This window comes from Eschrichtius robustus, chromosome 1 (assembly GCF_028021215.1).
Source record: "Eschrichtius robustus isolate mEscRob2 chromosome 1, mEscRob2.pri, whole genome shotgun sequence".
Taxonomy (NCBI): Eukaryota; Metazoa; Chordata; class Mammalia; order Artiodactyla; family Eschrichtiidae; genus Eschrichtius; species Eschrichtius robustus.
The window spans coordinates 187537943-187598890 of NC_090824.1; the positions used below are offsets into that span (position 1 = coordinate 187537943).

Here is a 60948-nt window from a genome sequence, read left to right on the forward strand (position 1 = left end):
TGACACTACAGCCTAAACTCCTCAAAGGCTTCCTTTATACTTGGACTAAAATACAAACCTATTACTGTGGCCTGCAAGTCCCAACACAATCTGTCCTCTACGTATTTCCCCAAGATCAAGTCCTGCCATTTCCAATTTGCTCAATATGCTACAGCTCATTTGGTCTTGTATTAATTCCTTAAATATGTCAAGCTCTTGCCTTGACTCAGGGCCTTTGCATATGCTGCTTCCCCTGCTAGTTTGCTGGTTCCAGCAGGGTTGGTTTCTTCTCACCCCTAAGTTCTCACTTAAGCATCACTTCACGAGAGAGACTTCCCATGGCCACTGTAGGACGAGGTTCCTGAAGGCTGGCATGTGTCAGGAATGATTCAGAGTCTCTTGCTTGGCAGACAAAAGAGGCATAAGAAAATTTTATCTTTGTTTGCTTTACTGGCTGTGCACACGTACAATATATGGGGGTATTTGAATTGGTTAAATTTGGTTTAAAAGGAAGCTGGAGGAATCAGAAAAAGAGTGTCAAACAGAGATGGCAGAATCTGAAAGACCTGCATTGCTGTCTTCCTAGAAGCTAAATAAAGCAGCTCCCTTATCACCTGTTTTAGATTAATTGTTGGGGAGAGGAAGGACTACAGCCTTTTCCTTTAAAATGCAAATAAGGAGTCAATCAGTCTGTGACTAACTGGGTACCTGGCAGGCGGAGAAGGGTGCGGGGAGAGAAGCAAGGATTCCTGCGTATTGGGCCATTTCCCCCAGGACCCAGGTGGCAGATACCTGGTGGAAACAGTGTCCTGTATAAGTGGAAATACTCATCAGTCTGTATTAAGTATGTACATCTCAATCTGGATTTCTTGCCATTCCACCTTATTCTCTCAAATACCTTATTCTCTCGAGCTTCCTCCTGTGGTCAGCAAATACTTTCACACTATAAAAGGCTGCCTTTGGGCTGATGAAACCAACATTTGGGGGGAAGGGAAGAGGAGAGAAGAAGGCAGATGGGGAGTGGGCCCGAGGACACGGTCCAGTGAAAAACAACACTTATCCTTGGGGAAACTGATACAAAGTGGTCCTCCACGGGGGCCACAATCCCACGCTGTCCTGAGGGCTGTGAGGCAGGTCCCCGTCTGCTCCCTCCCACCATACACAACCCCCCGCCCAGGCCTGTGGAGTAAGCCTGCACAGATATATTCCCTGGACATCACTCCTCTGTTTCACAGAAATGTTCCAGTTTGAATGAAATGCCTCCTGTAGGGTTTGGGTTCACCTTGGCTAAAATATTGTCCAGGGTCATTCGTATAAAAGCATTCTATCCTCCCAAATCCTTGCTGTCTGGGATCATGGGGCTGGAGAGAACACAAAGGTGTAATTATTTGTTTACAACAATAATTCTATCATTATAATTAATTTTTGTTAATAATTATTAAGTACACTATAAGAGATATTAGACGTTTGTTACTGTTTCGGGTTTAGTTGGGCTATTTCAAAAGACAGAGCCTGACTCAAGCTACCTCAGCTCACTGAGTTATGGGGCCTGTGGGTGGAGGGTATGCAGCAAGCAGCCCTGCTCTGGGGTCACCTGGAGGGCTTTGCTCACTTCCTGGGTGTCTCTGGTGTCAGTACTGAGCATTGTCTTGCCAGGGCTGCAGCCAGCTTTCCTCCTGCTGCTTCCAAAGGGTGGGCAGGGGAAGGAGGAGGGCTGGAGGAATGTTCCACCTCCAGGGACCGAGGCCTGGCTTTTTTGTCTCAAACCGGCAACGTGGGTCTTAATTTCCCTCTCAGGCCCTCCGGTCTGCTCTCAGGGCATCGCTCTACCTCATAACTTTTAAGTTTCACCTTCCCAGGCAGATTGCTTTATTCACTTAAAGTTTTTCATTTCAAATTCCTGACGGGAGAGAATCTAAATGGTCCGTTCACCCTTTCAAGCCTAGTCGTGCCGTGTCACGCCTATGAATTTACTGTCCTTTCAGCTGGGGCTGAAACAGGAGTTGAAGGGGTCATGCGATCCGTGTACCTCAAATCTGCCCTCTTAGGAGGAGTGGGGGGTGATCCATCTTCCTTAGAAGCAACTGGTTGCAGCAGGCGATGTGTTTGGCATTCCTAGGATACTCTCATCAGCAAAAGAAAAGCCTTCGTGATGCAAGTAACTGGCAGAAAACATACAAAGTCATCTTTCTTTTTTTCACCTGATGTTGAAATATATGTAAATAATGATGTAGATGTTTTTAAAGAATGCATTCTTTTAAAAAAGCTCTGGTTTGGAATGTTTATTTGACCCAGCTGTGGAACATTATCCTACTGATTCAAAAAATTAATATATTCTTTAGAAGTATTGGTATTGATATTATGCTAGTCTATTCCTGCAAGCAATAAAAACCAGAACATAATGGTTGATGTCAGGGTTTAGTTTTGTGTACCTGGACCTCAATGGAAAAGAAAGCTTTGATGATGAGAAGGCTTTGGAGAAAATGTGTATGTTCCAGCTACAGTATTCATAATAGATGTTAGGAATTTCCAACCCTTTTCAGCATTATTTAACATGAGTTTAACCCAATTTTCCCTTAGGCTCAATGGAATACAGGTGTCAAGTGAGCAACACAAAGATGTTTTTATCTTCCTTAGCTATTTCTGTAGTGGTGGGAGAATTTTCCCATGTCCTGAATGAAAGCAAGATTTTACATTTCCATCCGTCATATCTAGACAAAAATCTAGAAATCATCCTTGATTTCTTCCATCCCTTACCCCCTGTTTCCAGCCAACCCATCATCAAGTCCTGGTGGTTCTACTTCCAAAATATATCCTGAGTCTGACTGCTTCTCTCCACTTTCACACCTACCACTCTTGTCTCTGCCTGAAATACTGTAATAAGTTCTGTATTAGGAATGCATTCAGCAGTGAACAACAGAAAACTCAACTGTGGTAACTTTGACAAAGAGAGCTTTACTTGTCTCTCGTAAACGTAGTCCAAGGGTAGGCAGTCCAGGTCTGGTGCAACAGCTCAACAATGCCATTGAGGACCCAGCTCTACCTTTCTTTCCTATCATCCTTAGTGTATTGGCTTTCATTCTCATGCTTGTTACCTCATGTTCTCCATATAGCTGCTACATTGCCAGTCATTGCATCTGTGTTCCAGACAGGAAGAAGGGTATGGGTGGAGAATGATTTCCTTCAGAAGTTTTGTCATTTTATTCAGAAAGGGAAGCCCCTTGGAGCTAGACATTGTCATACTAAGTGAAGTAAGTCAGACAGAGAAAGACAAATATCATATAATATCACTCATATGTGGAATCTAATTTTAAAAAGTGATACAAATGAACTTGTTTACAAAACAGAAACAGACTTACAGGTATCAAAAACAAACTTATGGTTACCAAAGCAGAAACGCAGAGGGGAGGGATAAATCAGGAGCTGGGATAAACATACACACACTACTATATATAAGAGAGATAATCAACAAGGACCTACTGTATAGCACAGGGAACGTTACTCAATATTCTGTGATAACCTATATGAGAAAAGAATCTGAAAAAGAATGAATACATGTATATGTATAACTGAATCACTTTGCTGTATACCTGAAACTAACACAACATTGTAAATCAACTATAATCCAATAAAATTTTAAAAAGAAAAAGAAAAAAAGAAAGGGAAGCCGTTGCACCTTTCATCAGCCAGAAGAGGATCCCATACCTATTCTCAGACTAATCCGTATCCAAAGGATTAAAATTGCTGAGGTAGATATTGTGGACTTATTTACACAGCATCTCTTTTAACCTCCTTCTACTGTGTCTTCCTGTACAGCTGAGACTGGAAAGCTAAAAACTACATTTCCCAGATTCCGTTGCAGCTAGGGAAACGGAGTGAAGTGAAGAGAGGCAGATACAAGCTGGCCATTTCGCTGGTGTCCATTAGCAGAGGTAGCTTGGACCTGGAGTGATTAAATAGGAACTTCCTTGATTGCCCCTTCTTTATAAAACGATTTAAATCATTATTAACTCCACTTGGGTTTGTCCCTTTTTGGTTTTTGTCTCCAGCTGTTTCAATACAAAATATTACCAAGTTAGGTAACCCACAATAAAGCACTTTATAGCCTGTTTGGTTTCCTCACAGTTGAAGAGCTGTACTTAGAGTATAATAAATTTCTTTGGTCTCACAACCACAAATTGCTAGGCTTCTCCAAAGGCACTGGCTGCTGGTGGTGGTGGTGATTTTGATGGTGATGTGATTTTTCTAAATCATCTGGATCCTGGGAATTGTGACCAGTGGTGTTGACTTTTCCCTCTTGACTATTAAAAAGCTTTAAGGCAAATGGGTGTCCTTCTCCCTGAAAGTACTGTCTTCACTGTATATATTTTGTGTGCTAAATATATACACTCCTGATCCTATCTTTTCTACTCTTTTTTCTTGATTCCCTTACTTATTTTTGTTATTTCATTCTGTTGCATCTTTTTTCCTCATGGCAGAATCTTCTTGAAAATTGGGTTATAAGAGTATGTCTGCTAAAGAAGAAAAACTATGAAGATATTTGATCTCCCAAATTAGAAACACTATCTACAGGGACTTCCCTGGTGGTCCAGTGGTTAGGACTCAGTGCTTTCACTGCCGTGGCCCCGGGTTCAATCCCTGGTTGGGGAACTAAGATCCCACAAACCATGTGATGCAGCAAAAAAGCAAAAAACAAAAAGCTATCAACATGCTAGATATCAAAAGTAAACATTGGGGTTAAGCATTTCATAGCTATAAGGTGACTTTAGTGGAATATTTCAAATTGGTCCCAAATATGAGTCTCTGCTTTGTTCCTTGGAAAAAATACTCTATATGCTGTCCTTAGAAAAAATGCTGACTTTCCTCTATATGCCATAAGCTCGTGAATAGGATGAATGTGAAAGATGCTCAGTATCGGCCTTAAACATCTTACTACAGTGATACGGACTGCACACATCATAGAACTGAGCTGGAAGTGTTTGTCCCCAACACTTTAGAGAAGCTAAATGTGTATAAAAATGTTTTAAACACTGATAGGCAGTATAGCAAGGTGAGAAACCCATACACAAATGCCAGTGGTGTTGTCTGAGATTATTTAAAATAGGACCACAGCACAGATGGGGGCAACGTATGGATGGTGAGGAGAGTTTGCCCTGAAGCCCTGCTCTGACCGCAGATCCCTGACCCAGACCGGAAGCTTCACAGGGTGCCATTTCCAAAGCTGGGAGATAACATTCCTTCAAAGCATCTGGGTGATTTTGTTGCTGCCAAGTCAGTTAAAAACATGAGTGGCCATCCAATAAATACATTCTAAAGTGTACAAATGTGTTTTTCATGAAACGCAATCAGAAGCAAAGATTCAGCCTCATGGCTTTATAATCAGAGCAAATTTTTGACCCCCCCCAATAATATTAACCTGCTTCGTCATCAACTTTGTTGACGGAGCACAATTCCTCTCACTGGTTTCTTTCCCATCCCGCACCCCACATCCTGCCCCCAAATCCAATCCACGCTCAAAAGCATTCTCAGCATTGAGCATGTTCAAAAGAATGAGCTGAAAGCAAGCTAAAAGGAGCTCTATAAAGTTTTGAGCAAAGGAGCATTATCGAATAAGTGTGTAACCCGTGGGAACACTTCCTTCTTAAAATCATTCCTTGGCTCACCAAGGCATTCCCAGTAAAGTCCAAAATCCTTGTAATGGCATCCAAGATTCTTCATGATGGGAACACTGCTTTCCTCTCCAGCTTCACCTCTGTCACTCCCCTCCTTGTGGCCTGACAAGATCCAGCCATACTGAACACATATTGCCTCCTAAATATGCCACATGCTCTCCTACCTCCAGGCTCCTGCCCAGCCTGGAGCATTAACCCACCCTCCTTGTCCGTTTTCCCTGCCTAATGACTCTGGCTAACCTTTCAGGACCTGTCTCAATATTCACCTCAACCACTGGAGCCTTCTCCCACACCCATTTTTTATGGCAAGTGCCTACCTCATTGTACTCCTTAAACTGACACAAAGTTGCTTGAAACTCTTTTGTCTCCAGCTGCAAATTCCTTGAAGGCACAGACTGTGCTTTATCATTGCACCCCTAGCACCTGGAATAGTGCCTGGGACATAGGAGGTGCTAACACATGTTTGTGGAATGAATGAAAGTTATTATTCTGAAGGAAACAATTCATCTGAGTGGATAGTTTCACCTGTTTGAAAAAAGAAAATCACTCATCTTACGGACATAATTCGTGTTGTAGCGACATTGATGTTTCCTAATAAGTACTCAAAAAAAGTGTTGTCATCAATCTGATAATTCTATTACTTGCATTTTTTATCCCATGTTAAACTTACGAAAACTTCATCACAGCATAAACAAGGCATTTATAAATCAAAATATTTTAAGGATTAAAAAAGATATTTTAATCAAGGTCATACTAAGGATGGAAATACTCTCTAAATAGAGCTGGCAGTTTGAAACAGATATTAGCAATAGTCCTCTGAAGAAGAGGAAACTAGTCATGTTCTTATTTTATAAAGAGTAAGTGGCTGTTTTTCAAGCTGTGAAGAAAAAGTATTCGGAATAAAAGCTACTACTGTCTTTTCTCTGACCTGATGATGACCATGATAATCATAGTAATTTACCATGTTAAATGTGTACTGGGTGCCAGGTCCTTTAAATGAATTCCTTCATTCAGTTCTCACAACAGTACTATCATTACCTCCATTTAAAAATGGAGAAGTGAGTTTTAGGTACGTTGAATGTCTGGTCCAGATTTACACACCTAATAACCAGTAGAGTCGAGACTGAAGCCCAGGCAGTCTGACACCGGCGCTGAGGCTCTTTCCTGACTTTGGAAAATGAAATCTCACCTTACGGAATAGAAGATGCTATCTCTGAGTCTGGCTGGACTCCTACTCCATATATTATATAATGTTACTAGTAATGGAGTAGAATGTGGCTTAAAACTGGTTCTTCTGGGCTCTGGCCAATGGACGTGTCAGAAGTTACATTCTGTGCTACCTTTCTATTGCTTCATAACAAATTACCCCAACCGGGGCAGGTTCAAACATCAAACATTTATTCTCTCATAGTTTCTGAGAGTCAGGAGTTCTGGTTCTGGCTCAGGGTCTTTCATGAGGCTGCAGCCATTTCAAGGTTCGACTGGGGCTGAAGGACCCAAGATGTTGGGCTGAGGGCCCCAGTTCCTCCCTGGCTGTTGACTAAAGGCCTCCCACAGCTCCTCACCACACAGACCTGGCGACAGGGCAGCTCACAGCACAGAAGCTGGCTTTCCTCAGAGCAAAGAGTCTAAGAGAGAGTCAGAAACAGGTGAGCCAAGAGGAAAGCAGCAGTCTCTCATAACCTAACCTGGGAAGAGGCACACCATCACTTCTGTTGGATTCTCTGCATTAGAAATGAGTCCCAGAGTTCTGCCAAACTCAGGGGGTTACACGAGGACATGACAACCACAGATGGGGGTCACTGGGAGCCATCCCGAAGCTGTCTTCCATACCTGCTTTAATATGCAACAAAGGTACGGGCATCTTTATTTCATGCCTAAGTGCCAGGTTTCCAGGTGCGAGTGTGGGCTTTTTCTTTTTATTCAATTGAAAAGAAATTAGATCATTAGACTCAAATGACAAATCTCAGCTTACCAAAAAACACTTTCACTAGAAGACAAGGTTGGAAAGACGAAGTAAAATTCTAAATGTCTTTAATTCACAATTACATCCAATTGCTAATAAATTTCTTTGCATATATCACATTCTCTCCTAACCTAGTTCAAACGTAGGTCCAAGCTATAATGGGTCCCGAATAAAAGACCACATAAATAAGCAAAGAGCATTTAAAAATACTGTAGAGTATTGATTCCTGAAAACAATTGTATGTCTCCATTACCTCCCCTTTATGGCTGACTAATTTCTGAAATTGCTGTGACAGGTATCATACCGGAGACTCCTTGGGGAAAGCTGAGGAACACATGTTTAAGATCAATTTGAGAAAAGGTATGTTACTGCTTTATACAGTGCAATTAATTATTTTTAGAATCTTTTAAATCAGTTGTTTTAAAAGATAAGAGAAATATACACTTTAGATCTAATGGTTAAAATGAAATAGTGATATTTCCAAATTTTAAATCCATTTGGAATGTTACATATTTTCATGCTTGGAAACTTAACCTTTACATTGTTTTAAATTAACACCTTACAGTGTCATTATCAGAGTAAGTAATCATTTGTTCTGCAATATTGTTAATGACTATGACCAAAAACCTTAAATTCTGATCTGAAATGGCATGAATCTTAATCATAAATGGTGCTGTATAGTCATATGAATGACTATGAGATATTTGCCCTTGACTTATTATAAGATGAAAATTATACATGCTTCTGAATTTTTCCCAGTTAATCAAACATGTAAGTTTGACCCATGAATGCAAAAATCAAAGAATAATTCTTTTCTTCTTCTTCGGGTTGCTGAAAATTTGTGTCATATGTTAGTATAATTTTTTTCCCAACAGTGAAATTCTTAACCGCACTGTACATGTTATATACACTTTGCAACTCCAGGGCAGCAACTAGAACGCAGTAGCTGTGCGGATTGCCTTTTAGACTTGATCTGTGACCTGCAGAGGTCAACCCTGAACTAAGATTTTTCCAGGCTGATAGTACAAATTTGCCATTTTTATAATAATGTTCTTTCATAATGATAATATGAATTTTTAAAATAAATTTATTTAGTTATTTATTTTTATTTTCGTCTGCGTTGGGTCTTCATTGCTACACGCAGGCTTTCTCTAGTTGCGGCGAGCGGGGGCTACTCTTCGTTGCGGTGTGTGGGCTTCTCATTGCAGTGTCTTCTCTTGTTGTGGAGCACAGGCTCTAGGTGCGCGGGCTTCAGTAGTTGTGGCACGTGGGCTCAGGAGTTGTGGCTTGCAGGCTCTAGTGCGCAGGCTCAGTAGCTCCGCAGCATGTGGATCTTCCTGGACCAGGGCTCAAACCCGTGTTCCCTGCACTGCACTGGCAGGCGGATTCTTAACCACTGAGCCACCAGGGAAGTCCCTTGACTGTTTTTAATAGCCAGTAGAGTGAAGCCTAATTAATGTATATCGTGTGAATTCTGAGTTTGTTGTTACTCTTATTTGATTACCAACATATTTCTACCTTCGTATGCTTTATTAAAAGGGTTTATAACTGTCTCTGAAGTGTAAATTAGATCCCACAAGAGAGTGTTTTCATACTTAAGATAATAAACTTTGTAGGACCTTAGAAGTATTTTATTCAGGAGTACTTAATAATCAGTATTATTGCATCATTATAGCAGTCTCTAAAGGATTGCTATCGTCAATGGTTATTAGCATAGCGCTAAAAGAAACTTATCTTAGTGAAGATGCTTTTTTTTTACATTTGAATTTTGTCTCCCCACTAATTCAGTCTTTCTCACGATGAATTCCACTTATTTGGTTTTATTTTTTGAAAATTTGAGGGTACTTTATTATTCAATGTAATATACCAACAATAGAATCTGGAATTTGGAAAAGTCTCCATGTCAGACAAAAGTGGATTGCTAGGCTTTTCTAAATAGCATAAAATTAAAAGTTTCTCAAATTGTAAAAGTTTCTTTAATTCCAAATAATTTTGTATATTAACTGAATTTTCAAGAGAATTATCAATATATGCTTTTATTTTCATTGCAGAGAGAGCATTCTCCAGAAATCACTTTAAAATGGAGTGATAAAAGTAGATATACATTCAGTTCATTTCAAAGTGATACAAAAATAAAATTAGATGTATAGCTGGACATATGTAAATAAATTTTTTTAAAATAAGAAAGAATTAGTTTCTATTCAATTCAAAGTTATAGAATATAATTCTATATTCAATCAATTCATCAAGCAATAAGTACTTATTGAATATCTACTATGTACCCTGCCCTGGGCTAGTTGCTATTTGGTGATTATATAACTATAACCAACCATAATTAAATATATGTATTCCTGCATTCAAAGAGCTTATAATTCAGTTGAGGATATAAGATCTAAACAGCAGACAAAATTTTAAATGAAATTAAAAGAAAAACTGTATATTATAAATGCAACGGAGGTTGAGAAAAGAAAGCAGTTAATAGGTGCTGGTGTATTCAAGTAAAATTAAAAGGAGAGGCCAAACTTTAAGCAGCCAGTTAGGAGATGAACAGGATTTCAGCAAGAGACTTAAGAGTAGCAGGTGGTCTCAGCTGGAGGAAGAGAATAAACAATATAACAGAAGTGGAAGTTCACAGGGTTTGTTTCACCGGCATTAAAGAGTTTAACCTGGGAGGAGTGAAGGCTCATTTTGGGAGCGGTGAAAATTACATTTCGTTAAACTATTGATACATTGGTTATCCAAATGAAGGAATCTACTGAAAAACAAGTCAGGAATTCAGATTTGACACACAAAAAGTAGGAGCCCACTACCGGTTCCTGAACAAAAGACTAGGGATAAGAGTATATTTTTAGGAAGCTTTTCATCAATGACTTAAATCAAAATATAATTAAATCAGTATGAGCCTCTTCCTTTGCAAAGATGATGTTAAAAGATGACAGAAAGGAAGCAAGAACCTCTTAAATTCCATTTGCTGAGGTTCAGTTACACTGTCTTTACTCCGCCAGAAAGAATAAAAATTAGAAAGAAAACATTAGGAGAGTGAGTCCAAAACAGGTGGGAAGAGAGTAGGAAGCAGCTACTTTCACAATTTAATACAAAAAAGATACAGTAATTGAGTGCCTCCTACTTTCAAAATACTTGATATGAAGCAGCCAAACGTCAGTAAGATCCAGTTCATGTGACCAAAAAGTTTACAAGATAGTAAAGTGTTAAGGAATGTACATAGACAGTTTAATAAATGTCATAACAGTCAGAGGTGCAGATAAATCCCGTGAACGTTCACAGAAGGGTGAATTCACCTGTCAGGTACATGAGTCAGAGTGGCTTTCATGAAAAGAGGCCACATGTGTTGTAAATCTCAAAATGAGTATGTTGTCAGAAGGAATGGCAAGAGAGGCTCAGAAAGACAATGTTTTTCCTGGGTGGTCTTGTGTCTGCTAAAAATCAGGAGTTACTGTAGAAAAGCAGGGAGAATGGATTTTGGAGCCAATACATGGTTTGTATAGAGACTGTAGCAGGAAGATGACATCTGGCTAATACCCAGAATATATGTGTGTCCTGCTGCCCAAACTGGTTTGGAGTACGTGATTCCTTAGCAGGAGTGTTCTGGCTAACGTATTAAAGAAGTTGCTCAAGTGGGACCGTATGATGGATGGGTTATGAGGTTACCAAGATGGGGAGAGACGAGAAGAACAATTTATCTTCTGAAGAAGAGCAGAACATATTGTGTGAGCACACCCCAACATTTTCCATTCTTGGCTTTGCCCTTTTGGGTACCCATCCTCTTTTCATATTCAGACCTGAATGCTATAATCCTCATCTCCTCATTCCCTTTGCTATTTTTATATCTTCTTTCCTAGAAATTAAAACTCAAACTTCAGGCTTGGCCATACTTTTGCTCCAAACCTTCTATTATCCAGCTGCAGTGTTGACATACTTAATCTCCTTTATGTGACAAGTAACAAACTCAACTAGCTGGAAAACTTCAACGCAAAGAGAACAGACAACCCTTAAACGATACAAACCACAGACATTTCCCTTGATTCACATTATTCCTTCAGTAAAGACCTTCCCTGTCCCCAAATATCAGTTGGTTTCTCACTAAAACCGACCACAGAGCAATCTCACTTTATGTATATTTACTTAACAAAACATTAACATCTAATTCATTGGGCTGAGAGTTTAATTTGCATACTCTCAAGCAACAATTTATTATTATTAAAAAACACTCGACCTTCTAGAGTGGGCTACAAAGACTTCCCTAAAAGTCATTTCGTTTTGCAACTGATTTTCTAAATATTTAATAGCACTCAAACAGGGTACTAAATGGGCTATTTGTTTGTAAAAAGAAACAATGCCACTTTATACACTGCTGTCAAAGTTTTGATAAACAAGTATAAGATGGTCTTGAGAAATACATGAATCTCATTTATAGCAAAATAAGATTTTCTTGTGCCTCTTCCAAACAATGGCAGTGATTTTCCACTGAATTTCCTCCTGATGCTTTTCTCAGTCTCCTCCATCGCTTCCTCCTTATCTCCTTGAGCTCTAAATGTTGATGTACCCCACGCCTAGTATCTAGTAAGTGTTCAACAGATAAAAGTTGAATGAATAAATAAGTAGACACTGAGCATTTATGGCTAACTAGGGCAAAAGCATAATTAACAAGGATGCTTTCACCAAGGATAGACTCAAGAGAAGCCACCATGCCTTTCCCCTCTTTGTGGTCCCAGCATCTTTACAGAGTGTCTGTTATATTAAAGGTATTCCATAAATACTACCTGAATATTTATTAGAGAGCACAGCCTGAAGCTGGATTGCCTGTGTTCAAATCCCAGCTCTTCAACTTACCAGCTCTGTAACCAAGGGAAAAGCATTTAACTTCTCTGTGCTTAGTATCTTCATAAAATAAGAATAATAAGTATAATAGTACAGGCATATCTCAGAGATATTGCAAGTTTAGTCCCAGACCATTGCAATAAAGCAAATATAAAGTGAGTCACATGAGGGACTTCACTGGTGGCACAGTAGTTAAGAATCCACCTGCCAATGCAGGGGACATCGGTTCAATCCCTGGTCCGGGAAGATCTCACATGCCCCAGAGCAACTAAGCCCATGCACCACAACTACTGAGCCTGCGCTCTAGAGCCCATGAGCCACAACTACTGAACCCGTGTGCCACAAGTACTGAAACCCATGCACCTAGAGCCCATGCTCTGCAAGAAGAGAAGCCACCGCAGTGAGAAGCCCGTGCACCTCAACGAAGGGTAGCCCCCCCTCACCGCAGCTAGAGAAAGACTGCGTGCAGCAACGAAGACCCAATGCAGCCAAAAATAAATTAATTAATTAAAAAAAAAGAAAACCACAACCTTTCTTAAGAAAAAAAATAAAGTGAGTCACATGAATTTTTTGGTTTCCCAGTGCCTATAAAAGTTATGTTTACACTATACTGTAGTCTATTGTGTGCAATAGCATTATGCCTAAAAAAATGTACATGCCTTAATTTAAAACTATAAGCCTTAATTTAAGGCTAAAAAAGGCTAACCATCATCTGAGCCTTAAGCAAGTCATAGCAGTAACATCAAAGATCACTGATGACAGATCACCATAACAAATGTAATAATAATGAAAAAGTTTGAAATATTGTGAGAATTACCAAAATGTGACACAGAGACATGAAGTGAGCAAATGTTGGAAAAATGGTGCCAATAGACTTTCTTGAGGCGGGGTTGTCACAAATCTTCACTTTGTGAAAAACACAATATTCACTAAGTGCAATAAAGTGAAGCACAGTAAAGTGAGATATGCCTGTAATTATATATGGGATTAAATGAGTAAATATTTTTAAAGCATAGTAACCATTAGATGAAGATGGTGATGGTGGTCCTATGAAACTCACAATGAAATAAGAATATTCCGAATAAGCTAAAACCACCTAAGCTTTTTAAATGTAAAAAAGTTACATGAATTTGATCAAATAAGCAAATTATAGCATGTCACTCCCCAACTGAAAAATCCATAAATAACTACTACAACCTCCATGATAAAATCCAAACTTCTAGCATTCAAGGCTTACAATTTGTATCCAAGATTTAACTTGAAAGTCAAAAAGATTTTTTTTCAAAGAACAAGGTAAGGAATTTTTCAGAAATGTATGATGATAAATAATGCCTCCTATTTTTATAGCACTATATGATTTTCAAAGAGCTTTTACATAGCTGACTTGTTTATAACCACGGCCACATTAAAAAAGAAACCGAGACAGGCATTATTATCTTCATTTTGGAGATAAGGAAAGTAAGATTTAAAGAGAAAAAGTGATTTGTTTGAGGTTTCATAGCTGGCAATTGGTGTAACCAGGACTAGCAAACTGAATCCCCTGATACTGAATTCAGGATTGCTTTCACCACAACCTTCTATTGATAAACACTGAATTTAATGAGTGAGTTTTGTATCCTTTCTAGTGTTTAGCACATGCTAGGTATATGATAGGTGTTTAATCCATATTTACTAATTGCTTAAGGTAAAAAATATATATATTTATTCTTTTGCTCCAACTTACCAGAACTGACATAGAAAAAAGATAATTCATACCATTTAGCAGAAAGTAAACAAACCCCCAAATCTTGCTAACTTTTATAAAAGTTGTTTTAGCACTTTTCTAAGGTACAAAAGCTATTGTAATGGGCCCATGATTTCTAACGATATTCATATTTACTATTTCTCTTTCTAACAGGAAGACACCTGATCAATCTCCCAGGAGTTCTGCAAGATTATTGCTTGGATTTTATGACTTGAGTCATTTTCTTTTGAACCAAAGAATAAATCATCAGATCTTATAAAATCTGTGTTTCCTTCTGTATATACTATTCCAGCCCCTCTTCCGTATTTGAAGGGTCAGAGAGATTTGACTTTAAACTGGCTTACAAAGGAGTTTAAAATCTTATGCTTTAACATTCCATTGTTACTCCTAACATTTTCTAGGTAGCATATAGAAACTACAAACTATAAAAATATAGGAAAGAGTATGATATTTATATTCAAGACCTTATGTTTGAAAATAATCACGTTTCTAACTGAGCTATGAACAACAGCCTTCGAAGAATTTGGCACATACTGTAGATTTTTATCTTTTCTATTTCAGCCACACCAAGAAGTAGTTTCTCTAAAGCTTAGAAACACCCAGAGAATCTCTTGCTTTTCTAAGCCTGATATGAAGAGGCATCACAAACAAAAACTTTGGGGGGAAAAAAGTAAACAAAAGAAATTTAGCCTTTTGGCCCTTTGGATAATTTAAAGGAGCAAGTACAATCTTTTGTGAGTCACTTGTCTGCTGTGGTTGATCTCGCCAAAGGGGTGGAGATATTTCCTCTGGTTGTGCTACAGCCTTGCTGACACTCCTATGATGATCATGCCTCGTAGAGGGAGCTGCCCCAGTGAAATTAACCAGCAGGTTTTCAAACATTAAAAACCAGGAAGGCCACTTTCCTCAGCCTCTTCTCCCTTGACCTCCATCAAGAACATAGGATGAAAAACGTGATCCAATAAAGAGGGGGGCACACCCAGTGTCCACGTTCAGTGGACACCATGTCTAAACATTGGGCAGAGAGTACATTTACATCGTGGTACAGGCTGCTTGTGTAAACTGTTATTCTCTGGCACCTACACACTAGGGCGGGAGTCCAAACTTGTGAATGGGCAGAGAGCCATGCCAACAGATGGGCCCAGGGATGACAGCCAAGGGACTATGTATGTGCATCAAGTATAGGTGTTGAGAACAGGAATTCCAACTGAGAAGATCAAAATGACTCCCTGCCCCAAGCTTATGGTTAAGAGCTTGTCAATTCATGCCTTGTTTAATATAAATGGACTGGAATTCCAGAGAATTGACAGATTTTGAGGAAAGCTTCCATTTATTTTTATTTTTTGTAAAAATATAAATATAAAAATCACTTGGATATTTGCAGGAAATGGTTTGGTGGCATTTTGTAAGCAGAAAACGTTTCAACTTCTCCAGAAGTTTTCATGATTTTTAAAGTTTCTCTTAAAGAAATATAGAATTGGACCCTTTTATAGAAGAAGCTCATTAGTTTCTCATAGACTATTAAACTCTTTAAGTGCATTCAGCTCTGTAACTTCAATGTCACGTATAATCCTTTAGGAAATTTATCCTAACAGATCAATGAAATTGAATTTCCTAATTTAATCATCTGTTAAACCTCAAAAATGCCTGAGATCTACTCTACTTTGTTTTTGACATAGGAAAGATCATTCGGAGGGGGTACTTTCTTGGTGTTTTAAGTTTTTCTTTCTAAAACTAATTTCAAAATCTTAAATCCTAAAGTTATATGATTCGAATCATAAATGGGAGGAGAGGAGATTCAGAATCCCTTAGATGGCTCACATGAGCAGAGAAGGGAACATGTGGCCTGTATTACTTCTCTATGCTTTTTCCTAAGTAATAAAATTAGGGAATCAGACTAGACCATCTCTCAGGTCCTCTCCGGCTACAAAATTCTCTATTTCTAATAGGAACAAATGAAATGGTGCTGTTCTTTCAAAACAGGAATCAAAATTTTGAGTAGAAGTTTCTCCTCGTGGCTGTTACGACCCCAAAAAGAGGGCACGATGATTTCCCTACACAACACAAGTTGCCCTGGATTCCTAAGCATTTTAGAGGCAAGGAAGTCTAGATTCATCCTCACTCTTTCAAAGACCCTCAGAAACAGGTTTCCCTGATCATCCAAAATTTCTCCATAAAAATAAATGTTGTTGGGCTTCCCTGGTGGCGCAGTGGTTGGGAGTCTGCCTGCCAATGCAGGGGACGCGGGTTCGAGCCCTGGTCTGGGAAGATCCCACATGCCGCGGAGCAACTAGGCCCATGAGCCACAATTGCTGAGCCTGCGCGTCTGGAGCCTGTGCTCCGCAACAAGAGAGGCCGCGACAGTGAGAGGCCCGCGCACCGCGATGAAGAGTGGCCCCTGCTCGCCGCAACTAGAGAGAGCCCTTGCACAGAAACGAAGACCCAACACAGCCAAATATAAATAAATTTTTTTTAAAAGTCTTTAAAAAAATAAATAAATAAAAATAAATAAATAAATAAATGTTGTTGTTTGAGACAGCATACTTATATGGTTTTAGAATCTCTGAAAACACCTCTGATTCAGTGAGGCACAGTTTGAAAGCAGGGTGTTAAATAATACCAGCTGTAGGTTACAAAGCACTTCTTATCGAATCAACTGGTCATCAATTAGTAAGAACTCAACAAAACATAACCTTGTAAACTATTTTTTTCTTTATGCATTCCATTAAAATTATTTTAGGGACTTCCCTGGTGGCACAGTGGTTAAGAATCCACCTGCCATTGCAGGGAACACAGGTTCAATCCATGGTCTGGGAAGATCCCACATGCCATGGAGCAACTAAGCCCGTGCACCACAAGTACTCAGCCAAAAATTAAAAAAAAAAAAAAATTAAAAAAAAATTTTAAAACAATTCTTAAGAAATTAAGTTTGAATGATTGGCATGCACTGGACATTTCTTAATAAATTACACTCCTATATCTGTAAAAAATATTTTAAAATTTTGTATTGAGGAATAATGTAACAGAAAAGGCCATGTATCATAAAAGTATGGTTCATGAACTTTCGTCATGAACTGAATACACCAGTGAAAACAGCCACAGATCAAGAAACAGCACATCATCACAGCCCATGAGGCATCACTCTCTTCCAGTCACTACCTCCTCATCCCCAACCACCGTGAGGAATTCTATCAACATAGGTTAGCTTTGACTGTCTTTTGAACTTTATTTAAATGGAATCATACAGCACTCTTTTTGTGTCTGGCTTCTTTCACTCAATATTATGTCCATGAGATCCATCCATATTATTGAAGGTAGTTTTACTTATGTAAATTTATTTTTTATTAATTTATTTTTGGCTGCGTTGGGTCTTCGTTGCTGCACGTGGGCTTTCTCTAGTTGCGGCGAGCAGGGGCTACTCTTCGTTGCGGTGCGCAGGCTTCTCATTGCAGTGGCTTCTCTTGTTGTGGAGCACGGGCCCTAGGTGCGTGGGCTTCAGTAATTGTGGCGCGCAGGCTCAGTAGTTGTGGCTTGCAGGCTCTAGAGTGCAGGCTCAGTAGTTGTGGTGCACGGGCTTAGTTGCTCTGTGGCATGTGGGATCTTTCCGGACCAGGGCTCGAACCCGTGTCCCCTGCGATGGCAGGCGGATTCTTAACCACTGTGCCACCAGGGAAGTCCCTGCATGTAGTTTTAGAACGTGCATTCTCACTGCTGTAGAGTAATCCATTTATCTATATGACTGTTGATAGGCATTTGGCTAGTTTCCAGATTTGGGCTATTACAAATAGTATTCCTATGGATATTTGAATGTGTGTCTTTTAATGAACATGTGTATGCATTTCTTTGAGGTATATACTGAAAGGAAGATTTGCTGGGTCATAGGGTGTGCAGATGGTTCAGCTCTAGCAGGTATCACCAATTTTCTCAAATAATTGCAACCAGTGTATATATCCACCATTCTATGAGAGTTCCTGTTGCTCCACATCCCTGACAGGACTTAGCACTTATGTCTTTTTCAGTTTTGCTCTTCTGGTGGTTATACTAATGTGTGTGTGTTTAACATTTTTTTAAATTGAGGTGAACTTCACATAACATAAAATTAACCTTTTAAAAGTGAACAATTAATTAGCATTTAGTACATTCACAATGTTCTGCAATCACCATTTCTATCTAGCTCTAAAACATTTCATTAACCCAAAAGAAAATTCTGTACCCATTAAATATTCACTCCTTATTCCCTGATTCCTCCCCACCTGTCCATGACAGCCACCAATCTGCATCCTGTCTCTACGGATTTACATATCCTGAATACTTCATATAAATTGAGTCATACCGTATGTGACCTTTTTCTTCTGGCTTCTTTCACTTAGCATAATGTTTTCAAGGTTCGTTCACATTGTATGAGTACTTCATTCTTTCTATAGTGCAATAATATTCCATTGTATATATATATATATACCACAATTTATCCATGCATCCATTGATGGACAGTTGGGTTTTTTCCCAAATTGTGAATAGTGCTGCTATGAATATGTATGTACATATATTTGGTTGAATACCACTTTTCAGTTATTTTGGATAGGTATATATAATACCTAGGAGTGGAATTTCTGTGTCACATGGTAATTCTGTTTAGCTTATTAGGAGACTGCCAAACTTTCCATTTTAGATTCCTACCAGCAATGTACCAGGGCTCCAATTTTTCCACATCCTCAGCAGAAAAATAACACTTCTTATTTTCTGGACTTTTAAAATAATTATTATTATAGCCATAGCCATCCTAGTGGGTATAAAGTGGTACCTCATTGTGGTTTTGATTTACATTTCCCTAATGATTAATGATGTTGAGCATCTTTTCATGTGCTCCATTGCCATTTACACATCTTCTTTGGAGAAGTGTCTATTCAAGCCCTTTGCCCATATTTTAATTGGATTTTTTTGTCTTATTGTTGTTGAGTTGTAAGAGTTCTTTATATGTTCTGGATATTAGGCCCTTATCAGATATATGAGTTGTGAAATTTTCTCCAATTCTATAGGTTATCTTTTCACTTTCTTGATAGTGTCCTTGGACATTAGCACAAAAGCTTTTAATTTTGATGAAGTCCAATTTATTTTTTTTCTTTTGTTGCTTGTACTTTTCATGTCATATCTAAGAATCTATTGCAAATCTAAGGCCATAGAGATTTACCATTATGTTTTATTCTAAGAGTTTTATGATCTTAGCTCTATATTTATATTATTGATCTATTTTGAATTAATTTTTATATATGGTGTGAAGTAGGGATCCAGCTTTATTTCTTTGCATGTGGACCAGTTATGCCAGAAGAATATGCCATTTGTTGAAGTTATGCCATTTGTTGAAGAAAGTGTCCTTTCCCCATTGAATGGTCTTAGCACCCTTGTTAAAAGTCAATTGACCATAGATGTATGGGTTTATTTCTCAATTTTATTACATTCCTCTATATGTCTATCCTTATGTCAGTACCACATTGTTTTGGTTACTGTAGCTTTGTAGCAAGTTTTGAAATTGGGATGTGTGAGTCCTTCAACTCTGTTCTTTTAAAATATGTGTATATATCTGTATATTTTTTGTGTTTTAACAGCCCCTTGCAATTCCATATGAGTTTGAGAACCAACTTTCCCATTTCTGCAAAAATTATCATTGGAATGTTGATAGAGATTGCATTGAATCTGTAGATCACTTTGGGCAGTGTTGCCATCTTAACAATATTAAGTCTTCCGTTCAATGAACATAGGTTGTCTTTCCATTTATTTACAACTTCTTTAACTTCTTTAAGCAATGTTCTGTAGTTTTCAGTGTACAAGTCTTTCACCTCCTTGGTTAAGTTTATTCTAAATACTATATCCTTTTGGATGCTCTTGAGAATGGAACTGTTTTCTTAATTTCCTTGTCCAGTTGTTCATTGCTGACGTATAGAAACACAACTGTTCATATGTGTGTGTGTGCACGTGTGTGTGTGTTGATCTCACACTTTTACAACTTTTCTGAAATTTGTCTATTGGCTCTAGTTTTTTTTTTTTCTTTTTGGTACAGTCTTTGAGATTTTTTATATATAGGATCATGTCATTGTAAATAGAGGTAGTTTTACTTCTTCCTTTCCAACTTGGATGCCTTTTTTTTCTTTTTCTTGCCTAATTGCTCTGGCTAGAACTTCCAGCATATTGTTGAATAGTAGTGGTTAAAACAGTCATCCTCAAATAAATAAATAAATAAATTTATTTTTTAAAAAACCCCAGTCATCCTCGTTTTGTTACTGATCTTCTGGGGAAAGTTTTCAGTCTTTCACCATTGAATACGATGCTAGCAATGGGTTCTTCACAAATGCCCTTTATCATGTTGAGGAAGTTCCCCTCTGTTCCTAGTTTTTTGAGTATTTTTATCATGAAAGGGTTTTAGATTTCGCCAAATGCCTTCTCTGTATCAATTGAGATGATCATGTAGAGTTTCACCTTCATCCTATTAATGTGGTATGTTTTGTTGATTCATTTTCTTATGTTGAACCACCCTTGCATTATTGGGATATTTCCCACATTGTCATAGTGTATAATCCTTTTAATAAGCTGTTGGATTTGGTTTGCTAGTATTTTGTTGAGGATTTTTGAATCTATATTTATAAGGAATATTGGTCTGTAGTTTTCTTTGTGGTATCTTTGTCCGGCTTTAGTATCAGAGTAATACTTGCTTATTGTATGAGTTAGTAAATGTTTCCTCTTCTATTTTTCAGAAGAGTTTGAAAACAATTGGTATTATTTCTTCTTTAAATGTGTGGTAGAACCAATGTGGTTTTAATTGTATTTCCCTATTGCTTAAAGATGTTGAACATCTTTTCATAGGTTTATTGGCCATTTTTACATCATCTTTTGTGAAAGTCTGTTCAAGGTTTTTGTCCATTTTCCTGTTGGTATTCTGTCCTTTTCTTTTATTAATTAATTAATTAATTAATTAATTAATTAATTTTTGGCTGCATTGGGTCTTCGTTGCTGCACGTGGGCTTTCTCTAGTTGAGGCGAGTGGGGGGTTACTCTTCGTTGTGGTGCGCGGGCTTCTCATTGCGGAGCATGGGCTCTAGGCACGTGGGCTTCAGTAGCTGTGGCATGCAGGCTTCTGTAGTTGTGGCTCATAGGCTCCAGAGTGCAGGCTCAGTAGTTGTGGTGCACAGGCTTAGTTGCTCCGCGGCATGTGGGAATCTTCCTGGACTAGGGATCGAACCCGTGTCCCCTGTATTGGCAGGCGGATTCTTAACCACTGTGCCACCAGGGAAGTCCCTGTCCTTTTCTTGATTTGTAGAAGTTTTTATATGTTCTGGATGAGTCCTTTGTCAATATGTGTATTGTTATATCTTCTCCCATTCTATAGTTTGTCTTCTCATTCTCTTAAGGGTATCTTTTGGTGAACAAAATTCTTAATTTTAATATAGTCTTATTTGTCATTTTTTTTCTTTTGTGGTTAGCCCTATTTGTGTTGTGGTTAAGCCATCTTTGCCTACTCCAATGTCATGAATATTTCTCCTGTGCTTTCTTCTGAAAGCTCTGTAATTTTACCTTTAACATGCAATCTACCTGTACCTTATTTTTGTGTAAGGTTTGAGACAAGGGTTAAGATATTTTTTTTTTCCATTTAGATCTCCAATTGACCCAGCACCAATTCTTTTCCTACTGGCCTGCAGTGTCCACCTTGGTCAAAAATTAGGTAATCGTACATGTATGGGTCTTTTTCTGGATTCTTCATTCTGTTCTATGTGGTGGTTTGTCTATCTATGCAGGAATACCACATTGTCTTAATTACTATAGCTTTGTAATATAAATCCTAGTATTTGAAAGTGAAACCTTGTTCCTCCTCCAACCTTGTTCTTTAAGATTGCCTTGGGTATTGCTCACCCTTTGCATTTCCATATTAATTTTAGAATCAGCTTCTCAATTTCTACAAAGCAAAAAGTCAAAGCTAACTGGGATTTTGATTGGGAGTGTGCTGTTCATAGGGCTTTGGAAGCTGAAGAAAAAGAAAGGACACATCTAGAATTTAGGAAGAAGATCAGAAGAAACATTGTGTATTCAGTTAATATTTGTTCAGTGCCTGATTTTGGCCATGCCCTCTGTGAGGTGTGGTAGTGTGTGGAGAGACACTGATAAACAAGACTCTACCTACACTTAAGGGGCATTCTAGTGGATCTCTGAATTCCGCACTGAGACTCTCCATAGAATTGATGCAGTCTGTGTGTTGCTTTTTAATCATGACAGTTTTATAATGGGTGAGATCAGACACCTGCTGAGGCATTTTATGATCATTTGTAAATGTCTTCCTGATGAAACTGGGTGCTTTCCAAGTCCTCATGAGGTTCACTTAGGAAACAGAAGCTCAGAGTTCACTGAATTCTTATTATGTACCACTGAGTATCTTACAGATTTTATTTAATTATCATGATAACATCACCCAACAATGAGGTAAATATTATTATCCCCACTTTTACAGATGAAGAAATTGAGTCTTAAAGAGGTTGAGTACTTTGCCCAAGATCATACAACAAGTATATTACAGATCTAGGGGTGAAACCCAGATCTTCCTGATTCCAAAGCCAGTGCTCTTAACCACTATAAATCAAAAATAGAAATGATATAAAATGACTTATCCCTATGATTTAATTCCTTGCAGCAGATCTGCATGTGCAATGTTATAACAGAAGAGCCATGATATGAACAGAGTCTTCAACAAAGATAGACATATATGAATTTGTTGGTGTTTCTACAGTGCTTTGGGGGGTGGGGGGGGGTAAGGGGAGACAAACTATCCAGAGTGATAGGGAAACTAGGATCAGTTATCTGGCCAGGTTGGGGCTGAATGGAGTAAAAATCCAAGCAGTTTTGAAGGATGAGACATTGGTATTACATGATGCAGGTAACTATGGTCACCTGGCATAAAGTGCTGTTTCATACAAGGCACTGAGAAACCCAAGGCCTATTCGCAATAAACAGCATAAAAGATGTGAAGAATTCAAAGACTGCAGGGCAGAATAGGTGCTTCTAATGGTATTGGAGAGCTTAAAGAAAGAAAATGGATTTTATCAAGGACTCCAACTAGGGACTTTCTATGATTTTTCTTAAAGAATCTCTTATCTATTGTGCAGCAGGGCTGATAGACCTCAAAACAAATGCTGAGACTACTGAAAATCGAACATCCACTTAGATCTTGTGAGTTGTCTAATTTCAGTACCAGGTGAAGTACCAGCCTCACCAGATCCCTCACGTTCAAGTTAAGGTGCTGAGTAAGAAAGTGTAGGACTTGAGAACTGAAGTATGAATACATGGGAGGATTAGAAAAACTCAGAATAAACTGCAACTCCAACCCCACGGAGCTTCCCTTGCCGACCGAAGCGGTTGACTCTTCTTGCCTTGCTTGAAGACTCTGAAAAGACCTGACTTGAGAAATATTTTCCTCATACCTTACCTCCTCCACCCATCATTGTGTCTGTCTCTATGTCTATCTAGCTATATGGTTACATATATATGTATGTGTGCTTATGAATGTGTATATATAACTATATATAGTTACACATACATATATAACTATACACATATATACATATGTAACTATATGTAGTTATGTAAACATATATAATTATATATACATAAGTAACTATATATGTCATATATGAAATACATATATTAGTATATAGAATATATATAGTATGTAATAACATGTATTATATACATCTTATCATGCCTTGGAGGAGATAGGCTATAATAACAAAATCCAATAAAAGAAATACCAACTGTACATCAAAAGAATTGTAGGATTATGCTAATTTATATTGGTAAACTTTGGAAATGGATTCTGAGGGTGTTAGGCTAAGACTAAGGGACAGAATTTTAGGTCAGACTGAATTTATTGGGTGTATTGACACCAGCAGCTGGGAATGGGTCTAATGGTTTGCCCAGTTGGCTGACTGAAACCTGGCTAAGTAAAGTTGAGATACCAGAAATTCCTTGATATAATGTCAAGGAAAAATATGAACAGCAAAAAAAAAAAAAAAAAATGGAATAGCAGAGAGATAAAAATGTTGGAGTGGATTAATCATGCAGAGGCTGCTCTCCTAACACCTAACTGTGTCCCCTTAGAGGGTCCAGAGATACACTTTGGTGAGGGGGGTACCAACATCGAAGAACAAGTGAATGAACATTGTACTGGCTGTTTGATGTAGCCTGGGCATGTGTTGGTTGAAATGGGCTCCTGATTTCATTCCCCGATGAACTCACAATGAGAGTCCCAAGGTCCCAGTGTAGTATCACCAGGGCAAGGTGTGTGTGGCAGCAGAATGGGAGTGGTAAATAGAGCGAACCCTACAAGGATTTTTGTTAGTGGCTATTTCAGTATCTAGTCCCTAGAACCAAAATAGGTAGTCAGCCCATGAAGGGCCTATTTGATCTAAGTAACAAACATCTTCCAAGTCTGGTGTAAGAGACATGCTCTGAGCCTTGGCGGTGGGGTTTCAGAGCCACTCACCTGATTCCTGAACCTGAGTTGGTTCAGTGACCCAGAGTGTCTGCACTGAAAGGGAAGTGAGGACCCATGGAGGAAAAACGTGCCACAACGACACACGTAAGTACTGTGAATCTTCCTCCTGGACTTTCCCAAAAATACCTGCGGGTCATTGATCAGGGGAAGAGTACACTGTAAAGGCAAATACCTAGATGTTTGGGGGATTATTGGAAACTGGCTCAGAACTAACTCTAATTCCTGAATGAAACTGTGGTTTACAGGATAGAAAGAGATTGTTCCCTTACTTCCTTTAACCTTAGCTGGAATACAGCCTTCGCTGACCACCCTACTTAAAAGTGCAAACACCTCCCCATCTAGAATTCCCTATCCCCCTTCCTTGACTTATATTTTGCTCCATAGAATTTGTTGCCTTCTAAGGTACTATATTATTTAGTTAGTTTATTGTCTGTTACTTCCTTTTAGAACATAAGCTCCATGAAGGCAAGGATTTTTGTCTGTTTTGTTCCTTACTGTGTCCCATGCAGCTAGAACAATGCCTTGCATAGAATCGACACCTACAATGCAGTTATTGAATAAATTAAAATGAGAAATAAAGTTTTGATCTGTGTTTGTCTCACATAAGCCCAGTAGGACCCTGATTTCATTCATCTGTTGCTAAGAGCATAAAGGAATAGATGAACTGAAAGACTGAAAGAGTGACTCCTTTTCATAGCAAGCAGGAAGGGCCACATTCAGATCCCTTGGAGCATTCCCTGTTTGTCCCTCTACACCAACAAGTCACCAAAGAGCAATTCCCCATACCTGAGGGGTGACGGTGATAAAGGTCGTCATAACAAACCTAACAGATGCAGGGATATGATTCTTTTCACATCACCATTTAAGTCACCTGTACAGTCAGTGAAGCTGATAGATGTTTGAAAAACACAGCATATTATCAAAAATTTAATTCAGTCAAAAATTTGGAGAAGTAGACAGTGAACTGATATCCATGGGATTCACTTATGCATCACTCAGAAGTAGCTGGCCTTATGGAATGGTGGGATAATGATATGTGTTCTTGATAGATTGGTGTGCTCTCTTATGCGATGCAGCAAATGTTCTTAACCAGCAACCAATTCTCCCACAACCAAACCAAAGGGGTGAAATACACAACTGGGCAGATGCTTGTTACTCCTTTTTGCTACTCAATATCTGAACTCTGTATTTGTAGAACCCTTCACTTTATGACCACCTTTTAAGCTGAAAATGTGAAACACTTCTTTTTTTCAGATTCTGTGCACCTAAGTGAGAGCTATCAGTCAGATGCATCTACCAGTTCAAAGTCTTGGGAAGCAGTAACACAAAAGACACAAGGGTCGTGGTGCTCTGGTGACAGATGCCAACTGTGGCTGTTTCCTGAACCAACAAAGGGCACTAGTTCCAGCAGGACCCTCCTGTGCCCAGTCAGTGACAGGATCTGCACCCAGCTATCCTGTGTGCCATCAGCTATCCTGTGTGCCATCAGCTATCCTGTGTGCCATCAGCTATCCTGTGTGCCATCAGCTATTCTGTGTGCAGTGCTATCTTCCATGGAGCAGTGCTGTGGGTGATTTGGGGTGCTGTTTCCTGGCTGGGTGGCCACCAAGCAGTGGTGTGCTGGAGCCAGCTTTTCCCACTTGTAAAAGGTGATTGCTAAATTTTCAGGAATTTTGTGAGCCAGTCATTAAATGTAATATTAAATATTAAATTATATAAACTTACAATTAAATAAATTATATATAAGAAGATAATAAACTCAAAACTCATCCTTTTCTAATTATTTTACTATATTTTACTGTTATCTATGGACTTTAGGCTTATTTACATCTATTGCATCTGTATCATACATTTCTTCCCGATTCCATGTTCACTGACATCACACTGGGAGCTTTGACATCAGCCATCTTGGGAGTATTTACACTATGGAAACTGGCAAACACCAGAAATCAAGGCTTGATTTGTTATTTTGTTGTCTAGAATTTGATTGTCTAGAATTTTAGTGATGGAAAAATGTTAATACAAATCAAAAGTGTGTCATGTTTATAACCATTACTTGTAAATAACAGAGAAATTAAGAAAACATGTTTTTTCCCAGAGAGCTGGTTTCACTCTCCAAAAGCCTCATTCTCTGATCTTCCCAGAGATTCTGAGAGCAATCTACTATCCTTTAAAAAAAAATCTTTTTCTGAAGAAATCAGAGTATGTTCCTAGAGACTAAGAAAACTGATGAATACACTATCTGTAACAGGATAGTATCTTTTCAGTAGCATGTAACAAAAATCTCTACCATGAGCCTACAGTGTTCAAGGGAAGGCAGGACTCTGCCTTTCATTCTGAAGCTAAGCCTTAGCTTGTAACAAGAACATTCCAATCCTTTGAACAGTAGTTCAATTCCTATTTAAAACTGTTCATCTTTCTACACATCCCAATTTAGTGGCAACATCTCTTCCACATCTTATAACATACACCTAGTGTCCCCAAACGCAAGTTTATATTTTGATGTAGGACTATTTCACATATTTTTGAGGAATTTCGTTACTCTATTAAAAGTCACAAACATTTATTGAGTACCTACTACTTACAAAATACTGTGGCAGCAGCTGTTGAAGAATAAAGAGAAGTTTCGTGTGGTCCTTGAAGAACTTCATCATTCAGTACTAGAGATGACACATACACAACGGCTGTAATTCAAACTGAAATGTTAGGAAACATAAAAGGGGTTCAAATTTCTGTGAAACCTAATTTCAGCAAGATAACAACTAAGCAATCGTACCATCTATAACAATAAGCCAAGCTTGATAATGTGTCATCCAAATAAAAGTCTTAATTGTTTTTTTCAATGTGAGAGGAAAGAGCCGGACAGACCTGGGCTTGAGAAGCTCCTCGGCAATTTGCTTGCTCTATGTACCAGTTAATAGTTCAATCAGGGAAGCAGAACCACTAGGAGTGATATGGACTAAGGGGTTCGTTACAGGGATTAGACGTTATACAACTGTGGGAGAAGGTGTGATAGCAGAGGTCTGTGAAGGACGGGGTAGGCGGAGGATAGATAAAGTCACTAACCTGTGAACATGAACGGGGGCGTATCAAGGGCTCTCCGGAAGGCTAACTCCTCTGCTGCTGGCCCCGAAGTCACCTGCCTGCAGAGTGGCAAGGCAGGCTGCGGGGAAGGAAAGCTGGATGCAAAGCGGTGGGAGACAAGCACACCTGCTTGTAGTAACACAGCGTGTTGGCTTTATACGCGTCTCTCGCTGCCTCTAATCTGGCCCAAGATCGAGAGCACCTGAAGGAGGAGATGGGCCAGTGCTGAGGGAGCTGCTGCCTCAAGCCAACAAGGTGAGCCAACAAGGACATCAGCAACAGCCTGCTTTGAGGGTAATGCTGCCGCTTCATCCTACATTTCAAATGTTGCACAGATTTCTCCTGGGGCCAACTTTAGACAGGAACCATACAAGTCAAGGAATTTGGAGAAACCTAATTCCAGTTTAGCTAAACTGACACAGTATCAAGCCACCATTTTATGTTACCTCAAGTAAAACCACCTTAGCCTCGGTTTCCTCATTTGGGAAAAGGAAATAATTCGGGATAGTGTAACAACTTACCTGGGAGAGTTGTTGTGAGGCTGCCTATCTCAAGGCATAGTTCATAGTATCTAGTATGTAGTCGATGATTTATATATGAAACAGATTATTTTAAGGCCCTTAATGCCAGTTTTATAGTATTTCCCTCTATATTTCAAATTGCCCTCTTTTGATGAAATTACCACGATGATTTGTTATTTTTAAAAGAAATTACATTTAATTTTCTTGAAATATATTCCAATATTGTATGTCATTTTCCTTTGGATAGAAATGATTTTTAATTTTATTGAGAGTAAAACTCATATGAAGTTAACATTTATATGTATGGCCCCAAACTTGAAAATAAGTATATGATTTAGCCACCAACAGCCTGGTCTTCCACCTATACTGATAAGAATTTTTAGATCCCTCCAAAATAATTGTGATCCTCTCTGATCTATAAATTCCAATTAGTATAGGTTGAAGACCAGGCTGTTGGGGCAAACTTATACCAAAAAACAACAACAACAACAACAAAAAAAACATTCCTTATTCATCAGAAATTCTCATTTAACTGAGCATTCTATATTTTATATGGCAACCCTCTCTGATTCTCCATTCTTCTAAGGAACCCTGATCTCACTAATCCAAAAATCTCTTCTACTGTCCTACCTTCTCATACTATTTTTGCTGTCAATTCCCATAGCGACTCACTTCACACTCAATATATCCCAAGATGAAGCAAGACCTTAACCTCTAAAAGGGCTGCCTTTTCCATCATATCACGTCTGTCTGCACTCTTGACATTCTTCTCATCTCCAGATAGAATCTTGGGTTCATTTTCGAGTGCCCCTCTCCATCTTTACCTACTTCCAGACACAACTAAGTTCTGTCAATTCCTTCTTTAAAGTGACTTCCAAGTGCTCCTTTCCTCCTCCTTTTTACTGCCACCACCCCTCCCCTGACTGTCATCTGCTAGATAGTTACCTTAAGCCCAGTCTCCTTCTTTGATCCTGTCTGAATCCTACTCATCTTCCTAAAACACTGCTGTCTCACTCTTCTCTGCTCCTCAAGAACTACAGCTGCTTGCTCTTGTCTATTGTATTAAGTACTGTAACTAATGTAAAATCTTTTGCTCTTTGAAGAACAATGTTAAGAAAATACAAAGACAAGTGGCAATTCTCTCAAGAAAAAAATAGGTAAACTAAATAGTATTACATCACCTTAAAAAATAAATGTATAGCTAAAGACCTTAAAACAAAGAAAACCGCAGGCCCAGATGGCTTCCCTGGTGAATTCTACTACATATTTATGGAAAACATAATACTAATTCTACACATACTTTTCCAGGAAATAAAAGAGGATGGAAGTCAGTATTACCCTGATACCAAAAGGAGACTAAGATATTAGAAAAAAAGAAAACTAAAGACCAATATGTCTCATGAACATACACACAAAATCCTCAACAAAATATTAGCAAATCATACCCAGCAATATATAAAAGGGATAATACAAAAAGACCAAGTAGGCTTTACCCCACAAATGAAAGTTAGTTTCAAATCTTAAAAATCAATCAATGTAATTTACCATATTAAGACTAGAGAAGAAAGACTGTATGGTTATCTCAACAGATATAGAAAAAGGCTTTGAAAAAATTCAGCATCTATTCATGATTTAAAAAAAAAACTCTCAGCAAACTTGGTTTATAAGGGATTTTCTTATGTTCCTCAACCTAAGAAAATATATCTATAAAAAACTTACAACTAACATCATAGTTAATGATGAAAGACCAAAGGCTTTCCCTAAAGATGAAGAGCAAGGGAAGGATGTCCACTTTCACCACTCCTATTCAACATCATACTGGAGGTCCTAGTCAGTGCATAAGGCATGAAAATAAATTAAAGACATACAGATTGGGAAGGAAGAAATAAAATTATCTCTATTAACAGAAGACAGTCTTGTCTACACAGAAAAAAATCCCAAATGGAATCTATAAAAAGCTACTAGTACTAATAAGTGAGTTTACCAAGGTCATAGGCTATAAGGTCAATATACAAAACCAATTGTATTTTTATATACTTGCAATGGATACTTAGAAAATGAAATTTTAAAAGGTATCATTTAAAATAGCACCAAAAGCATAAAATATTTAGGTGTTAATCTAACAAAATATGTACAAAATCTGCATGCTCAACTATGAAGCACTGATGAGAGAAATCAAAGAAGACATATATATAAAAGTAGAGACATACCATTATCATGGTTTGGAAAACTCAATATTATCATTTCTTCTCTAAATTGATCTACACGTTTGATGTGATCCCAACCAAAATCCCAGCAGTCCTTTTTGTAGAAGTAAACAAGCAGATTCTAAAATTTATGTGGAGAAAGCAAACAAAATAGAACTGCCAAAACAATTTTGAAAAAAAAAAAAAGTTGGAAGACTCACACTACCTGATTTTAAGACTTACATGAAGCTACAGTAATTAAGACTGTGTCAGTACTGGCAAAAGGATAGACATACAGATCAATGTGTCAGAAAATACAGAAATAGACCCACATATATATAGTCAACTGAATTCTGACAAGAGTGGAAAGGGAATTCAATGAAGACCAGATAATTTTTCAACAAATAGGACAAAATAATTGAATATCCACATGCAAGAAAACCCCAACTTAATTCATATATCACACAATATATAAAAATTGACTCAAAATGGATCACAAACTCCTAAATGTGACATCTAAAACTGTAAAACTCCTAGAAGAAAACCTAGGTGAAAAATCTTTGTGACCTTGGTTGAGGAAAGGTTTCTTAGCCACAACACCAAAAGTACAATCCATAAAAGAAAAAAATGGGACTTAATCAAAAATTAAATCTTCTGCGCTTTGAAAGACACTGCTAAGAAAATGAGGGACTTCCCTGGTGGTGCAGTGGTTGAGAATCCGCCTGCCAATGCGGGGGACACGGGTTCGAGCCCTGGCCCGGGGAAGATCCCACATGCTGCGGAGCAGCTAAGCCCCTGCGCCACAGCTGCTGAGCAACCCCCGCTCGCCACAACTGGAGAAAGCCCGCACACAGCAACAAAGACCCCGTGCAGCCAAAAATAAATAAATAAAAATAAATTAAAAAAAAAAAAGAAAATGAAAAGACAATACATAAAATATACACAGAAATATTTGCAAAAACATATCTGATCAAGGACATATATACAGAATATATAAAGAACTCTCAAAACTCAGTGAGAAAATAACCCTATAAAAAATGGGCAAAAGATTTGAATTCACACTTCACTAATAAAGATATACAGATGGCAGATAGCACATGATAAGATGCTTAATATCATTAGACATTAGGGAAATGCAAGTTAAAACCACAGTGATATACTACTACACACCTGTTAAAATGTCTTTATTCATAATCTCCAAAAACTAGAAACAATCTAAATGTCCACCAACTGGTGAATGAATAAACAAACTCTGGTATATCCGTACAGTGGAATACTATTCGACAATAAGAAGGAATGATCTACTGATACATGCATCAACATAGGTGAATCCAAAAATATTATACTTGGTAAGAGAAGACAGATGCAAAAACTGCAAACTGAATGATTCTACTTGTGAGACATTCCAGAAAAGACAAAACTATAGTGAGACAAAGTAAATCAATGGTTGCCTGGGATCAGGGGTGGGGCAAGTATAATGACTGCAAAGGGGAAGACAGAAAACTTGGGATCAAGGCAATGCTCTGCTTCTTCAGTGTGGTGTGGTTACATGACTGCATACATTTGCCAAAACCCATTGAATTGTTCAACACTTCGGAACTGTAGAGTTTAAACCTCCATATTCTAAACCGTGTGTCCTCCATTCCATGGTAGCTAAGGGTTCTTTTTTTCTTTTCTAATATATTTATTTATTTACTTATTTATTTATGGCTGCATTGGGTCTTCATTGCTGCTCATGGGCTTTCTCTAGTTGTGGCGAGAGGGGGCTACTCTTCGTTGCGGTGTGCGGGCTTCTCATTGCGGTGGCTTCTCTTGTTGCAAAGCACGGGCTCTAGGTATGCGGGCTTCAATAGTTGTGACTCACGGGCTCTAGAGCACAGGCTCAGTCGTTGTGGCTCACAAGCTTAGTTGCTCCACGGCATGTGGGATCTTCCCGGACCAGGGATAGAACCGGTGTCCCCTGCATTGGCAGGCGGATTCTTAACCACTGTGCCACCAGGAAGTCCTTCCTTATTGTTTTAAATTTACTTTATCTTCTCAATGCCTTATGAAGCATGTGGCATTGCAAAGATGTTCCAAGCAGAGCCAAAAGGACCACAAGTTATGCATTACTCTAAGTAGAGGATGAGACAGCAACTCACTGACAGTTGCTATAACAACCAGAAAGGTTTAGATCCCATGAGCTTTGATATACTTTATGAAGGCATTGTAACTTATATAACTTTATAATGATCCTTACAGTTAAGATAAAAATAAATAAGAGATGTTCCAGAGGAAAACGTGAAGATGTCTTGATTTTGCTCCTGGATACTTTCTAATGAGTTGCTAACCAAAGGAAATGGTTCAAGAAAAACTAGGGTAAGAACCAGTGGGAAGAGAAGGAATGGCCCACTAGGCCTTCGTAAGAGGGAGGTGTTTACAGGATGGCTGACCATAACAGACACTGGCCTGGATTCTGAGATTCCTGGGGGACCAAGAGATGAAGGGTAAGATAATTATTGTCATCAAGGTCTGTGAGGGTATCTTATGACTGTTGCTATTAAAAGAGAGCTCTGTCAGACTCACTGTGAAGAAGTGCTAGGCAGCCCAGAAGGTTTTTATTTAATTTTCTAAGTAGGGGCTTATGTGCTTGGGGTCCTCAGATGGTTGTATCATGTGCACCACAGCTGTAAATCTGAATGGAAAAAATCGATGCCAGTGAAAACAAAATTCAAAATTACATAATCACATTATTTGGTTATAACTGCATGCATGGAGCACATGCTAAGGCTGGGCTCTGAATGCTTTGCACATACTTAGGCTCTGAACGCTTTTCAAGAGCCATATGAAAGAGATGCCGTTATTACTTCCATCATACATTTGAGAAAAATGAGCAGAGAAAATAAGGTTAAGAACTAGAAGCAGGTAGGAAAGGGATGTGAACCCGATTTTCTCCGACTCCATGTTCTGTACTGCCTTCATTCATTCAATAAATATTCTTGACTGTCTGTTATATACCCGGTACTCGTCTAATAAAAGGACTCTTTTTAAGGACAGCAAAGTAAAAAAGTAAAGAAGTAACACCATAAAGGTTTAAATTCCATGAGCTTCAGTATACTTTAAGAAGGCATTGTAACTTATTTATATAATTTTATGGTGATCTTTACAATTAAGATAAAAATAAACTTTTAAAGCAGAGTTATGACAATCTCCCTATTTATCCAGAATATATCTCTGGATAAGTATTCCGCAAAAGATTTTTTCCAATAAATCTTGTTATCCTAATCAAGTATATTATTTGAAAAATTGACATTCCACTTGAAACTGGAGATAAATTTTAATCCTAAATTTGCCATTTAAACTCTTACAGTTCCAAAATATTATTCATATAATTATTCAGATATCCTAAAGGAAAAAAAAGAGTAACAACTATTTTCATTCAAAGAATGGCACAATATTATTCTAATACACAAAGTAGCATTATCTACTCTTCAATTATTGTATTTAGCTGGAATGATCACATGATTATTTAAACTTTTTGCATAATGTAAAACTGTGTCTGAGATTCTGATAACATCTCAGTGAAAGGTTTTTTTTTTTCCTTTATCATCTTAGGAATTATGTCAAGTGTGTTCAAATCTAACCAAGTCTTTCTCGTTACACTGTTTTCTAGAACTTTAATAAAATAAAGGGCAGCTAAGAGAAAAAGCTTAAGACAAACACAATTAGATTGTCTTTATGCCATTTATGTCAATGGACAGATACTTAAGGCATAGCTAAAGGTTTAAGTCTGTTGCTTTATGACATATGCTCCCTGCTACCCTGGCCATTACTTGACAGGATGTTTGCTTGCAAAATGACTATTTTCCTATAGTCACTCTTGATTTTAATATAACAGACTATCATTATGACTCAACTTGGAGATTAGTCATCATGGAATGTCATAGTCTCTACAAACAGACAAATATTGATCATAGCAACTTTTAGAAACAGAATAAAAGCAAAATGAAATTTAAATGAATTAAAAAGTATTAGTTTGAAGATGCTTTTAGGTTTCTAAAAACACATTAATCATTGGTTAAAATATCTCACAAGCCTCTGTACTTTAGATTTTTATTAATGTCCACCTTGTTACAAAATTAATTTAAGGCAACCTTCAAAACCATAACATACATAGTAGAATATTATTTTCCTTCTATTATAATTGGCAAATGTAAAATCAATATTTCCATTTTACACTGTTGAAAGAAAGAGTCCTTTGTAGAGTGAATATTCTCTATAGAAATTTATAAAACAAAATATGTATCTCTTTATTGATACCACTGGTCTTATAAAACAATTCTTCCTTTCAATTCACAAATATTTTAATTCAATTACTATTTTTAACCAAAACAAGTTTTCTTAACTCTCTACTACTCACCTATATATTGTAGTTGGGCCTCATTAAAAATCTTCTGTCACCTTCAGATTTTAAGAAAAGCATATGAAAATTCAGAGTTTCCTTAGGCCTCATTTGCCCATATATTACCATCTACATTATTATTCTTTACCAAATTTCTCCTCATTTCTCGGTCTATAATTTATAGAGCACTGCAAGTCAAATAAAAGTTGCCAATTATCTGATTAATTTTGATTTAGAATACTGTTGCTCCAAATGATCCAGGACTATTTACTTTAGAACAAAATAAAAAGTTGAGTAATTACCCAGACACTAGTAACTCAAGTCCAAGTTTCTAATAACATGGACTAAATTGTCCATATTAATACAACTCTCCCTTTCACCCTGTTGCCAGTCATTATTTTCTTGGTATTTTATGACATTAAAATGATTTTATAAATCTTGCTCCCCATTCCTTTCCATAATATACAGATTAGAATGCTTATAAAAAGGAATGTAATTTTGAAAATTACACTTGGAAGAGTTAGAACAACTGTGGTTATTTATGTTTTAACCTTAATGAAAATAATCAAACACTTAGGGAGAAAAAAATTGAAATTTTCATCTATTTCATAGGCACTTGTTTTCACAACAGTCTATAAAATTACTTTCTGAGCATTTACCATGGTGTAAAACTCAGTTATGTATAAACCATTTATTTTCTTACCAGAGGCGAGGGGGTTGTAGGGGGATGAATGAAATAGGTGAGGGAGATTAAGAGATACAAACTGCCAGTTATAAAATAAACGAATCACCAGGATGTAAGGTATAGCATAGGAAAAATAGTCAATAATATTGTAATAACTTTGTATGGGGACAGATGGTAACAAGAGTTATCATGATCATTTTATAATGTATAAAAATATCGAATCACTATGCTGTACACCTGAAACTAATATAATATTGTAAGTCAATTATACTTTAATTAAAAATAAATTAATAAAGTATTTTCTGAATAGTTCTATATATGCAAAAAGTATGTGAGAGAATTGAACACAATTATTCTAAGGATTTTTTAAAAGTATTGTTAGACTGAACTTTGCATAAAATTGTTTCAAGTCTATGTTTTATTTTGACAAGGGACATAAAAATATGTATTCTCTTGAAAGTACCATTCAAAACAACCATAATTAAAATGTTAAATTCTTAACCAGTATTATTTAAAATATCATGTTTCAAAATATTAAAACTTTCACCCAAGCCTTTCCTTACAAAGTAATCTCTCTTAATATATTAATTTTGGCTTAAATGTTTACTTTAAATGAGTTAAAAGCACATTTTGTATAGTTTCTTTAGTGTTTGCAATGTACTTAATTCAGATCACGCATTCTTATATATATAACTTCTCTTCTGAAATAATTCATTTGATAAATGATGGTCAAATCTTTCATTTTATAAGCAAGTATAGATTATTGTTACCTGAGTTTAGTCTATAAAATACTCCTTTTATTTATTTTGTTTCCTCTTTTTTTAAAATTATACTCCTTTAAACAAAATAAATATGAATACTTATACATTAAATTTCAAATTTTAATATATAAAAAGCATGCTCTCAAAATACAAACTTTTAAAAAATATTGGCTTTAGACAATAATATTCCATTGACTAGGCCCATTTGTTCCTTTTTGTTGTTGTTGGAATTCATGGATCTGGTCAAAACTTCAGTTTCTAAGGTATGAGAAAATGCAGTGTTAGAGTTTCCAAAACCAGGACCAAAAAGGAAGGGAATCTCTTAGATATTTTCTGTTGTTATAGTCTAAATGTAAGCCATCTTAAAACTGGTTAGGTTCTGGACATGACAGATGATCTCTTAGTCCATTTTGAGCATGACTGAAGGCTTAGTTAAATTCAGTGGCGCTAAGAGAATCTTGGTATAATGGACTGTGTCAGAGAAAATAAACAGTAAATAAGTTTTCTGTAACATTTCTTCTCTGGAAGGGAACAATTTTCCTCCCTCCCTCCCTCCTTTCCTTCCTTCCTTCAAAAAATATTCAATCTCTCTGCCTCCCTCTCTCTCTAAAGATGTAAAATAACAATTTAAAGGACAGTCTGCATGCATATGGAAGAATTAGTCAGATATATTCATCAAAGTAAACTTGTTTCAACATGTCCATGCTTCACTTTCATTCTCTTCTAGCTAACCCATGGGTCATTCTGGCTGATCCCAGATCAATGAAGTAGGAAATCGAAGCGGTGATCTTTATAAGTGAAGTAGAGAATAAAACCAACCTGTTGTTGAGGGGGAAACTGTGTTTATTATCTAAATTATCTATTTGACAGACTTTATTGGATGGTTGGCCAGCTCCTAATTTTCATATCACTTCACTGGTGACTTGAGTAAACTTACTTTTTATAATCCATACAAAAGATAAGTACGTTGTAAGAATTTAAAAGTAAATAAATAGTTTTTATTTGTCTATGTAGAGAAATTCCAAGACACACAATTCAACCTGTTCTTTTCTCATTAAATATACTGTGGAGTATGATTGCCTTCCTTGTTTCTAATTTCTTTACCTTTAAATTAAAATTTGCCTTCATCTCTTCCCAAACTGCATTTTAAAAATTTCATTTCCTTTTAAGAAACCAATTCCTCATTTCTTCCTAGCTGAAGACTTCACAATTTTAGTCTGTACTACTCAGATATTCCCATGTGACATTAGTTGCTTGGCTTCAAAATAAGGAATCAAACTTCCTAAAGACAGCCCTGAAGAGCAGACATGACTTTTCCAATATGCAGAAAATCCTTTCAAACCCATAGACTGGTTAGATACAAAGATTTAATATTAAAAATTATCATTTGATACTTATGTACATTCTTTTAATATTACAGAATTATTTCATTCTGACTCAAGTAGCTAACAAAATCAAGGCAGGACACTCTTCATGATAGCTCCCAAATCTCACTTTAGAAATTCAAGGGTATTCTCCTTTTTAAACATCTTGACTATAGAACTTCCTATTTGCAAAGTTTGACAAAATTATAGTTTCTTAATTTCAAAGGAAATGCTTTGATATTTATCTTTTTAAGAAACTCAGTTTCTTAGTAGTGTGATCATTTAACCTGTTACAACTTAGATTTGAAATATTTACCATTATACCACATTTTGAAGTTTTATATTTGACATTTTCCTGACGCAACTATCTGAAAAATGAAATTTAAAAAATAGTACTAAATGATGAAACTATTACTTAAATAGAAGTTGTGCTAATTAGTCTAAATGTTTTGAATAAAAGTTTTGGGGGAAAAATTCAAAACGCTTGTGCAAAACCATAAGCATGAATTTTGTAGTATTTTAGAGAACACTGTACCACTGATTTTCATTCCTATGGTTCCAATCTCTTTAATGTGACTAGCATTTCACTTTCTCTCACATATTAAGGCACTAGCTCCATTGAAATAAATTTGAGTTTTATCTAAAAATCCTCATATACAAGATAGGCTATATGAATAAGGGAGAGAAAAGGTTGTATTTGCCTATATTAATTACTATAGCAATGATCATTTATAAATTATTAGAGATTGGACTACATGCTTAATTTGAAAATTAAACCTTTGTTGTTCCCTCTGAATGCTTGATGTGGTCTTTGGAAAACATGTGACACAAGACTCAATTTGAAACCACTGAACTCTGTAGTCATAAATGTGCAAAAACTTGACCATTCAAATTCCAAGACCCAATCTATGCCTTGCCAAGTTAAGATATTTAATAAAAGAATGTGTATAGATTTTATAAACTTCACTGAAATAGTTTTGACCTGTACTTTCAAATACCGTATGTAACTCATTTAAGCATTCCCCCCAACTGTCCATTTGTGGTTAAAGTAGCTTTAAAATAATAAATTCTATTTTTATTAATATTTATCTCGAGGGCACTCAGTGGACATGTGTGGATTAATGAACAAAAAAATGAAAAAAAAAATTTATCTCAAGGCTTTAAGATCACTAACCACCAAAGAATCCGTATGAGGGGGCAGAGAGAAGATGTTTCTTGTGTTTAGGTAATATTTAAGCATTTTAAACTTTCTTCTTTATGGAAAATGAGAGGGTATTCCATGTGCAGGGGTAGAATAGAACCCCGCTAGAACATAATATGTATGCCAGTAAAAACTTTTGGATGCATGGGCATTTAAGCATATTGGCTTTTTTTTCCCCTCCCCATGGATATTCAAGGAACTCTTCAATCTAAAGGAATACTTTCCCTCAGCTTCCTCGGCACAAAAGCAAAAGTACTTATACAGTCTAAAAAATAAATACTAGAAATTGTTTTTTGCAACCAACAAATGTACCAATGAGGCCTTTGGGAAAAGCTGACCACATAGATCCTGTAAATGCCCCAGCACATTTAAATTGTACTCATGGTGCAGAGGCCAATATGAAATTGGTTTCTAAAAAAAAAAAATTAACTAACCAGCTCAAAGGATACAGTGTATTTTAAAACATTGTAAAAACATTTAAAAATACTTTCTCATTCTTTGAATAATTTGTACATTCTCAAAAAGAAAAACAAATTTAGCAGCATTATGTATCTTAACTTTTCAGTTTAAAAGGAAAAATACATTATTAACACGAAGACCTTTGAACATCTATTTTGCTGTTTTCAGCTGCACATAATTGTTATTTTAAAAGGCTCTTTCAGGGCAAATTTAGTCGATTGGCTTTAAGGCTGCAGAATTGTTTTAAATCTAGTGAAAGTTCCAATGCTGTTTTCAGTGATCAAAGCAAAAATTTTAAATAGTTTTTCCCCCATAGTTTCAGAATGTTTTCATACATAGTTTTTCTAATAATATAGAATATATTGATTTTATTGCTGCAACAAAGAGTCTACATCTGTGTAATGATGCCTTTTAATAATTATACTTCAATGTATTTCAATGGCTTACTTGTCAAAGATACACATGTATTATCTACATCTGAACAAATACTTAATCCTGTGCCTCCTTCAAAGGGAGTTGAAATAAATGTAGCTACAGGAGAAAAATTCAGTTTTTCTAGTATCAGAAAACATTATGGTGAAAATTTTTGTGTGAGCTGGAAATATACCCATCACTTGGGCCTAACACATAAACACATTTAGGTAGAAGACGGCAAATGCCTTGTAAGAGAAAGGACTTACATACGTACAGGAGAGTAACATGACAGCTATTACAGAAACAATTCTTGTGAATTTCCTAACTTTTATGCCCATGAACTCACATTTAATTGTATTTACTTTCCTCTTTTAAAACAGCATTTAAAAATCTATGCTCAAGCATTATTGCTTTCTTTTTTGACACTAAAGTATGATTACAGTTATCAACTCAAATTCTATTAGAGTATTAACAATCAATGTTATGCAAGGTCATAAAATATGTAACAAATGTAATGAGCTTGGGTGTTGTTAATATTGTTTAACTTTTACACAACTCTGCCCTGTAAAATATCCCTTATGCAAATCAGATATCTGGACATTTTTCAACTGACATTTTACTACTGAGGAGCAACAAGGAGTTTAGAAAGGAAATGAGAGATGGGAAGAAAAGATGAACATGATTAATAGGTGTTTGTTTCATAAAGACTCTAGGGAGACTTTTAAATCCTTCACTGCTCCTATATGCTCACCGAAGTGGAGAGCTAGTTCACATGCCTTTCAAAGCCTTCAAAGGAAAACTGAGTAGTTACTCAGTCTTTACTGATGCTAAATTATTCCATTTGCATCCTGTTGTTGTGAAATCAGGTGCTCTTTATGCATTGGTGTAAGGTTAAATGTTGACTGTATTCATTAGAAACTTTTTTTTTCAAATAAACACCTAACTTATGTCTCAAAAAGTGTTTCATGGTGAGTCTGTTTCAAATAATGCCTCCTAAGAGGCATTATGTGAAAGACTAAAACATCTTTCTCGTTCCTTATTCCTCCCCTCCACCCGGAAAGCACTTGCACTTTGACTTTCCTTTTTAAATTCTTTTGATCAAAAAATGCATAATCTACTTTGATGCAGTTTTTGTTTTGTTTTGTTTTAAGAATCACTCTTGTTCTCCAAATTCGTGTAACTATGAAGGGGAAGTTAAACTTTATACAATATTTGAACCTTTAAAATTATGGGTATTCACTTCTGATAAAGATTTTGCCATTCTTAACTATATTTTACTAACATAACTATTTGATAAAAATATGAGGATAGCTTGACTAATTAAAACAGGACCCATAGATGCTGTGAGCACAGTAGCACAAAATTTGTATCAGTTTGCTTTTGAAAGGTGTTTATTTGCAGCTGCATCTAAAATTTTTAATAATTCTGTCCAATATGTTCATGAATAAGACATTAATCCCTCAATTGTCGAAGTACAGCACCTACACGCGCGCACTATGTGTATACACACACACACACCCCCCACGCAGGAAGGAATCAACTGCCGTATTCCAGAAATGACAATGAAAGAGGAAAAATAAGCAAGAATTATAATTAGACGTCTACAGTCTCATTCACAGAAGGACAGTGCTTGGGGATTAAGCTGTTGAATTAAGAAAAAGCCCCCAACCAAAAACCAACCAGTTGCCTCCGATTGGAACTTCCCGCAGGCTTTCGCGCTGAGCGAGGAGCGGGGAAGGCGTAGTTCTCGGGGCTGGTGGGGGCCGGGATCCCGTCACCGTCACCACCTCCCGAGGGGTCTTTCGGGAGCGCTCCCGCGGGCCCCGCAGGAGCCGGTGACAGTCCTAGGTGAGCGCCGAGAGCAGAGAAAGCGCCGAGCGCGTCCACAAAGCGCCCGGGCCGCCCCTCGCGCTAAGGCACGGCGGCCCTAGCGGCGGGCGCAGAAGGAAGGACTGGACGGAAGCGGCGGCGGCGGCGGCGGCGGCTGGCGGGTGGCCGGGGTCGCGGGCCGGGGCGCGGCCCGGAAAGCCGGCGGGGAGCCCACGGGTTGGGAGGCCCGCAGCCCGCGCCGCGCCGCGCCGCACCGCCGCCGCCGCCGCCGCCGCCGCCGCCGCCGCCGCCGCCGCCGCCGCCACCCCCACCCCCGCCCCCGCCGCGTGCGCGCGCGCGCGGCCGCATCAGCTGAGCGCGCGGCGCGTGTCACGTGGTGCGCGTGTCGAAGGTCACGGCGCGCTCACAATGGAGCTCTCGGAGTATGTGCAGAAAGGCTTCCAGATGCTGGCCGATCCCGGCTCCTTCGACTCCAACGCCTTCACGCTTCTCCTCCGGGCGGCTTTCCAGAGCCTGCTGGACGCCCAGGCGGACGAGGCCGTGTTAGGTAAGCCGCTCGGCTCTGAGCTGGATCGGCCTGGGTGGAGGGGCGCTCGGAGAAGAGGAGCGAGATGGAGCGAGAAGGGGAAAGCCCCGGGAAGAGGAAGTCTCCGGGGTTTGCCCTTCGCTCCGGACGGAGTGTGGGGATGTGGCTCTGCCAGAACCCACATCGGACCCCGAGCATTGTTCTCTCCCCAGTTGGCACCTGCACACAGCCAGTTACACGTTCCTGGCCTGATTTCCCCTCCCAGGCTCTTTGTTCCTTTGTAAAGCCGGTGTTCAAGTCTTGTTTGTGGCCTAAACATCTAAGGTTTTCAGCCTGGTCTGGGGCAAAGGCTGTTTGACACTTGGACTTCATCAGGGCAGCTCCCTGCAATTCAAGCTTTCAGTGCTAGGTTGGCGAAGGTTTTAAAGGGTCTGCTTCCATAGTAATTACTGCGTCAAATAGTGTTGACATTTTTCAGCTTAGAGAATACCTCAAGTTCCTCTGATCATTCCAACACTCTAGTTCAATATGTTTTGCACAGGTTCCACGCCTAGACCCTTAAAATATGGTGCATAATGTTTTGTTCTGCACTAGTTTATCAGGAGGCGAGTCTCTTATAAGTGGTCGGGTCAGTGATTGCGGAGTGCGGTGTCAGTATGGATGGAGGCATATTTTAAGACAGATCGCTATTACATGATTTTCTTAAATATAAATATCTCAACAATTCAAATTTTTGTGTTTTTTTCTGTAGTTTCACGAGCTAAACACGTGTACAAAAAGTATGAAAGTGGAAGTTCTTTAAACGAAAATAGTAACCACCACCTGGTTAATCTCAAAAAAAAAAAAAAGGATGGCTGTCGAAACCTGAAAATATTTTGAAAATTGTATTTTATATTCTGAACTCGTTCCCTCTCCCCCACCTCCATGTGTTAATGTCCACGGAGCCAGTTAGCATAAAATTAATCTTTATAAGGAAAGTTTATTCATTCTTAAATTTACACCGTATAAAATATTTATCTTCTTATTTTCCTCGGAATTTACTCCATCCATCTTTAGAGTGACCACTGTATATTTTACTCTAGGACTATGTTTTTTAAAAAATAAATAAGAGTATTAAGGTAAAGTAAAAGAAGGTAATTTGACCAGGTAATTGCATAATTATTGATGTGTGATCTTTATTGTTTTGCCATTGACCATGTTGCACATCTCATTTACTTATAATTTCCAGTCCTTATAGTTGAATTCTTCTTGTTATTTTGTTAAAGAGGGTTCTTTACCCAAATTAAAATTCCTTTTTAGAAACAGGACTATAAAGAATTTATCACAGGCATCACTGGCAATTAATTTATTTTAGATCACCCAGACTTGAAACATATCGATCCAGTGGTTTTAAAACATTGTCATGCAGCAGCTGCAACTTACATACTGGAGGCTGGAAAGCAAAGAGCTGACAAATCAACTCTAAGGTACAGGATTTATTTAAATATCCATTTGTTTTCAAATAGTACCTTTATGATTCCAATTTCAGTTTTTAAAATGGAGACTAAACTTAGGTTTTTTTTTTTCTTTAGCACTTATCTAGAAGACTGTAAATTTGATAGCGAGAGAATAGAATTGTTTTGCACGGAATATCAGGTTACTTACTTAAATTTTTAAAAATTAACAATTACTATTTTTCTTCTACTCTGTTTGCAAAGACGTATTTTCTTTCTTTTTTTTCTCTCCCAGAATAATAAGAATTCCCTAGAAATCCTACTGGGAAGGTAGGTCCTGTATAAGGTGGCAAGCTGAGCCACTTTTTACTTGCAGGTATGAATGGAGAGTGTTGGTGTGAAACAAAACAGGACAGAAAAACGGGATCTAGACCAAAAGAAAAGGGGCTAAAGGGCAAGTGAAACAATTGCAGTTAAGCTAATGTTTTTAAAGATAAAGTTTATGGAGATAATTTTTAAAATGCTCTTTTACTCTTCAGAACTTGAAAATAAAGTTTAGCAGTGTTTTAAATTCAGAATGGATTAAAATTGTGTGTGTGTGGTGGGGAGGTGGTAGACACCATTGTTGGTGAAGATAAATACTGAAAGTTTTCCTGTAGCTATTATGTACAAAATTATCATTGTATCTTTCAGTATAGGCAGATCTTTCCCTCATATAACTGATGTTTCTTGGCATTTGGAATATCAGATAAAGGTAAAGTTTAACAAACTGTTCTCTAGGGGAATTTAGGGAACTTTTAAAAAAAAATAATAGTTAAAGACTGAAATCAATGTGTTGTGTTGTTTTAGACCAATCAACTTGATAAGATGTACAGACCTGCATATTTGGTGACCTTAAATGTAGAGGTATTTATACATAAGCCCTGTCTAAAAATTAAATGTGTAATGAAATTTAAAATTTCCTTGATTTAAATAAACAGCATTTTTTTCTTCCCTAGAACATTGATTCCCGATCCCACCCAGAGATTAGTTTTAGTTGCAACATGGAACAATTACAGGTACAGTATTAGGATCTGTGAATATGCCTATCTTTTTACAGATTTTTAATTGAGAATTATGCCTATGGAAAGTTCAAAAGAAAATTAAGCATCTGTCAGTAGATAATGAAGGTTGGTTAAGGATTTAATGGTGAGGGGGCTTCAAAAGCAATATTTTAACGTAGGCTTTGCCTTTGAAATTACAGTGTTACTAATAGAGAATTGGTCTGCATTTGCTGTTCCCTCCAATTAAAATAAACTTGTGTAGTGTTGAGTGTAAATTCCTTCTATTTGTGATAAGTGTGAGCCAATAGGACAAAGCAAAAAGAAGAGCTTGGCTTTGAAAATGTCTTCTTTGCTTTCAGAAATTGAATTAAACTCTCAAAACATGATTTTTAAACAGTAGTTGTAAATGACTTTTTATAAAGGAGCAAGTATACAAAAATTCTAAAACTGTTTATGTTGCCAGTGTAAGACTGGGGAAATTCAAAATTGCATTGATTAATGGACATGACAACGAATTTATTTCTTACCACTTAAAAAAATGAAGGTCATTGCTTGAAATTTTGATGAGATTGAATTTTTCAAAAGGGATCTCCTGCAGAGTCGTTTTAATGTAACCATTAATCAAACTTTAAACTTTCAGAAGATGTGAATACAGCATAATCTTTGTTAGATAACTTGAGAAATTTAATTTTGATATACTTTGCCTGTTCAGAGGATTCAGTTAGAAACTATATCTCACATCTGAGGGCAGGCAGCCCATTTGAAGATGAGATATTTTAGAGGAAAACCTTCTATTGACCTTCTTTTAATTTTTTATATCTTAGAGGAAAACCTTCTTTTGATAGTGGTTTGTCAAAGGTTTAAAATCTTTGTGAATTTTAAACTTGTTTAGAAAGTGTCCCGACTCTTTTCTTGCATCTTTCTCAAAGTTGGATACTTCTTTCTTGTTTTATCCTAAAAACGATCCATCATATACATCTTTCAGGACATAGTAGGGAAACTTAAAGATGCTTCGAAAAGCCTGGAAAGAGCAACTCAGTTGTAACTTGGGGAAGTTAACGATCTGCCCCGGTCTAGAGGAAGACCAGGAACGCCTTGCCGTCCGCCAAACCATCGTTTCTGCGAGCTGGATGTCTTCCTTTTCAGGAGAACAAATTTTTTCTTTTGGATTTCTGTCACTCATCAATTTTGACACTTTATTTTTTTACACTTGTGAAAGGGTTAAGAGGGAAAGTCTGCCTAAGTATGTGAATCATCTTTAGTATTATCCGTACACTGATATTTGATCTTTTCCAAGTCTTCCAAAAGGAAGCAGACAGGATTATATTCTGAATAAATAAGTTGTTCCCACTAAAGAGTGCTGAGAGTTTGTTTGGATTTGAGTTTGTTAATTATTACTTTGAAAACACAGGCACGATTGGCGTTAACTTTTAACGATCGCCTCTTCTCAGGATTAAAAAGCGTAGTGGGAAAGGATGCGATCTTCGGGGTTGCCTTAAGACCCCAGCTTCGGGACGTGGGGAAAGGGCGCGGTCGCCCCGCGCCGGGAGCCGGCCCGTCCCGTTACCTGTGCCTGAGGGCTCGCCCGCAGCCCGACCCTCGCCCGCTGGGCTCCGGAGGCCCGGCCCGGCCGGCCCCGCGCGGAGCCCCTGCCCGGAGCGAGCGGCTGCCCGCGCGCGCCCCGCCTCGGCCACTGGCGGGCGGGGAAGGGGGCCGGCGCGGCCGCGGGAAGACTGGGGCGGGCGCTGTTGTTTCCGCGAGCCCAACTCGGTCGCAGGTTCCGCGCCGCGGCGCCGGAGTCTGGGCCGCAGCCCGTGGGGCCGAGCGGGGGGCGGCGGCCGGGCATTCTCCTCGGCGGGAGCCCGCGGACGTGTGCACCGCGGGCGGAGGCGGGCGGCGGAAAGAAAGAAATAACGGGGGGTGGGGTGGGCTGAACTGCTTGCGGGGCCGGAGCGATGCCCGCGCCGAGAGCAGGGTGGCGCGTGTGGCGCTGTGGAGAAATGTCTCCGCAGCCGCGCCAGCGCCGCCGCCGCGCCGAGCGAGGGGGAGGGGGCCGGGTCGCGCTGCTCCGAGGGGAGGGGGCGGCCGCGGGCCCGACTACACCGACACTAATTCCCAGGCCGCCCTTAAGGAATGAGGGGAGCACGTGACCCGGTGGGGGGGCGGCGGGGGGAGGGGGCGGGCGGACTCTGAGCCATTTTGGAGCCGGTGTCAGTTTCCACTCTGCCTTCAGCGGTGCTTTTTTTTTTTTTTCCACCCTCCCCTCCCCCCTCCTCAGCCTTCCTCCCCTCCCCCCGCCTCTCCGCACGCACACACACGGCGCCCCCCACCCCCCCTCCTCCCCCCACGGCAACTATGAAATAATAATCGTAGTATTAAAGGCAGAGATCGGGGCGAGACAATGGGGATGTTGGCGAGGGAGCCCCGATCCGGATTAGAAACACCTCCCAGCCCCGCAGAATAATACTGATCGCGCCCCCTCCGCGCGCTCCCTCCCCCGAGTGCGGAGCGGGAGGAGGCGGCGGCGGCCGAGGAGGAGGAGGAGGAGGCCCAGGAGGAGGAGGCGTTGGAGGCCGAGGAGGAGGAGGAGGAGGCCGCAGAGGAGGAGGCCGAGGCGGAGGAGGAGGAGGAGGCCGGGCTCGGGAGGCAGCATGAGCCGAGCGCGGCGGCCGCGGCTCCTCTCGGCTGCGCTCGTTGCCCATTGACAGCAGCGTCTGCAGCTCGCTTCAAGATGGCCGCTTGGCTCACATTCATTTTCTGCTGAACGACTTTTAACTTTCATTGTCTTTTCCGCCCGCTGCGATCGCTTCTCGCCGGCTGCTTTTTCCGGGTACGTAGGAGGCGAGGCGCCTCCGGGACGGGGCCTGGGGGCGGCGGGGGTCGCGCCGGGCTCGGGCCGGCCGCCGGTGGACTGGGAGCGGCCCCCCCCGCGCCTCGCCCGCGCCGGCCGGGAGGGCGCTGACAGCGTGGGCGCCGAGCCCCGCGCCGCCGCCGCCCGCCGCCCGCCGGCCCCGCGCGCCGCCCGGCCCCGCGCGCCGCCCGCGCCCGCGAGCGCGCGCCCGCCGCCGCCCGCCGACTCCCGCGGCGCCGGGACCGACCCGCAGCCCGCGCCGCCGCCGCCAGCCGGCCTCGGCGCCGCTCCAGCCGCCGCCCGCTCCAGCCCGGACGCGCCGCGCGCGGCCCCACGTTTTAGTTCCTTTCTCCCCCGAGCGCCCCTCTACACCCTCGCGACGCACATGGCCCCCGAGAAGAACACTTCTATTTGCAGCTTCTGCGGCTCTCCCGGCCACGGCGCCTTTTGTTGAGAGGTAGATTTTGATGAAACGGGGACGGGTGCCTGAAATCGGGAGCTGCTTGGGTCAAGTGGCTTCCCTCCTCTCCCGAAGAAAGGGCTTTGGAGGGGTTTAAACAGCCAGAGAACGCCCCCATTTTATAGGGACGGGTTGCGTGGGGGGCAGCGATCCCGCCAAGGTGGATGTTAGGCTGGTGAGAGCCCGAACAAAAATGTTATTAACTTAAGTTGGAGGGACACTTGTGAGAAATTGGATGGCTTGTAAGATGGCGGTTCCCAGTTGTTTCCAAGGTCTCCTGCGTTTGTGTTTAAAATGGTAAAGTTTTCAAGGTGTTATTTGTTGAGAGTCTTGGATAAGTTCTTCAAACATTACTTGGGACGTGCTCACTGGGAAGTGGGCATTTCAAATTTGGAGCTTTTTTTGGAGTGATGATGGTGAGTGGACGTTAGTCCTGCAAGAGGTTTCCTCTCTTTCTTTCTTTTTTCCTCTTTTTGTTTTTTTCTCTCTCAGAGACTACAGTTTTTCTCTCAGCCTCTAGTATGGGATGCACTTAGAACCATGACTTAAGTCCACAACGTTTTACAGGTTTTGCTAAATGTCAGCTTAGGTCATGTGGTGAGGAGATGCTTTGGAAAACGAGCACTAAAAAGTTGATGGCATATGTTTACGCAGTCTTTTGGGTTTGACAGCCATATAGCATGATCTTTTCCCCAGAGATTTACAGTTAATAATTGGAAGTAAACAAGTATAGAGACTTTGATCATTCCCAATTGCAATAAAAGGATTTAGTGGGCTTAGTGGTCACGGTTCAGTATTTGAAATACAAGCATGTATTAACCCCTTCCCTTAAAGTAGGCAAAAGTCTGGGCATATTTATTCAAATCCAAGTGTAGGTTGGTGATGCCTAGAATGTTATGAGTAGTTCAACCTATATTTTATAGGAAGGTTAACCCCAAAGTTCTGGAAACATATTATATGCCACGCTAAAGTCTTGAAACTTAAGGATGCCAATTGTTAACAGCATATGCTAACTTATGAGACTATATTAACATTTGAGTTTTATTTTAAGTAGAATCCCTTAGAGGTTGATTTTGTGGGCAAACATTTTTTTTTTAATATTTGAGTTCATTCCCATACATCTGCCCCAAAGTGCAAAGGTGTTTGAAACAACCTACTTGTGTACATTTACACCTAGTATCTTTAAAGCCATATAAGTCACTGTGTGTGCATGTGTGTATGTATACACACACATATACACACGCTTCTGTAAGAAAAGTGAGCATTTAGTTATACTTGAAAAATCCATTAATGTTCTACCGTCAAGTTCTTGGATGTACATTAAGTTCCCCAAAATGTAAAATTCTCCCTAGAAGTCAAGTTATCCCCAACTTTACCCATACTTGTATTGGGCTGGGAGCCCCAACTGGGGTTATGGAGTTCATTTGCATTTGTTAGATTGCAATAGTCAAGCTGATTGTTAACATAAGAACTTGCTTCTGTTTTTCTTCATTTTGACATTACTGGTGTTAGGCCTCCAACAAAAGTGACAGCCCCAACTGAGTATGTTATAATGGCAAGTTTAAACTATTGAGTATCTTTTCCATTGTATGTTTGATGCATTTTTGCTTGCTTAACTGGCAGTTTCTGTGGTGGAACCTAGAAGGTTTTCCTTTCTAAGGTGCAAGAGATTGTTTCTGAAGCCTTATCAAGCATGTCAGATGTTTTGGAAGTCTTCATTAGGTTCCCAGTACTTTCAAGTGGTATAAAAAGACAAAGAACTGATTCTTATACAAGTAACAAAGTGGTATTTACTAGCATTATAAATGGTTATAGGGTTGTGGTCAAATTCTTGTGAATTGAAGTAGAGGAGTTGTGTGAATGAACACTTAAGATGAATCTGAAAGGGTTTGGGTCAAGTACATGAGACTTAAACGTTCAAAGCCAACCAGTAGATAACCTTTCACTGAGGTCTGATTGTTCTGTGTGTTAATATTTGTGTTTGTCTGGTGTTGATTTTATGTAAAGTAGAGGAGAAATAAAGGCAGCTGTTTTTATTGATGCCCCTTCCTGAACTTCATGATCGGTGGCATTAGTGTGATGTGCTTTTGCAAGGGGACAGAAGTATCACCTTGCTAACTATCTTTCTAGTAAAGGTCCTGCAGTTTCATAAGGAGAGTTTTCTTTGAGAACCAAGAAGGCTTGTCTTTAATCACCAAGTACAATAGAATTAAATATTGCTACTCTTTAGGGACACCGCTCCATCCACAACTCCTCTGTAATCCCACTTAGATTTATATTAACAATATGTTGACAATATTCCTCTAAACAAGTCATCCAAAGATAACCGAGGAGTCACACATGACGTTTTCTGGTTGAAGTCACTGGTTGCCACTGTGGTCACTTTTCATAAAAGAGGCTTTGTTTTGTTTTTACCGTTTTTTTTTTTTTTTTGTGTGTGTGTGTGTGTGTGTGTGTGTGTGTGTGTGTTTTTAGTACTCTAAAACGTTTAGTTTCAGCCATTGAGCTGTGTTGATTAGTATTTCCCTCTTCTGCATTAAAATTCCCTGAGAATTAAAACCTCAGATGCATCTTCAAGTTTCACAAGTTCCTAGATTTCTATTCAAGGCAGCTTTGAGAATGTGCTTCAGATAAGTCTGGAAGCTTAGTCTTATTTCAGATTCTGAAATGAATGAAGTGGGAGTAAGAAATGCATTTTTCAAGCATACTGCACGAAGTAATTGACTTCCCTGATTGTCCGCTGTTGTATTGTTGCTGCCAGTTCCCCACCGTGACTTTTCTGTAACATATGATATCTATTGGGAATAGCATTTCATTGTGTGGGGTTTGCATGGAGGTGAGGCTGAGAAAATGACATTTGTTTTTCTCTGCTATCGGTGCTCTGGGTTGACAAGGTGTTGATTTAGCGTTGGGAATGGGCTGGTCACATGGTCCTTTACTTATTGTCACTGTCGTCGATTCAGGTAGTTTTTCTTGCCTCTATCCAGCATAGTTCAGGTAAAACACAAGGCTTTGCCCACTCCTCGTCTGCTGTGAAACAGATTTCAGTTTTCAGCCTTTCCAAAACTTTGTATCGCTCATCCTAATCTACAGGAGAACTTCCTATTAGAGAAGAAAGCTTTAAAGAGTTTCAGTTCAATAAACATCTCTGCAATTTGAGCCCTGACGGTTTCGGGCTAAGTGCACAGTTGGCAATTCTCAAAAGATCCCTTCATGAAATTTTTGACCTAGTGATTGCTAACAGGAGAGACCGAAAGAGTAAAGATCTGAAAGAAGCTCTTCGCGCCGAGTCGACGTGGAAAGAGGCCCCCGAGAGTGTCCGAAATGGCCGGAGTGCGGTTTGCATTTTCCTTTACCACTGCACGCTCCGGGGTCCCCCAGGCTGTCTGCCGGGTCGCCTCGGGCCAGGATCCTGCTCCCCTGCGCCTCGGGCCTCGTGGGGCCGCCCCACCCCCGCGCTGCGCGCCCGCACCCCACCCCGCCCCCGCGCGGCCCCGCCCCCGCGCCGTGCCGGCCCCTCCCCCGCGCCCGCCGCTGCCGCCGCCCGGCAGCCCCGCACGCCTGCCGAAGCTACGGGCTCGGCCCGGCTCCGCGCGGAGTTGCAGCGGTGGCCGGATGCCAAGTGTAAGTGTAAGTTGCTATGGAAACCCCGACAGAGGCGAGTTCCGAATCCGGAGCGAGACGGAGCCCCGGGCGCCGCCGGACCCGCCCCTCCGCATCCCGGCCCCCCGGCCCCCCGGCCCCCGGGCGTCCGCGCGCTCAGGCCCCAGCCCGAGGCCGACTCGAGGTGCTTCTCCTGCGGCCCCAGCACCCAGCTCCGGAAATGCCAGGGATGCAGATAGAGCAGAATTTGCTTTCCCTTTGTATCGCGTCAAAACGTGCCAGGTTCTGGTTGCCGGAACCGCTTAAAACAACCAGAACCCCTGGGAAGCCAGGGCATGCTCCTGGATTTTCGATCAAAGATCCATAAGGAAGTTTTACCCTAAATTTGGAGTCCTGGAACAAGCCCTAGCGGTTGGTAAATATCTGCGGGGAGCGTGTAGCGTCTGCAGCAGCCGTGGGGCTGCTGGGCTGGAGGACAAATGGAAGAAAGAGACCCGAATGCTCTCAGCTCCCAGCCCCCACCCCAGACCTTTTCTTCTCCCTCCTGGAATGACCTGAGGGACCAGAGATTACTTTTCTTGGATCCTTTTTCACCTTTTCAGTAGAATTGATTGAGGTCTGATCAGTGAATTCCTTCTGTAGAAGACGTTGGGACAGTCCAGCTGCACAGTGTTAAACGAGTTTTATGAACTCCTAAAGCATTTCAGAGCATATAGTTACTGGGAGTTGGAGATAATCTCGATTCTCCTTCTGTGAATTATGGCCAGTATTTCTTTGTCTTGCAGGATCTTTTATCAAGCAGAAATGCATCGAACAACCAGAATCAAGATCACTGAGCTAAATCCCCACCTAATGTGTGTGCTTTGTGGAGGGTACTTCATTGATGCCACAACCATAATAGAATGTCTACATTCCTGTAAGTACACAGTTTTAGACCTTTTCTTGTGTCGTGTATATTTAACATCTTGTCCTGAAATTTGAAAACTAACAATTCCCACTGTCCTTGAGAATGTTGGTACAAAATGAAGAAGCCGTTTTCTGCTCTTGCATTTAGTGACTTTTTGTTAATGCATATTTAATAAAATATTGTATAAATATAAATTGTATAAATGTTCTCAGGATGTTAACTGAGTTTGTTTATTTAATCAGAAATATCTTTTGGTATTTACTATTTTGTTACTACTAGTTCTCTATTTATGACACTAATTTTATTGCTTAGCATCTATCTCCTGAACTTTAAAAAATTTGTGTTTTTATTTCTAGTCTGTAAAACGTGTATTGTGCGTTACCTGGAGACCAGCAAGTACTGTCCTATCTGTGATGTCCAAGTTCACAAGACCAGACCACTACTGAATATAAGGTAGGAAAATGTTTAAAAATATTGTTTGTAATTGTTATTGGAATTGCATAATTACTGAATTTAGTGTTTATTTCTTCACACAAAATTTACCCTTCAGTCCCCGTCTACTGCGTGTACGTTGTGGAGGAGGATAGCCCTTAATTTCTTGGCCATTTTAATGATGACTAACTTTAAACAGAGTTCAATATTATTCAAGGGATTTTAAGATTTTTTAAAATCATTTTTAAAAATGGAATTAGTTCTCCATTTTTGCATTGCTTTATTGACTTTGTGACAGGCAAGAGTGCATGTGTTTAAACTGCTTCCATTCTCTCCTCTTTGTTCTCTTTCATATTAGCTAATTCAGTAATTTGGAAGGCACACTTTTCTTGACTTAGTGAAATGTGAAGAATTTATTAGTGAATATAAAATAGAGTATTCTTCTACTAATTTAAAAACAGTGCTACTACATAAAGAAATTTTATCCTCATAATTATCATGTTGATGTAGTTATAGACAGTGTTACAATCAAGTAAAATACTATAACAGAGAAAACAAAGAATGTTTAAAAACTTATGAACATTTTTAGTGTTTGCCATATTAGTTGATAGTTTATTTTCTAATTTATTCTTTTTCAGGTCAGATAAAACTCTTCAAGATATTGTATACAAATTAGTTCCAGGGCTTTTCAAAAGTGAGTAACTTGCTTAAAAATGAATTTCTAAAAAGTATTTATCAGTTTTACCTGCTATGTTTAAGTCTTTTTTTTCCTCCTCTTTAGATGAAATGAAGAGAAGAAGGGACTTTTATGCAGCTCATCCTTCAGCTGATGGTAAACTCTTTAGAGGGGGAAAGACATTTTATTTGGAGGGAGAACTTATCCAGTAATTTATTAAAATTAAGCTTAAAGTACCAATTCCATTCTTCTGTATGTATAATATTTAATTAAATATTTAATTCTTAAAAATTGAATTTAAAAATGTTTTTATAGCTGCCAATGGCTCTAATGAAGATAGAGGAGAAGTTGCAGATGAAGATAAGAGAATTATAACTGATGATGAAATAATAAGTTTATCCATTGAATTCTTTGACCAGAACAGGTAATTCTTAAGGAAATGTGTTTTATGCTGATATATTTATTAGATACATTGTTTGCCTAATAAATTATCTGTTTCTTAGATTGGATCGGAAAGTAAATAAAGACAAGGAGAAATCTAAGGAGGAGGTATGTTCCATGATACAAAAACACATAGAAGATGCATTGTTTGGATTCTAGATTTTATAAGGGTGTATGTTGCCCTTTAGAATATCCTAGAGTCAGATGTTGCTATCAAATAGAAGAAAATCATCATGTTTGATGTTTAAGAGTGATCTATATTCGATAGTTACTAGATAGAATTTATCTTATATATGATTACTATTCTTACAAAATATTTTCAGTAATTAATGTTTAATGCTTTGATGTACTGAAGGAATCTGTTCATTTAGTATTTATAATAATAGCAAACTCAAAGTATAGCTGAGAACTTAGTCAAATCTCAGCTTTGGTGTTCGTACCTTTTATCATACTCAGACATCTATCTATTTTTTTTGACTTTTAAAAAAAATCTTAAAGTTAGGAATTTTAAAAAATTATTTTTCTTGAATATGCCCTTAGGTGAATGATAAAAGATATTTGCGATGCCCAGCAGCAATGACTGTGATGCACCTGAGAAAGTTTCTCAGAAGTAAAATGGACATACCTAACACTTTCCAGGTATCTACTTTACAGTCTTCATGCATTTTATGTAAATCTTTTTAAAAAAAATTTCAATGACATTTTTCTTCTTGGATTCTAAACCCAAAAAAGCAACAGAATTTTTTTTTTTTAATTTAGTACTTTATTTGGAAATAGCTCGTAAAATATTTGGTATGGATTCTGTTTTGTGCTATGAAAACAAATCCCTTAATAATTTCAAGAAATGTTTTCCCTCATTTGAAGTTTCCAGAGGTATTCTTTCTTTGTCCAAATGTTTGGAGAAAATGTTTTTTAAAAGCATTTTTGGATTCTATTTAGATGGCAAAAAAAAATCTAGATTTACCATCATTCTTTGTGATGCTTAATAATTGAAGTGTTGTTTTTCAACAGATTGATGTCATGTATGAAGAGGAACCTTTAAAGGATTACTATACACTAATGGATATTGCCTACATTTATACCTGGAGAAGGGTAAGTAGCCTACCTGATGCTCGCAGGTTACTTTGATAGACTGTACTTAAAGATCTAAGACTGATTTTTTTTTCCCTCTTAACTTTATAGAATGGTCCGCTTCCTTTGAAATACAGAGTTCGACCTACTTGTAAAAGAATGAAGATCAGTCATCAGAGAGATGGACTGACAAACGCTGGAGAACTGGAAAGTGACTCTGGGAGTGACAAGGCCAACAGCCCAGCAGGAGGTATTCCCTCCACCTCTTCTTGTTTGCCCAGCCCCGGCACTCCAGTCCAGTCTCCTCATCCTCAGTTTCCTCACATTTCCAGCACTATGAATGGAACCAGCAGCAGCCCCAGCGGTAACCACCAATCTTCCTTTGCCAACAGACCTCGAAAATCGTCGGTAAATGGGTCGTCAGCAACTTCATCTGGTTGATACCTGAGACTGTTGAGGAAAAAAATTTTAAACCCCTGATTTATATAGATATCTTCATGCCATTACAGCTTTATAGATGCTAATACATGTGACTATCGTCCAATTTGCTTTCTTTTGTAGTGACGTTAAATTTGGCTATAAAAGATGGACTAGACGTGATATTCATATGGACGTTAATTGAAAAGAAAGATTATTTCTCGAAAGAATTGGTTTCTGAGAAAACAGGCAAGATGTTTTTCTGTGTGTTAGGACAGACGTGAAATGGTTTCTGTAACCATTGTTTGGATTTGAAAATCTTCTGCAGTGGATATAAACATTGGGCCATAGTTTGTTAATCTCAACTAACGCCTACATTACATCCTCCCTGATTGTTCTTGTTATTATGCTGTTTTGTGAACCTGTAGAAAACAAGTGCTTTTTATCTTGAAATTCAACAAACGGAAAGAATATGCATAGAATAATGCATTCTATGTAGCCATGTCACTGTGAATAACAATTTCTTGCATATTTAGCCATTTTGATTCCTGTTTGATTTTTACTTCTCTGTTGCTGCGCGAAACCGATCAAAGGAAAGTAAACTTCAGTTTTACAATCTGTAAGCCTAAAAGCGGGTACTACCGTTTATTTTACTGACTTGTTTAAATGATTCGCTTTTGTATGAATCAGATGGCATTATGCTTATTGTACAATGCCATATTGGTATACGACATAACAGGAAACAGTATTGTATGATATATTTATAAATACTATAAAGAAAATATTGTGTTTCATGCATTCAGAGATGGTTGTTAAAATTCTCCCAACTGGTTCGACCTTTGCAGATACCTATGTTTGAGCCTTATCACCATAGAATATTTTTAATGTGGATATCTAATTCTAAATTTTGTTCCATTGGAAGCGATTGGCATATCGTAATACTGACTTTTCTCTAGTAATACCTGTTTACTTTTAAAATTAATAGTTGCATTAAAGAAAAACTTTTCACTAAGGAAATTGGAAATGCTTTCTTCATTTCCCATTGCTTATGATGGAATTAATATGTTTTTAAAATGAATATTGATCGCTGTAATTCTAAAAAGTATTTTAAATAAACCAGCAGATTGCTGGAAGAAGGCATTTTATCTAAAATTATTTTAATATGTGGCATAGTGGAAATTTCAAATTTAAGAATTGCTTTTACAGTTATAAACAGTGGAATATGCCCTCTCTGTAACGTCTGGAAATAGAAGCAATTTATTGTGAGCTTCTACAGGTATTAGTTTTTAAATAGAGTGAGCATGTTGAGTTTAAAGTATGAATATCCCCAACAATTTTCAGTTTGTGTTTTGCTTTGGTCGAACTTGTTCATCACCCATCAGTTATTTGTGAGGGTGTTTATTCTCTATGAATATTGTTTCATGTTTGTATGGGGAAATTGTAGTTAAACATTTCATTGTCCCCCGTCTGCAAAAGAAGCACAATTCTGTCTTTTTCTGTCTCTGTCTTGCTTATAGTCATTAAATCATTACTTTTACATATATTGCTGTTACTTCTGCTTTCTTTAAAGATACAGTAAATGAAGTTTTATGAAACCACAAAATACATATATTTTTATTTTGACCTAAATTTGTACAGTCCCATTGTAAGTGTTGTTTCTAATGATAGATGTAAAATTAAATTGCATTTGTAATTGGAAAAAATCCAATAAAAAGGATATTCATTTAGAAAATAGCTAAGACTTTAATAAAAATTTGATATGAAAAGCACAATGTGCAGAAGTTTTGGAAACCCTATTGTGGATTACAACAGGTAAAAGCTGAAGAACATCCATCGCTGTCTTGGTGATGTTGCTGAGAGTACATGCTTTGTTGTATAATTGCTTGAAAGCCCAATTGAAAGATGTATCTGTTTATTTACTCTACAATCTTTGAAGTAAAAGTTACCCATGTTTGCCAATTTTGGTGAATTTAACTCATTTTTCTAGGCTTTTTTTCTTAAGTTGTTCATGATGTTATCCAAGACAAAAAAGTTAATGGAAGTTTCAAGTGATGTTTTTACTTTGGATATGACTGTGTATATAAAAAAATGCAAAAATATTTTTCAAAGGCTAAAAACTTAAAGTGCTAGTGGATTGTCATTTGACTTACACAAAACCAAGTCATAGGATCAACACGGAACTCAAAGATTTTACATCTCAACCTTTTTATGGACTTATTTTTGAAATTACTTAGTAAAATATCAGATATTGCATTTATGGCTTACCTAACACTATTTCACCATACTTGAAAACATGTCCATTTATTTTGTTTGAAAGAGGAATTTCCCCCCTACTCAATTTGAAAATTGCTTAAGCTTTAAAGGCTATTTCAGCTAAAATTTGTCTTTTAATAAAACAGAAGAGAGTATAATGTTTTGTATTCTATAAGCAGCCGTCACGGGTTTGACAATTAGGCTTTAAAACTTTTGCTAAACTACCACTTAAAATTTCAGTGTTACAAAAACCCATATCAAAGCTGCTAACTTTTTAACTCTTAGCAATCAAGGCAGAGCGCGTGAAAAGTCGGCTGTAAGTTTGGCTTTTGCTTCTGAACAGTATTCTGGGATTCTGTACCACAAAGTTAGAGCTAAAAATATTCCACAGAAAATGCCTAAATTGATTTCACAGATTTTAGCTTAAATGCAAAAAAAGAATGAGGCTGGTTCCTGTTGTATAAATAGTGATCTATCTTGCTTTACACATGCATACCACTTTACAAGTACCTTTTTGCTTTTAAAATTGCCGGCCGTTAATTGCTCTGAGTTGAAAAAAAAGTTGCCCTTCAGTTGACTTAACCTACCAACCATATTGCTTTGTTTCCTTATCCATACGTGCAAATGTTAGGACCTTTGGAGGTACAATGCAACAGGCAGAGTAAGCTGATAGGGGCTTTCCTTCATCCTTTCCTCTTATTCTTTTCCCAATATTGGAGTTGCAGTTCATTTGTGAAGTCTTTCGGTACACTCGTTGTATAGGCCTATCAAAAAGTTTTGCTATGAAACCTTAATAGCAATGTAAAAGGAATCCATGTGAAATCCTACTTGAACTGGCCAAGAAGAAATGAAAATGTTTGGTGTTTGAAAAATAGCTTATGGTAGTCTTTGGAGAAGATGGGATTTTAATTTTAGAAACAATTTGCACATGGAACCTAGTCTCCTTTAGAATCCTGAGGTGAAGGAAGTGTTATTTTTGTTCATTTCTCTTTATATTTTAAAGGTTTTAAAAATATATCTTTTCCTTCTGACATTACCCTGGAATGACAGTTGGAAATTCTGATTCAGTTTGGTGCTCCATGAAATGGAGGCTCCATGTTATTTTGAAATACAATGATTGTTTCTTCCATACAGTTTTACTCGCCTTTTATCCAAAACAAAAGGTCTTGATGAAATTACATTTTAAAGGACCCTTAAAATATATATATATACCTTTAAGACATCTAAGTTTCAAAGAGCACAGAACGCAGCTCCAACATAAGGCTCTTGGGTTAGATAAGGTCACTTCGCTTGAGGATGTTTCTTCAAGTATAAAATGAACAGTACAACAGGTGATTATTTCTAAGGTCGCTTAAAAAAAATCCGGATTCCTCCAAAATAAAACCTTGAATTAAACTGGGTCCACAGAATTCAGATAGATGGGTTCTTTACAAGGAAGAGAAAGTATCACATATTAGAGCTTCCCAGTAGATCAGACTTGGGAAATACCACCGCGAAGCCTGTCCATCTCCTTACAAATCTCAAGATCGCCCAGTTTTGATTATGAAAGTCTCCGAAAATGTTTACACAGTCGAGTGTTTCCTGTTTCCGCACTTAATTTTTTTTTAACGTTTTTTCTTCTTTTGGTTCTTGAAACGGATTTCCTTTATTTGCACCAGTTTCTTTTTCTGAATGTGCAATTTCTAGAGGTCTCACATGAAGACTTCACCACCAACTTTTTGTCTTCATCAAGTCGACGACATCAACAGTCATTTATCACTGGAAAGTCTACTCCAGGATCCTTATGAGTTTTCTGAAGAAGTTCAAGTGCCTGTGGAAAACTCACCCGAAGTCTCATTTAACCCCCTAAATGAATAGTAAGCACTCAATAAAACTTCCAATGGATGAGTTAAATTATCCCCATTCTTCTGACTGTTTTCTTAAAATATCCCTTCCAGAGGCTATTAGAAGGGAATTTCCCAGAATAGCAAGTGATGTTCCCTCAGAGTCACCTACATTTCAGTTAAAAAAAAAAAGTTACTTCTTGCTCTGATTGTTGGGTGGTCATCAACTCCAAGCTTCAAAGTGAACGTGATTTCAAGTTCGGTGCGGATTCGGCGCTCTTCAACTCTGTCCTTCTAAGTTAGCTAGAACCCAACAGACCCTCGGAAGGCTGCGGACTAGGGTACTCGGGAAACGCGTCGAAAATTGGGATGGAAGGAATGAGAACGTTACAGAGATGGATAAAGAAGTTACTGGAGACAGCGAAGCCTGTCCAGGAGCTCCAGTCTTAAGTCTAAGTGCCCCACGAGTGGAAATATTCAAAGAAAGCCGAAGACAGGAGCGCAGTGCGCTGCTTGCAAAATAAAGCGGGGGCGAGGGTAATTAGGGTGGAAAGAGCAACGGCTTAAAATAAAAAAGAGAAAGAAAGGCTTCCTATGTTCGGGTGCCCGGTGGAAAGGGCACAGGACGCCCGGCTGGAGAAAGTGACCTTCGTTTCCCGGCAGCGCTGCCTTCCCGATTAGGGAGCCTTTACCAAAAGGACCGGTTACAGAGAAAACGGCCCTTCTCCCTGTTTTATTTTTTAACTAGCAGCTCTCCGAGGACCGCAAAGAGCGACAGCCCAGACCTCCGCCCCCGATTGCGCCGCGGGGTTCGACCCGGCCCAACGCTCGAGCCCAGGCCGCGGGGCACCGGGAGGCCATTTTGCGCGTGCGCCGCGCGCCACCCTCGGCTCGGCGGACTCGGATCCCGCCAATTTTGAAAGCGAGATTCCCAGGCCCTGGCAGGCTGGGGAGGCGGGAAAACGAAGTCGTGTCTCCACGGCCGGACCCGGTGGCGAGCGGCGGCGACAGCCGGGTGCGCGTGATCTCACAAGGCGGCCCCCGTCCTGCCGAAGGCCTCTACACCGGGCGGGACACCGAGGCCCGGCAACTGGCCCCTGGGCCGCGAGCTCAGCGCGGGCAGGAAAGTGTCCCACGTCCTGGGAGGCGGCGGCGTCGCCTGCAAAGCCCTCAGAAGCGATTCCTTGCGGGGCCATTCCAGATTATCGCCTCGCTTTGCCCTCCTCCCTCCGGCTGCTTCAAACCCTATGCCCTTTCTCCTTCAATAACAAGGTGTTCTTGGAGTTTAGCGTTTTGTTGGAAAGACTGTAGGCCAAATTATTAACAAAATATAAAACCGCCATTTGAGGGTTCCCGAAGGCTGAGCTTCAGCCTTCCCGAAGGGTCCTCCAGTTG

General features: G+C 38.9%; 2 protein-coding genes across 6 annotated transcripts; both read left to right on the plus strand.

Moving 5' to 3' along the window:
• Positions 1-41982: 41982 nt before the first annotated feature.
• On the plus strand, positions 41983-45974 carry COMMD3 (COMM domain containing 3). The gene is made up of 8 exons (XM_068561261.1): positions 41983-42164; positions 43498-43609; positions 43715-43778; positions 43872-43906; positions 44270-44330; positions 44426-44482; positions 44575-44634; positions 45605-45974. Exons 1-8 carry the CDS (start codon positions 42026-42028, stop codon positions 45662-45664), a joined length of 588 nt encoding a protein of 195 aa, XP_068417362.1. The 5' UTR covers positions 41983-42025; the 3' UTR covers positions 45665-45974.
• Positions 45975-47209: 1235 nt separating this feature from the next.
• Positions 47210-57436, plus strand: BMI1 (BMI1 proto-oncogene, polycomb ring finger). 5 transcript variants are annotated; one of them, XM_068561220.1, is made up of 10 exons: positions 47210-47449; positions 52319-52449; positions 52797-52893; positions 53511-53566; positions 53654-53704; positions 53864-53972; positions 54052-54097; positions 54530-54628; positions 55001-55081; positions 55172-57436. In XM_068561220.1, the coding sequence occupies exons 2-10, from the start codon at positions 52338-52340 to the stop codon at positions 55499-55501; spliced, it is 981 nt and encodes a 326-aa protein (XP_068417321.1). In that variant the 5' UTR covers positions 47210-47449; positions 52319-52337; the 3' UTR covers positions 55502-57436. The 5 variants fall into 5 exon arrangements, with proteins under 5 accessions (XP_068417321.1, XP_068417327.1, XP_068417333.1 ...); XM_068561226.1 differs by lacking the exon at positions 47210-47449 and adding an exon at positions 47829-47927; XM_068561232.1 differs by lacking the exon at positions 47210-47449 and adding an exon at positions 51494-51560.
• The last annotated feature ends 3512 nt before the right edge of the window (positions 57437-60948 follow it).

Coding starts and splice junctions, on each gene's coding strand:
- BMI1 (XM_068561220.1), top strand. CDS start 52,338: ATGCATCGAACAACCAGAATCAAGATCACTGAGCTAAATCCCCACCTA. Junction 53,973..54,051: donor GAATTCTTTGACCAGAACAG/GTAATTCTTAAG, acceptor TCTGTTTCTTAG/ATTGGATCGGAAAGTAAATA. Junction 54,629..55,000: donor ACATACCTAACACTTTCCAG/GTATCTACTTTA, acceptor GTTTTTCAACAG/ATTGATGTCATGTATGAAGA.
- COMMD3 (XM_068561261.1), top strand. CDS start 42,026: ATGGAGCTCTCGGAGTATGTGCAGAAAGGCTTCCAGATGCTGGCCGAT. Junction 43,779..43,871: donor TGTTTTGCACGGAATATCAG/GTTACTTACTTA, acceptor TTTCTCTCCCAG/AATAATAAGAATTCCCTAGA. Junction 44,483..44,574: donor TGGTGACCTTAAATGTAGAG/GTATTTATACAT, acceptor TTTCTTCCCTAG/AACATTGATTCCCGATCCCA.